The sequence below is a fragment of the Zingiber officinale genome, chromosome 9B (assembly GCF_018446385.1).
Source record: "Zingiber officinale cultivar Zhangliang chromosome 9B, Zo_v1.1, whole genome shotgun sequence".
Lineage (NCBI taxonomy): Eukaryota > Viridiplantae > Streptophyta > Magnoliopsida > Zingiberales > Zingiberaceae > Zingiber > Zingiber officinale.
The window spans coordinates 12,862,254-12,933,354 of NC_056003.1; the positions used below are offsets into that span (position 1 = coordinate 12,862,254).

General features: G+C 39.6%; 6 protein-coding genes and 1 long non-coding RNA gene across 8 annotated transcripts; 4 read left to right on the forward strand and 3 right to left on the reverse strand.

Moving 5' to 3' along the window:
* The first annotated feature begins 9,158 nt into the window (after positions 1-9,158).
* LOC122025668 (premnaspirodiene oxygenase-like) lies at positions 9,159-11,014 on the forward strand. The gene is made up of 2 exons (XM_042584507.1): positions 9,159-10,104; positions 10,207-11,014. The coding sequence occupies exons 1-2, from the start codon at positions 9,220-9,222 to the stop codon at positions 10,828-10,830; spliced, it is 1,509 nt and encodes a 502-aa protein (XP_042440441.1). The 5' UTR covers positions 9,159-9,219; the 3' UTR covers positions 10,831-11,014.
* A 6,052-nt stretch (positions 11,015-17,066) lies between these two features.
* On the forward strand, positions 17,067-22,582 carry LOC122022764 (protein DWARF 53-like). The gene is made up of 3 exons (XM_042580871.1): positions 17,067-18,504; positions 19,864-20,110; positions 20,334-22,582. The coding sequence occupies exons 1-3, from the start codon at positions 17,195-17,197 to the stop codon at positions 22,329-22,331; spliced, it is 3,555 nt and encodes a 1,184-aa protein (XP_042436805.1). The 5' UTR covers positions 17,067-17,194; the 3' UTR covers positions 22,332-22,582.
* Positions 22,583-22,610: 28 nt separating this feature from the next.
* On the forward strand, positions 22,611-24,600 carry LOC122022766 (transcription factor bHLH51-like). Its single transcript, XM_042580873.1, has 4 exons — positions 22,611-22,749; positions 22,871-22,951; positions 23,247-23,732; positions 24,040-24,600. The coding sequence occupies exons 3-4, from the start codon at positions 23,499-23,501 to the stop codon at positions 24,487-24,489; spliced, it is 684 nt and encodes a 227-aa protein (XP_042436807.1). The 5' UTR covers positions 22,611-22,749; positions 22,871-22,951; positions 23,247-23,498; the 3' UTR covers positions 24,490-24,600.
* LOC122022767 (UPF0098 protein CPn_0877/CP_0992/CPj0877/CpB0906-like) lies at positions 24,597-25,308 on the reverse strand. The gene is made up of 2 exons (XM_042580874.1): positions 24,880-25,308; positions 24,597-24,807 (listed from the first exon to the last, which is right to left on the reverse strand). Exons 1-2 carry the CDS (start codon positions 25,306-25,308, stop codon positions 24,733-24,735), a joined length of 504 nt encoding a protein of 167 aa, XP_042436808.1. The 3' UTR covers positions 24,597-24,732.
* LOC122022765 (ferritin-3, chloroplastic-like) lies at positions 24,597-27,521 on the reverse strand. The gene is made up of 9 exons (XM_042580872.1): positions 27,201-27,521; positions 26,792-26,875; positions 26,636-26,696; positions 26,453-26,540; positions 26,299-26,360; positions 26,155-26,220; positions 26,007-26,070; positions 24,880-25,910; positions 24,597-24,807 (listed from the first exon to the last, which is right to left on the reverse strand). Exons 1-8 carry the CDS (start codon positions 27,506-27,508, stop codon positions 25,861-25,863), a joined length of 783 nt encoding a protein of 260 aa, XP_042436806.1. The 5' UTR covers positions 27,509-27,521; the 3' UTR covers positions 24,597-24,807; positions 24,880-25,860.
* Positions 27,522-30,366: 2,845 nt separating this feature from the next.
* On the forward strand, positions 30,367-32,918 carry LOC122024667 (PRA1 family protein B3-like). Of its 2 annotated transcripts, none has more exons than XM_042583335.1 (2): positions 30,367-32,418; positions 32,506-32,918. In XM_042583335.1, exon 1 carries the CDS (start codon positions 30,452-30,454, stop codon positions 31,085-31,087), a length of 636 nt encoding a protein of 211 aa, XP_042439269.1. In that variant the 5' UTR covers positions 30,367-30,451; the 3' UTR covers positions 31,088-32,418; positions 32,506-32,918. The 2 variants fall into 2 exon arrangements, with proteins under 2 accessions (XP_042439269.1, XP_042439270.1); XM_042583336.1 differs by having other exon boundaries at positions 30,368-32,418; positions 32,502-32,918.
* Positions 32,919-66,630: 33,712 nt separating this feature from the next.
* Positions 66,631-66,978, reverse strand: LOC122022637. The gene is made up of 3 exons (XR_006123047.1): positions 66,937-66,978; positions 66,751-66,858; positions 66,631-66,640 (listed from the first exon to the last, which is right to left on the reverse strand). It is a non-coding gene; the product is annotated as an uncharacterized LOC122022637 (long non-coding RNA).
* Positions 66,979-71,101: the final 4,123 nt, after the last annotated feature.

Genomic DNA, 71,101 nt, shown 5'->3' on the forward strand with positions numbered 1-71,101 from the left:
ATTTTTCAAAGGATTTTGAAATAAGTTTTTCAACTAATTTTGAAAGAATTTTGAAATTAAGTTTTAAAGATTTTGAAATGATTTTGAAAGATTTTTAACCTGATTTTTAAAAGATTTATCAAATAATTTTGAAATTAAGTTTTGAAAGATTTTTAAACTGATTTTTAAAATATTTTTCAAATAATTTTGAAATGACATTTAAAATGATTTTTAAAGATTTTTCAAATAATTTTGAAATGACATTTAAAAAGATTTTAAAAGATTTATCAAATAATTTTGAAATTAAGTTTTGAAAGATTTTTAAACTGATTTTTAAAATATTTTTCAAATAATTTTGAAATAACATTTAAAATGATTTTTAAAGATTTTTCAAATAATTTTGAAATGACATTTAAAACGATTTTAAAAGATTTATCAAATAATTTTGAAATTAAGTTTTAAATAGATTTTGAAATTAAGTTTTAAAAAGATTTTAAAATTAAGTTTTAAAGAATTTTTTTTTTTTTTTACTTCCTTAGTCATCTCATCCATCTAAATTTTCAATCAGGGAATCCTATAATTGATGTGAGATGATTTATTTTTGAGTTCAAGGGTCTGGTTTAACTTTGTGTTAGATTCAGGTTTAGCTTTGGGTTCAACAAGTAAGCATTCTTTGGATAAACTTCTGGGCTATGGTGAGTCACAAGGAGCTCATTAAAGTAACCATGCCTTCGAGGTTTTCCAAATAGTCCTACCCATTGAACTTAATACTAAAACTTGGTCTAACTAATTAGGATCCATTTAAGGGTAGCTTCGGTCAGTTCCACTTGGCCAAATGCACCAGGTCGAAGCCATATCTTCCTAGACATGCGATGCCCAAGCTTTCCTAACGTACTATCATCCAAAAACTTCACCAGTACCATTGGTTAAGTTAAACCTAATCCATTTTAATCTAACCTTAATTACCCTGCCGGGTAATCTACTCTTGTTTACCCTTATCGGGTGGATTAATTTCGGAGGTGCCAGCTATTCTGGAGCCTCCTCCTATGTTATTGATTTACGTTTTATTAAGTTAAGTAAATAAAAGGTACTTGATTATAACTTGGTTTGTACTGTTTAAGTTTTACTTTAGATTTATAACCCAAGTCTAGATTTCGTGATTTGACTAAATTATTAACAATCTTCTCTAATTTATCAACTTTATCTTTTAAAATATTATTTTGTATTTCTACTTTTCTAAGAGTTAATTTCTTATTTTTATTTGAATTAATTTTGTTCATTACATTATTAGCATGCATATCTAATTTTGAAGAGAAATCTATACTAGAGCAAGTAGGATTAGTTAAGCTAGTGCGATCATGTGTTGCAAAAACTGGATTTTCATATAATGTAAATGTACTAACCTTGATTTCTCCCTCTGGATTCTTGGGTCTTCTTTCAGGGCATTGTCTTTTGCAGTGACCCATTAGTTTGCATTTGGAGCATTTGATGTATTTCTTCCCTCTCCTGATCATTTTCTCCTTCTCCTCCGATTGTGCCGGTCGAGTCTTACGAGTGGGGCAGTCGTTTCTATAGTGCCCTCTCTCCCTACACTTAAAACAGATTATGAGAGATTTACAATTTGAATTTACAATTTTACCTTTTAGATCTGTGATAGGATCCTCCCCCTTGACCGTTGCCATTTCAAATTCTGACTCAAATTCAGATATCTCGTCTTTGGCCATCAGTGCTATGATATCGGTTTGCTCTGATTTTTCTGAGTCTGGTTCGGAGGTTGACTCTGAGGATTCAATTTCAAATTCGGACTCAGGTTCTATTCGATCTTCTAACTCTGAAGGGATCTCATAAAGCTTGAGCACTTTCTCCCAAAGCTCCTTAGCATTGTTGAACTTTCCAACTCGATCAAGATCTGAATTTGTTAGTCCGCATAGGAGAATGTAAGTTGCTTTTGCATTTGCCTCGAATATCCTTATTGTTTGTGCATCCCACTTCTCACAGGTGATGAGTACACCTTCTTTGGTGGGGAGAGTGAATCCAATATGGACTATGGTCCATATTTCTGCTTCGGTCTTTAATTGATGCTCCACCTGGTCTTTCCAGTATCTGAAGTTCTCGTCAGACAACAATGGTAGGCATGTGGAGTTGTACCCATCTTCGTAGGCCATTAGAAGAAATCTCGTAAAATAAACACAATAAAACTTGTTCCAAGACTTAGTCTTGGATTAGTAGTGCGGGAGAGAAATAAAGATAGTAATTCAGGAATTTTGAAAAAAAAAAATATTATTAAAATATTATTAAAATAATATTAAAAAAATATTACCACAAGTTTTTGAAAATGCAATATTTCGCTAATTCCCACCAATGGTGAAAAGATGATAATGGATTTTTTGAAAACAGTTTTGGAGGGAAAAACAACGAAAGGCGTAAGGTTATATTTTCAACCTATACAAACGACAAAGCCACGAAAAATGCTTGAATGGTGGTTGCACCAGTTCAAAGCGACCCCGCTCTGATACCAATTGTTGGATCGAGATGCGCTAGAGGGGGGGTGAATAGCGCTCGCGGCTATTTCGTTTTTCGAATCGCAAAACTATCGGAGTAATTAAAACACGCAGCGGAATAAAGAACGAACACACACAGAGAGACACGAGAGATTTTACTTCGTTCGGAGCCTAAGGCGACTCCTACTCGAAGGCCCGCGATCCTTGATCGCTTTCCGTGGGCAACAACTATAAGCTCGTAAAATGTACAATAAGATATTACAATTGAAAGAACTAAAACAAATTATACCGACAACAATAAAGTAGCAGAATCTGAAGCTCCGGGTTGTCGGGGACTTGTAACAGCACTTCTGGGCGTTTCTAGAGCAGCTTGTAGCGTAAGGATTGCTTGGAGTTCGTTGAAGAGAGCTGCTGGTCGAAACCCCTTATAAAGGGTGTTCAAGGCGCCTTCTACTGTTCACCAAGGCGCCTTGAATGGCCGAGTCAGCCGCGGAGATAAGGGGCGAACTGGTTGAACCTTATCACAGATTCAAGGCGCCTTCCACTGTTCACAGGGCGCCTTCATCTGTTCAAGGCGCCTTACACTGTTCACCAAGGCGCCTTGAACAGCTTCTCGCAGCCAGCTCCTTGCCTTGCACCCGAGGCGCCTCCAAGCTCCATGGAGGCGCCTCGGACACTGTTCATCCGAGGCTTTAGGTTGCTTCTTTGCACCTGCAAGATATGTTAGTCCCAAACACTATCCTGCAACACAAAGTTAGCACAATAAACATTATAAAAGAAGTATAGACAGTCTCCGGACTGTCCGAGTCTGACTTCGGGTTTCCCACCGGAAACCCTAGGTCGACCCGACGCCTATTGTTCCCTCTACGGGGAACGCGTCCTCACCTACTCCACTCAGGAGATTTACCTGTTGCCAGTCCGGTCCTCCAGACCGACTGGACTTTCCGCCTAGGGTTACCACCCCTAGGACCTAGGGTTACCGCCCCCTAGGATTTTTCTCCACCTAGGGTTACCACCCCCTAGGACCTAAGGTTGCCGCCCCTTAGGGTTTTTCTCCACCTAGGGTTACCACCCCCTAGGACCTAAGGTTGCCGCCCCTTAGGGTTTTCCTCCACCTAGGGTTACCGCCCCCTAGGACCTAAGGTTGCCCCCCCTTAGGATTTTCCTTCACCTAGGGTTACCGCCCCCTAGGACCTAAGGTTACCCCCCCTTAGGATTTTCCCCTGCCTAACCGCAGTTAGGACTTTCCTGAAACACTCATTCAACATATTAGATAACAAGGAATCTTAACTTTGAATCCCTTTGCCATTATCAAAACTGAGGTTCGATCGTCGGATGCTTACTGCACCAACAGAGACCCCGATCGATCAGTGGATCGATCGGGGAGGTGCGTTTTGTCGCGATAAGCCTGGATCGATCGGGGAGGTGCGTTTTGTCGCGATAAGCCCTGGATCGATCAGCTGATCGATCCAGGCAAATTCCCAGAGCACAGAGGCGCTCTAGATCGATCCACTGATCGATCCAAAGCCTCCCCGATCGATTGGGAGCATTCCAATCGATCGGGATCCGACAGTTGGCATAGATAAAGGCTGTTGGCGTGCGTCTTCTTCAGGAGAACTCGATAAGAACTCTCGAGCACTTTTTCCGATCTTCACCATTGATCACAGAGCTTCTCCACAGGGTTCTCACCACCAGTTCTTGAAGCTCTTGGAGGTTCTTCCAAGTCAAGAGGCGGATCTACTGCAAGAGGAAGAAAGCTAGGGTTAGGGTTTTCTTGTACTTATTGTAAGCTTTGTGCTTGTATTTTGTATCCCTTTCCTTTCTTCTTGTAGTGTGAACTTGTAGGGCTTCTCCGCCTTTGGTAGTTACCATAAAGGAGTGTTATTCATAGTGGAGGGTGCGTGAGTAGGTGTGGATCCTTGGACTAGTCAACTCTTGTGAGGTGGATACCAAGTAAACCCTCCTTGTTAGCATTGTGTGTTTTGTTTCTTGTACATTTCCGCTGCATATCTTTGAAGAAACAAGCAACGCCAACCACGAAGCACGCGACGAGCTATTCACCCCCCCCTCTAGCTACTTTTCGGTCCCAACAGTTTTAGCATGTAGAGCCATATGTTTTTCTTGAATGACATCATGCTTCCTAATTTTATGGTAAATAGCATTAAAATGATAGAAATTGGAACTAACATGCTTTTTACCATTATTTAAGGGGATAGGTTCAATAAATGATACCTTTCGTTTTACCTTGGAGACTCCCCCTTGAGTTGTGCTTCCTCCTTGAGCCTTGACCGCTCTCTTCCCCTTGGGACATTGACTACGATAGTGTCCCTTTTGATTGCAAGAGAAACACACAATGTGCTCCTTGCTCTTCTTTGTTCCGGGAGTGGTCTCTTTGGGCTTCTCCTTGCCTTTAGGTGTCACTTGGCCCTTCTTCTTGGCCAATTTAGGGCACTTGCTCTCGTAATGCCCATGTTCCATACATTTAAAACATATGATGTGATTTTTATTTCTAATTGAAATATTTTTACCTTCACATGTAAGGGTGGCATCTTCTCCTTTGGATCCGGAGGTAGATGCTTCCTCTTGATTCGACATTGATACTCCTCCAATATATTTGACTTGACTTGTGGAGGTGGAAGCTTCTTCATCCTCTTCTTCTCTTGGCACGGATATGGAGACTTCTCCTTCGTCTTGATCCGGTGTCAAAGAAGATCGCTCCCCCTCAATCCTAGAGGTGGAGGCTTCATCATCTTCATCTTGTACATGGAACAAAGCGTATGCTCCCTCTTTGCCCTTTTCATTGTACTCCTTTGAAGATGAGGTTTCTTGGACTTCTTCTTCTTCGGAAGTTGAGCATCTCTCAACTTCGGAGTTCTCTTGCTCTTGGTCTTGCTCCAATGAGTTGCCCTCTTTGGATTTTTCTTGGATTGGTACAGTAGAGGGTTCTTCATGAAGCTTGGCCAACTTGCTTCATAGCTCTTTGGAATCCTCAAATTCTCCAATTTGAGCCAATATATTGCTTGGCAACAAATTGACCAAAAGCTTGGTCACTTTATCATTTGACTCACTCCTTTGAATTTGCTCTTGACTCCATTTGCTTTTCTTGAGGATCTTGCCCTTTGAACTTGTTGGAGCTTTGAAGCCTTCCATTAGAGCAAACCATTACTCTATCTCCATCATAAGAAAATTCTGGATCCTTGATTTCCAAGAATTGAAACTTGTAGAAACATATGGTGGAGGCACCCTTGTGTCGAATCCAAGACCATCTTGGAATTCCATTTGAAGTTGAGCTTGATGATGAAGTCTTTGACTTGATAGAATTTGCTTCAACTTCTACACCCTCTAGCCTTGTTGCCCCTTTCGGCGATGATTCCGGTGAAAAGTGTCCTCGCTCTGATACCACTTGTTGGGACCAAATAGTAGCTAGAGGGGGGTGAATAGCTCGACGCGATCTCGTGCTCGTCGTTGCTTGTTTCTTGTGATGAAATGCAGCGGAAAATACAAAGAGACAAACACACAACGCTAACTCGAGGATTTACTTGGTATCTACCTCAAGAAGAGGTGACTAGTCCAAGGATCCACACACTCACGCACCCTCCACTAACAAAACACTCCTTTACGATAACTACCGAATGCGGAGAAGCCCTACAAGTTCACACTACAAGAAGAAAGAGAAAGGAAACAAAATATAAGCAAAAGCTTACAAGTTTGCACAAGAAAACCCTAACCCTAGCTTTCTTCTTCTCGCCTCTTGACTTGTACGTGCACCAGCACAAGCCTCCAAGAACTTCAAGAACTGGCGGTGAGAACTCTATCGAGAAGCTGTGGAAGCGCTGTGAAGATCTGAGACGAAAATCATGAGCTCTGTCGAAGACGAACGCACGCCAATAGCTATATCCTGCTCCAACGGTCGGATCACAATCGATTGGATTGCTCTCAATCGATCGGGGAGGCTTTGGATCGATCGACCGATCAATCTAGAGCACCTTTGTGCTCCTGGGAATTGTCTGGATCGATCGCCTGATTGATCCAGCCCTTATCGCGCGAAAACGGAACCTCCCAATCGATCACCCGATCGATTGGAGGCTCTGGATCGATTGGTCGATCGATCCAGAGCTCTTCTGTGTGATTGCGCGATTCTCCCAATCGATCCACTGATCGATTGGGAGGATGCTTATCGCAAAGACTCGCCCAATCGATCAGCTGATCGATTGGGCATGAGCCAATCGATCGGCTGATCGATCCAGCTCATGATTTCGCCCAAAATCAAATCCAAAGCCCCCTAGACCACCATTAGGTTATCCATGACTTGTTGGTCCATTATGCCTAGCATCCGGTCACCCTTGACCTGCTAAGACTCCCTCACCAAGTGTCTAGTCAATCCCTTTGACCCACTTGGACTTTCTCTTCTCGTGTCAAGTATCCGGTCAATTCCTTTGACCTACTTGGACTTTCCAGCACCAGATGTTCGATCAACCCTAATCCATCTGGATTTCCTTGTGCCTGGCTTCACTCACCAGGACTTCCCCACTGCCTAGCTTCACTCACTAGGTCTTTCACCTGGCTTCACTCACTAGGATTTCCACACTGCCTAGCTTCACTCACTAGGAATTTCCAAACTGCCTAGCTTCACTCACTAGGTCTTTCACCTGGCTTCACTCACCAGGATTTCCTTCTGTCTGGCTTCACTCACTAGGTCTTTCACCTGGTTTCACTTATCAGGATTTCCAAACTGCCTAGCTTCACTCACTAGGACTTTTCAAACTGCCTAGCTTCACTCACTAGAACTTTCCAAACTGCCTAGCTTCACTCACCAAGTCTTTCACCTGGCTTCACTCACCAGGATTTCCTTCTGCCTGGCTTCACTCACCAGGACTTCCTTCTGCCTAACCTCCAAGTTAGGACTTTCACCTGGTTTCACTCACCATGATTTTCCAGTCAAGTATCCAGTCAACCTTGACCTACTTGACTCTCCTTCACACTCTCCCACATGAACAGTTGCACCTGCAATCTCCATGTATTGTCAAACATCGAAATCCAAACATCAAGACTCGAGCTTGACTCAATTCAAGCTCAGTCAACCAGGTCAACCTTGACCTAGGGAATATTGCACCAACAATATAAACTACATGTAAGGAGTGATTAGATTTGAGTTCTGTTGATAAATATGTATAAAGAATCAAGAATTAAAAAAAAAAATAGGGAAACAAACAGCAAGCGATTCATCAGAGGATTTATGGTTAAGGATTACCTGTTTGCTGTGGAGTGCGGCGGCAAGGGAGGAAGATGAAGTTGGAGTCGAAGAGGAGGCGGCGGCGAGCGCACTCCAAGAGCCTACGATGAGTTACGTCGGAGAGGACGTTGTTGTCGCACGAAGTGTGGGGTGCGGTTGTCGCGGGGTTCCGTTGTCTCACGAGGTCGGGGATGGTGTTGTCGCACGAAGTCAGGTTAGGGAAAACAAAATGAAAGAAAAAAAAAACAAAAAAAAAATTATCGGGAACAAAAAGCCATCCAAACGGGAATGAATTCTAAACTCACCTAGTTAATTAGGTTTTGTTCATTCCTAATTATTTAGGAATGATTCCCAAATTTTTATTCTCATACCTATTAACCAAACACTATATATTTCTATTATTCCATCATCTCATTCCTAAATCCTTAAACCAAACGCCCCCTTAATATAATAAAACAGGGACAAAATTGAAACATAAATTTTTTTAATTCCCTTTACCCTTCCTTACACCTGAAATTGAAATGTAAAAAATTCTTTTGTTTTATGAATAAATTTAAAAATTATCCTTCCTTACATTTCCTTTTCTAACTCACTTCCTAACTCTCAAACAGAATTTTAAATTTTACTTCTTCTTCTTTACCTTCCCCTCCCCTTCCCTTATCTCCTCCCAAATAATGCATAACTCATCCTAAACTCACCTCGAACTAATAACTCACTATTCCCTTATCTCCTCCCAAATAATGCATAACTCATCCTAAACTCACCTCGAACTAATAACTCACTATCGACCTATGAGACATGTAGAGTCCGAAAGAAATTACCATATCAATCCCTTTAATATCTCATACCGCGATCCTTCTCTAAATTTTAGCGGACTTAAAAACCTTGAGTTTGAGTTGAATCATCTTGGCCGCACAAAGTCAAAGATCACAACTCGTATTGGATCAACATCGATGGATTGGACAAAGACGCAAGATGACCTTGGAGAAAGAATATGTCAGTCACCGTGAGAAAGAAAGATTGTTACACGAAGGGGATTAGGGATTTTGGGGATTTTACGTTAATTTAGTCAGACATTCCACGGTGTCTCTGCTCTTAGAATATTTCATGCTGCAACGCCATGCTTCCTACGCTGCCGCTTCGCCCTGTTCCATGGATCCACCACCTTTCTGCGGGCTTCTTCCATGGTTACTCTCTCATTCCGTGGGCAAATCCCACTTGGCGTCCAATACCTTGACTTGGGAAACTTCAGATTTAACGTTGACAAGAGAACGTTCCTTCCAGGCCAGTGCGTGCCGATCAATCTGAAGCACAGGAGACAAATTACAGATATCCAAGAAAAAAAAAGAACAGAAAATCACAAGCTGTTGATCGTCTATTGTTGACTTCTTTGAGGTTTCTGATGCACAGTAGTACACTTGACGTTCCTATAAATACTTCCATGAGGCTACTCGAGTTGGAATCACACAGCAATATTTGAATTAGAATCAGAATCCAGTAAACATCATGGAGCTCTGGTTGCCTTCTCTTCCCCTGTCACTCTCCTTCCTCCTCCTGCTGCTGCTGGTCCTGAGGAGATACTTGAGGAGCAAATCCAGCAAGAACACGGGGCCGGAGTTCCCCGGCCCATGGCATCTGCCCTTGATCGGCAGCCTGCACCATCTCGTCGGCGCGCTGCCTCACCACGCGCTCCGTGACCTCGCCCGCAGGCACGGGCCGGTGATGCGCCTCCGCGTGGGGCAGGTGGACCAGATCGTGCTCACCTCCCGCGAGGGCGCGCAGCAGATCCTCAAGGCGCAGGACGCCAACTTCGCCTTCCGCCCCGAGCTCACCGCCGCCAAGATCATCGCCTACGGCTGCCGCGACGTCGCCTTCTCCAACGGCGAGTACTGGCGCCAGCTCCGCAAGCTCTGCGTCATGGAGCTGCTCGGCGCCAAGCGCGTCAAGTCCTTCGCGTCACTGAGGGCGGAGCAAGTGTCCCTCCTCATGAGGGACGTCGGCTACGCCGCCACCGCCGGCAAGGAGATCAACCTCGGGGCGAGGCTCAACGAGCTGACCAACTCCATCGTCGTCCAGGCCTCCTTCGGCCGGAGATGCCCGCAGCAGAAGAAATTCATGGACACCATCAAAGAGGTGATCAAAATGTCCAGCGGATTCAGCGTCGGAGATCTCTTCCCCTCTCTGAAAATCATGGACGTCCTCACCGGGTTCAGCACCAAGCTGATCCACTACCACAAAAAGCTGGACGCGATCCTCGAAGAAACAATCCAGGAGCATTTGCTGAGCCGGAGAGACGACGAGGAGGACCTTATCGACGTCTTGCTCAGGCTCAAAGATCAAGGCGATCTGGAAGTGCCCATCTCGTACGAAAGCATCAAGGCTCTGGTCATCGTGAGTACTCTCTGTTAAACAAATTATATATTTATAAACATTAATTCACGGGAGCCAGACGATCAAGCTCTTAATTACTTCGTCGTTGATGGTTGCGATCAGGATCTCTTTGCCGGAGGGACTGAAACCACAGCCAACACCATCGAATGGGCCATGTCAGAGCTCATCTTGCACCCTCAAGCAATGAACAGAGCGCAGACGGAGGTTCGAGAGGCCATGAAAGGGAAAGGCTACGTGGAAGAGAGTGATGTTCCACAGTTCGCCTACATTCATTCCGTCGTCAAAGAAACTCTCCGATTGCACCCTCCCTTCCCCCTTTTATTTCCAAGAGTTGGCCAAGAGACCACTCAGGTTCTCGGCTACACAATTCCAGCCGGAACAAGAGTCCTCATCAACGTCTGGGCACTCGCAAGGGATCCAAAATATTGGCACGACGGCGAGAGCTTCAAGCCGGAGAGGTTTCAGGAGGGCGACGACAAGGAGTTCAAAGGCAATGATTTCGAATTCCTCCCTTTCGGCGCGGGAAGAAGGATGTGCGCCGGCATGTCCTTTGGCTTGTCCACTTTAGAGTTGGCCTTGGCTCAGCTCCTGTTTCACTTTGATTGGGCACTGCCTAAGGGGATGACACCGGGAGATCTGGATATGGCTGAATCATTTGGATCCAGTGCCTCGAGAAAGATTAATTTGCACTTGGTTCCTTCTCCACGTTTTCCTTTACGTACGTAGCTAAGATCAGTTGATGTTCCTTCTCCTTTACGTACTTTAAGATTGCTCCTGTGGTAGGTCTTTGTTATCCTTCATGTACTTTAAGATAGATTGGTCATGTGTGTGGAGAAATAATAAAGTTACTAGAGAATTGCTATTGTAACACAAATGCATTTTATGGATCGGATATACATTTTATTGCTCACTCAGAGTTGGTTTTCACGATTAATTTTTAACCCAACTCAAATCAGGCTAGCACAAGCACGGCCCAATTTGAGCCGGACCATAGATGCCTGCCTCGTTCGACATGCATAGTGATTTATTGTTAGAATGAGTCCTCCAAGCCTACTCAAAGATGGGCCTTATCTTTGTCAAGACATCTACAACACTTACCTGTTTAAAGTTACCTGTTAAAGTCTGATTTTAAGTCAGTTCACTAACTGAGCTTTGCATGTTCTTCGACATCTCTTTCTCAAACTTAAAGCTAAACAAGAAATAACAACAATTAATGGAAGATATATATAATTTTTTTTCATTATTAATTAAAAGGCGTTTTCGATGATCTGCTGCTGATAACCATGATCAAAATTCTGTCTGTCCTTTTCTCTGCCTGTGAAAATTCCACTGAGACCACCAGTCAAGCAACAGGGTGAGTGCCAAAACTAAGACAGTGCCATCTTGTCATGCCAAAAGAAGAGGCAAAAACTTCAGACGGCGGCTAATGCTCCAGCTGACTCGAATGCCACTCACCCTGATAGATAACACAGTCAATTTCTGCAGTGTCCTGAACTCAGTGCCTGAAAGCAGATGGCACGCCTAAATTCGACAAATGCCCATAATCACACCCTGCCAATTCTTTTGCCTGTCACAATCACTTCCTCCTTCGAACGCAAAAACCAACCAATTCTTGGAATGAACAGTCTGACCATGTGAAGTGAACTGCCAATAATTGAACCCCCTTCATTTCTTCTACACAAATGTACCTTTCACAGATGCTGTAGAGTTCGATGTGATCTTTTTGGAGGGAATAAAGAAATAATATTTCATTTTATTTTGTTTCTAAATCTCCGTGGCTCATAGCTAGTTGCTGTGAAAGAAAGGCATCTCCAACTAGAACACACTAACTCACTTTAATGATTCCGGACTGGGAAAAATCTTTTGTGAGATTCATTGACACTGCTCCTGCATTGTTTTTTGTCTGCTCAGGCTCCAAATCTTTTGTCTGCATCGTTGCAAACTACAAGGGAATCCCAAGAACTTCAAGAGCTCATGATTTTTTTTTCATGTTTAAAAAAGAATTGAAATCCAACAGTGACGAGGATTGTGATGCAACTTTGATTAGCTCTTCCTTCCACTAGAGAGATTTCTGGCCAACTTTTGGGCAGGGCTGGACTTTTAGGCTTTGGCTGTGAGCTCAAGTTGGCAAAGACAAAGTTGCAGAGGTAAAGCAGAATGGAAGCTCAGCTAGGAACAATCTCACACAATTAGGTTGCACCTGTCAAAGTCATAGTCAATGATCATACATGAATCCTCTCATTGCCACCCGAAGCTGGTCGTGGCATTTTAGGTCAGTGGAAAAGGCAGTGGGGGCACTCTGAGGCAGGGCAAAAGGTTAGGTTTTGCCCCAAGTGTTTAAAGGGGTGACAGTGAGACTTCCTGACCTGCTGCAAATGGAAGCTCATGTAAAGGGCTACTGCACATGCATGGATGGAGAGCTAGGGAGGAACTTTATGTGTGAGGCCACAAAGCAAGGAGGGACCATTTGTGAATTGTGACTTCTTAGTAGATTCATTCAAGCACTTGTCCTTATGACATCGAGCTCAAGGACTCGATCGATTAGAAGGTAGTGCTAGAACAAGGAAGTTATAGACATCAACAATTCCTTTTTGGAGAGGTCCATATTCACAACAACTTGCACACTTAGCTTTGAGCCAATTAGGTTCGATCGAGAATCGGATGCCGATCCAATAGAGTTACACTCATGTCGGTTCAATCGAAAAGGCTAGGAACAATGACTCCGGTCGATCCGGTTCCAAAGCATTGACATCCATATCTTTTTGATACATTGAATCTATTCATCTTCATCCTTCTCCCCCCCTATTGAGATATGTTATTTTGTGCTTTATTCAACTTGTTCACCCTCAAAGCTCACAGTGTTGATGAAGCGAATCTAGGCACCAACACGTACATTAAAGTATGGAATCCAATGCAGCATCTTTTTTTTTTTTATTTATTTATGGCTCTGAAAAATTCATATTATATTTGTTCCTTAGATCGCTCAACTTTGCTTTAAAACAAATCATATTTTAATTGTTAAAAATATAGCTTAGGAAACAAATCTTTTAAAGCCAAAAAGAGTCCAATTCTCCATATAATATAAAATAGTTTTTTTAAAAAACAATGTAAACTTTTAACAAATGTAGTCCTAAAAGATTTTTAATAATATTTTTTTATAAAAAAATATAATCTTTCTTTTACTTTTTTAACACAATAAAAGAATTCTTTATTTAGTGAAAAGTTAAGAGCATTCATAGTGATTTTAAAAGAAAATTTGTCATAAAAAATATTTGATTCTATCCGAAAATTAAAGAAAATAATAAACTGAGAACATAGCTATAGAGTTGATTAACGTGTAATCCTATAATATAAAAGGTATTAGTGTCGAGTCGAAAAGGGGTTTCCGATGTTAATCCTTCAATGCTCAAGTCAGTTCCCGATATAGTGAAGAATAGTAAGAATATTGTAGCAAAGAGCGTGTCAAATAATAAAATTACGTATACATCCGTCTGTAAATGGAAACCTCCTTTTATAGTATCACGTAGTGTTTACGTATGTATTTCAAAGCGTAGGCATGTTTTCCAAAACATCTTAAAAAAAGACAAGTCAAAAAATATCTCTGACACATTCCTTTAAGTGAACACACAAATTCCTGATGTGGCAGATGGGAAGCTTCTAAAGGACAGTCTGAGTCGTCTGACTATTGGACATATTCAATTGTCAGTGGCACAAGCCTCCAAAAGGATATGATGAGATACACTGGTGGGTCTCATTGTAGGCTCTCAGACTAACTGTCCTCATTCCATCGTGTCGTTCAGAGATGCTGGCTTGCCCCCTTCTTTACTTCTTGACTATCGATGATTACTTTTGTCCAACTAGTCATGCCTCTTGACCGGCGTGGATTAACTTGTCGGACGATTATTGTTCGGCATCCTTGCTCGGCCGATCAAGGGTTCTCGACCGTCTAGTCTGATTGGTCGATCAGAGCCCTTGAATATTTTTGACCTTGACCTTTACATCTTTTTCCCCTTTGACCCTTCTTTAATGGAACCCTTCTTCATCACCATATCAATATTCTTTTTTTTTTCCTTAATTATCAAAATAAATAAATGGAAAAAAAGGTTTCAAAACAATTTGTAAAGGGAATAGTTGACTTCATCTCAAGTTGCAATCGAACATCATGGTCCCCACATCGAACTGTGGTCATCCCATCTGAATAGTTTAGCTTAATTAAATTCAATAATTTAGCCACTAATTATAATGCATTTGAATGATTAGCACACTAATAGATGAGTTAAAGCCATTTGTTATTCCTTGGTGAATAATGAATTTAAGAAGTTTGTTCTCTAGTTTATTTAGAAAGACTTGTGAAGTTTCTTTTTTTTTTTTTTTTTTTTTTTAAATACATTTTCATTGCAAATTGCACTAGACTGAATAATTAGAAAGACAACCATTTTCAAAAGTACAAATAATTGCCGTGGTTTTTGTCTTTTTGTTTCCCATTGTCTTTTTCCATTAAATAATAAATTGTTTTATTTATTGCATGCCAAGTAACTTTTTGAATAATTTTAAAAGTGCCATATTTTTCATTATATTTTTTAAAATGTTCTTTGACATTTAATTATATTGATGACAAAATGTTTCTTTAAATGAGCAGTTTAGATAGTGTAAAATAAAAACTTTAGTAATAAATAATTGACATTTTAAAATTAAGCTAACTAGAGAGTAGAAATTCAAAAATAAAAATATATAATTTATTTTTACAAACCACTAGGATTATTTTTAAATTATAAAAAAAAGGAAGGAGATAAAGGTGACATAAAAAAAAAAATTGAAAGGTGTTTATCTTACTATTTTTCATATTTTCAGAATCTCCTCCTTTACTAATTAACTAACTAACTAATTAACTAACTAATTTAGGTGAAATCTAAAAATACGTTAATATTCTTTTTATTACATATCAAAAATAATTCTAAAATTTATTAATAATTTTCATAAATACATTAATCAGTGATTTAGAGTTTGAGACTCAACTGCGACGTATTATTGAAATTTTTTTTATTAATCGATTAGAAATTTAGAATTATCTTTAGTTCTACATCTTAGAATTGACAACTATGTGTGCAGAAAAATTTCTATAAATACTTTAGATGAGCGATGTTAAAAAACATACTTTCTCAGCTTTTTGGCTAAGATTAAATTAGCCACATCCTTATCAAATTTATGAGTGACCTTTTGGCTAAGATTAGATATAGTATTTATTCTAAGTTTAATATTTGATGTAAAGTATTAAATTATATGCATCCTTATCAAATTTATGGAAGATCTTTTGGCTAAGATTAAATGTAGTATTTATTCTTAAGTTTAATATTTGATATAAAATATTAAATTAATTTTTTATGAATGAGAGTCTTTTATCCGTACTAATTATGATTGAAGCTAAATTTTTATATCTTCATCCATGAATTTTTAATAATACTTATTCAATTGGAAGACCTCGTTCAAAAATAATATGTTTCACGACTACATAATCCATTTTTATTTATTAAAAATAAAAATAAATTTCTAATAGGACTTTGGATAAAAAATGTTCATGTATTATTTTACACACACAATAAGGATGAGATGAGATGGAGTATAGCTTAATATTAACTATTTTTTATAAAATAATTTTTATTCCCTCAGAGATGTCTCACCTGGTATAAGGTGCCTACCTCACGCAATCGTGGGCACAATCGCTAGTGTCAATAATGAAAGAAGGAGAATGTCGAACATTTCCAAGTCTATCGAGTTTATTTTGACTTCTATTCGATTCTAATGCAATATTCCAAGAAGGGCAAGCCAAGTGGACGGTCAAGAATCCCCTAAATTTCCATTTCAAAGAAAGTTTTTTGTCTTTTCTTTTTCATTTATTTATTGTATATTTATTTCGATCCTAAAGGGATTGAGGTGATGTATACGGTAGGCAAAAGGATTAGGGTTCTTATTCTCTTTCTCATCGCGCATCAATCAATAGTCTCTTATCAAAATTTTTATCTATATCTTTCTCTCCTTTTTAACTTTTAAAAGTGAATTAGTGATTTGATTTGATTCGATTCAATAGAAAAATTAAACAATTGTTTATCATTTTTCTTTCGTCAAATAAACATTGTAATGTGAATAGTAAATGTACTATTTTCAAGAGATAATTTTTTTTGTGTATGATTAAGAATTGTTTTGTTTTTATAAAAATAAACTCTTTAGTGAATGTACTAACAAGCCATCATTTTATAATTAATTGTTTGAGGGTTAGTAATGGTGATGACAAAGTCAACATAGAAGTCAACTTCTTTATGCAATCACATTATGATTCTACATTTTTTTATAATTTTTTTTTGTCTTCATTCAATCGACCAAGCAATTAATGGTCTATAGTTTCTTATTTATTAATTAATTAATTTTATTTTATGATTGTGTTTAATTGCTATTAACATCATTACTATTTAATTAATTAACCAATTAATCAACATCAAACCAATATTATTGTCTCTTATTTCGATATAATTTAGTCCTCATTCAACAAATACGACACATTTGACATATGGATGAATTAGGATTCATTGAGTATGCGAATCCTTATCTAACGATTTCAAATCTCGGATGTCTGTGAGTGTCTTGCCTCATCGAATTTTAGGTTTGCAACTTGATGGCAAATTTAATGATGCAAAGAACACACCGAACGGTGTTGCTTGGCCTTTCTCAGCTAAATATTTTTGTCGCATAGAAAAAATTTCATGCGGCTCTTTATTCATGCTGTCCAAAACTACCAAATTCGACCGGAATGTCTTCAATTATTTCGGTCGAACCGGACCGGTTTTTTTTTATTCTCGATTTGTCCGGCTTCGGCGTTTCGTAGCCGGCGGGTCCCAGCTATCCAATGGAGAGTTGCCCAATGGGAGGCGGCCAGCTGACGCTGCGTTCTCTCATTTATAACAAGCGGAGCGAGGCGGAGTCTCTGGCGGTGGCGGCGGCGTGGTTTTGTATTATTTACGGAGAGCCCCTCGGAGATTAGAATATTAGCGAAGGGGAGAAATTTAATATTGGGAGTAAAGTGAAGTTTTATTGGTATATGGTCCGTGGCCGCGGCCGCAAGGGGATGCCGACGCCGGTTAGCAGCGCCCGCGCGTGCCTGGCGGCGGAGGCGGGGGTCGCCCTCGACGAGGGGGTGGCCGTCGCCAGACGCCGCGCGCACGCGCAGACGACGTCCCTCCATGTCGTGTACGCGCTCCTCCTCCAGCCCGCCGGCGGAGGCGGATCCGGATCCGGCGCGCAGTCTGCTTCTTCTTCGATCCTGCGCGATGCGCTCTTGCGCGTGCGGAGCGTTGCGTACTCGGCCAGGATGCAGCTCAGGGCGCTCGAGCGATGCTTCGGGATGGCGCTCGACCGGCTGCCTTCGTCGTCTGGGGGTCAAAGGGAGGGGGGCGGGGATGAGCCGCCGGTGTCGAACTCGCTTATGGCGGCTATAAAGAGGTCTCAGGCGAACCAGAGGCGGAATCCTGAGAGTTTCCATCTGTACCAGCAGCAGCAGCAGCAGAACGCCGCCACCGGCGTCGTGTCAACCTTCTCCGGGGTGAAGGTGGAGATGCAGCAGATGGTTCTTGCGATCTTGGATGATCCTATTGTTAGTCGGGTGTTCGGTGACGCGGGATTCCGGAGCGTGGACGTTAAGTTTGCCATCCTCCGCCCCCCTCCGACCATCCTCCGATTTCCTCGCGCCGCCAAGTGTGCGCCGTTGTTCTTGTGCAATTTCTCTGCCGGGGATGGATTTGAGGCGCCGGTCACTGCAAGGAGGATCGCTTTTCCCTTTGCCCCTGAGGTCGGTCAGCTTTGTTCCGACGGCGGCGACGAGAACTGTCGCAGGATTGGAGATATTCTATCTCGGAAAGGAGGCGCAACGAACCCGATGCTCATAGGTGTTGGGGCCGCTGAGGCAGCCAAAGACTTCGCCCAGGCCGTTGAGCGGAAAAATTGGGCGATCTTGCCTCTGGAAATTCGTGGAATCGAACTCGTTAGCATTGAGAAGTTGGTGGCTGAGTTCAGCACTGGACGCTGTGAGTTGTCTGCCGTCGATGCTAGACTGATGGAGTTGGAAAAGGAAGCGGCGATGCCCGGAGTGGTGGTGAATATAGGAGATTTGAAGGAGATGGTGGACTGTAAAGCTGAATGTGACGAGCACGAAAGGTGTTTGATCTCTGATCTCACAAGGTTGCTCGAGGTTTACCAAGGTAGGCTGTGGGTGATGGCTTGGTCTGCGACATATGAAACGTACATGAAGTTCCTGTCTAGGCATCCATTGTTGGATAAAGATTGGAACTTGCAGCTTTTGCCAATCACTTCAGTGAGAAGTGGGATGGGTTCATCACTTCCTAGACCTCCCAGGTACGTGAATTAGAACTTATCATTTTGATCTATGCCTGTGAAACTGTTATTTTCGTTAAAATTCTTATATGATGGCGATGAAGTCATTCTGCTAGCTGAGCCTTCTTCTACTTAGCTGACCTTTCATTATGCTCTGTGCTTTCAGTGAACATCAGAGTTTCTCATACTCAATATGTGAAAATTAAGCCTTGGACGACATTTGAAGTCTACCTTTCTAATGTTTTATAGTTTTTTTTTTTTACTTAGCATGCCTGTTGGCTATCAACTTCTTGTAACTGGCACAAATTTTACCATCCACTAAAATTTAACTTGTCGAGTAAATTGTCATTGTGAAGGTTTTGTATTCCTTTACTGTCCAAAATATGATAAACTAGTTTCTGTTTTTTTTTAAAAAAAAAAATTGACACAAAGGACTAGATCCTAGGAAATAATGGATTCTTTTATAAATAAAAAGAAGGTATTTCAAGTAGACTCAAATAGATCTTTGATTTGCGACAAAAACTTCAGCTTGTCCTGAAATTTCTACTTAATTGCTCGATGGCATAATTGGTGTGAAAATTTTCCCATGTGAGTGTAGTAGTATAACCTTTTTGTCCTTTTAATTTCAAGATATTTATTGACTTTCAAAACGAAATACTATATGAAAACTTTGATATTAAGTTCTCTGTCTCATCCAGTTATCTTTTCCACAGAAAAGAGCTTATTCTAACTGCTACTCTTTTACAAAGGCCTCCTTTTACGCATGCGCTTAGGTTTTACCTGACTTTCATTTTGCTTTATTAGATTGTCTCAAATATCCTGAGGGGAATAAAGAAACAATCACTTATTTGGGATTTGTAACCAATATGGTGTGATCAAAGGTATATGATATCATATTGTCACTTATATTTGCAGAGAAGTAAAGGCCCTTGTCTATTATCTCAATTTCTGAAGAAATATTAGGTTTCCATTTGTTTTGAGTACTAGGGCCACGTTTCCCTGGTATCTGTAGTCTCCTAGTCTGATGGATCTATCTGTTAGTAGTCATCTTAATTCTTTTCCACAATTGAGAAAATTTTTTGGAATAGATCCTTGGCTTTAGATAGCTTGTCTACATTTGCAGCTAATGAAACAGCACTTGCCCTAGAGTTAATTTATCTTTTGCTATACAATGTCTCAATGACAAACTTCTAGTTTAGGAATGCGCTGAAGCACTATGAGTTGGATCTTAAATTGGGGTCTGATACTTGTTTTAGTTGTCTTATGGTGATGTTTAACGATTTTCTTTGTTGGAAACTTTGTTGAGGTGAATTTTCACTATGTTATAGCTTATGAAAAGTTTTGTTCTTAGAATCTCAATTATGCTGCATTATGTTACAGCATGATGGAATCATTTGTTCCGTTTGGAGGTTTTTTCCCTACGGCATGCGAGTCTAAAGACATTGGCAGCAGTGTTTCTCCACCAGCATCCCGCTGTGAACTTTGTAATGATAAGTATGAAGAAGAACTTTCCTTTCTTCTCAAGGGACAATCATCTTCAGTTTGTGAAAAGAAAAAAGATACCTTGCCGTTTTGGCTTCAGAAAGCCAACACAACTGGCTTGAACAATGAATATAATGCAGCGCAGGTACATTGTCTAGTAATATTCATGTCTATTCGCTGTACTAAGCAATTAAGAAAATCTCTTAGTTTACCTCAATAACTGATTCAGTAATCTCATTGAATCACCATGTGTCATGACATGGCTTTGTCACTTTATCCTCAAAACAAAGCCAAACATAATTTTTTTGGTAATATTCTTATGTTTATTTGTTTTTTGGATTCATATCATGTGATTATCTCAACTGCAGGCTAAAGACGATAATGGTTTATTGAATGCTAAAAGTATGGAATTGAAAAACAAGTGGAATGAAGTGTGCCGGCAACTCCACAATTGCCATACAAGAAAAACTGTCAATTACCCTGAAATTCCTTGTACCACTTATACTTCTAGTATTTCTTACAAAAATAGAGCCTCCAGTAAGGTTACTGAAAAACCTGAAGACTCTCAAACACTTGGCAATTCACTATCTATCTCAGTAGGCACTCAGACAGTCACCATGGCCAGCCAGAGTATCTCATTGCCTTTAGTCGTGGAATCAAGAAAAAATGACCTATTGCCAAAACACCAGGTCAGACTTTCAAAAAGTGAACAGCTTCAGAGAGTGGATCTCCCCTATCACCAAGGTGATGAACATGCCTCCCCTTCCTCTATAACATCAGTTGCAACAAATTTGGTTTTGGGTAACCTTCCTGAGCCTCTTTCAAAGGAGGAAAAACCTGCTAAGGAAGTTCAAAAAAGTAATGTGGAGAAAATTTCAAGTTGCTTACCCTCAGTTGATACTGCCAAAAGAAATGTATCAGATGTTCCTGTTGCAGAATTTTCCTGCTCTAGCATTAAAGATTATCAGGCAAAAAGTGTGTACCCAGTCAATCCAATCCACTCATTTTCACAAGTCTCAAATGGCCGTGCTTCTTCTTATGACAAATCCCCTTTGTTAGTCTCATCCAGTATAATGCAAAATATTGACCTGAGTAGCTACAAATCATTTTGTAAAAGTCTCATTGATAAAGTTGGCCGACAAGAAGAAGCAGTTATTGCTATTAGCCAAGCCATATTTCGTTGTAAACTTGATGAAAGGCGTCGTGGTAGACTGCGAAGGGACATTTGGCTTAATTTTCATGGTCCAGATAAGATGGGTAAGATGAGAGTAGCAGTAGCACTATCAGAATTAATACATGGAAGCAAAGATAACCTTATTTGCATTGATCTAAGTTATGAGGACGGTGTTGCTCGACCCAGTAGCATATGTGCTCAACAAGGGGTAACTGAAAAAAATGTTCAGTTCAGAGGAAAATTGAATGTTGATCTTATTGCTGAAGGGCTAAGCAAGAGATCATATTCTGTTGTTTTCCTTGAAAATGTAGATAAAGCAGACTTTCTTGTTCAGCAAAGCTTATCTCAGGCCATCCATACTGGAAAATTTCCTGATTCTCATGGAAGGGAATTTAGCATAAACAATGCCATATTTATCCTGACTTGGGGCAGAACCATAGACAAAAACTTAGCTCAGGGAGGAGATTACAGTAGTTTCTACGAGGAGACTATTCTGGCAGCTCAGTGTTGGCAGATGAAGATTTGCTTAGAAGCTTGTCGGGAGACTAATAGCAGTAGTCCAAAATCTAGTGCAGTCTCATTTATTTCTATCCAAAAACACAGTACAAGTCAAGTATATTTACAATCATCTTCTTCAAGTAAGCGCAAAGTGGATTTGTCTGATGACTGTGATAGGAGCTACAGAAAGTCCATGTCCAGCAAAAGGACACACTCAATGCCCAAGGGCTTCCTAGATTTGAATATGCCTATTGAAGAGGTTGAGACAGAAGATGATCATAATGATTCTTCTAGTCTTAAAGAAAATTATACATCTGACAACTCAGAGCCATGGATCAAAGAATTCTGCGACCAGGTTGATGCGACAGTGAACTTTACGGTTTTTGATTTTGATGCCCTTGCCAACAATATCTTGGAAGCTATCAACAGAACCTTTCGAAGCACTCTTGGTTCAGAATATTTGCTGGAGATTGATCGAAAGGTCATGGAGCTGCTACTTGCAGTCGCTTGGTCATCAGAAGATCGAGGGCCATTAGATAATTGGTTTGAGCAGGTTCTCGGCAGGAGCTTCAGGAAGATGAAGCACAAGAACAGCCAATCAAATAATAACATTCTTAAACTAGTTTGTGAGGATGCACTTGTTGAGGAGCATGCACCAGGAGTTCTTCTTCCCTCAAGAATCAACATCAATTGACAATTTATTTTCCTTGAAACATAGCATGTAGAATTCCTTTATGGAATAAACAATGACCCTGTTGGTTATTGATCTTATTGTTTTCATGCAGCATAATCAGATTATCATCTATCTTGTAAATTGAAAGCAGCCGAAATTTGAGGGAAGTGGTTGTAGTTACCCAGATAAACATAGTGCTACTTTATGTTGCTGATTCTAATGAGAGAAAAAAAAAGGAGCTATTATTGTTGCTTGACTATGATTGATTCAAATTTGTTCATATTTCTAAGTTACGACTATAGTTGTTGCTAGACTTAGTTGTTCACATTTTGTGGTGCTGTTTTAGGTCATGATCTGGCATTGTGTAGTATTAAAGGTTGTTATTATTGCTGAAAATTATGAAGAAGAAGCTGTCACATGCCTAATTCTTCTTTTTAAGGTAAGTTCTGCTGAACTCTCACTCAAACACATTTCCTTGTGTAATCAATCTTAAAAGGCTATTAATCCTAAGAATATATTGTTAGATTTCAACAATTTTTTACTAATCCTGTCCTTAGCAGGTACAGAATGAGCAGCAAAGACATTGTTTGAGATGAAGGACAACAGCATCGAGTCTCAGAGTGAAGCTTCATAAATCCCATGTCAGTCTTTTCCAACTCCCTCATTTGGTATACTCTGTCAGGAATTTAAAAGCACAATTTATCAAAAATATATATATATATATATATACTCATAAATTTTGCATTTTTATGACTAAAGTGTGTACTTTAGTATACCTCTAAAGCTTCTTTAAAAAGCTGTCAAATAAACAGGAACACTATGAGCACTGTTGAAAGAAAAACAAATATGAATGTGGTTTGATTATTGATTTGATCTGATATATATATATATATATATATAAAAGAGAATTAAAGTCTTCAGTTTAACAAATTGCAGATTTTAGAATCAAATGGACCAATGATGATAGAAATCATTTTTCTGGAATCACTGCCGTATACTGCCAAAGCAACAAGTCCTTTAGTTGCTTTGGCAGTGGGCAGTTGGAGCATTTGCATCCATCGTTATGTTACAGAGGACCCATCAGTTTCAGCAGTACATCAAAAATTCCTCTCCCCTCTGCTGCACCTTTTGGACTGGGAATGGTGTTACTAGAGCCAGCATTGACTTGAGAGATAACAACAGATTGGCATGGAGGAACAAGGCTGCAGCTTATCCTCTTCTTCCAGTGGCCCTGTGCTCCTCCGAGGGCCGCCACCGCTCCCTCCACATCCCCTGCCGCCACTGCTGCTGCCTCAGCCACCACCGACGACGGCCGAGAAGTCTGTGGCCTTGAGGATCCACAAGGAGGCCGAGAAGAAGCGCAGGGAGAGGATCAATGCTCATTTTTCCACTCTCAGACGCTTGGTTCCCAACTCTGCCAAGGTGAGGCCTCTCTTTCCCTCTCTTTTTGTGTTTCCTATTCAACTCTTGAGAAAGCAAAATTTCCACTTTGTCCCTTGCATTTTTTTCGAAATCTTTTGTAGTCTACTCGTTGGAGAAAATAGTTGGGATTAAATGTAAATCCATAAGTAACTTTTTAAGTTCTTCATCAAAAAATAGAAATTGCACATCTACTGTTATTAAATAGGCGCATAGATATTGAAGAACTGATGCTAGATCTAAATTTCATTCTATTGGTCCATTCATGAGATTTGCATAGCTGAAACATGTGAACTTTGTGTGGTTTTAGATGGACAAGGCATGCCTTCTCGGGAGAGTCATAGATCAAGTGAAGGAGCTGAAGAGGAAGGTAACAGACATCAGCCAAGTCTCCAGAGTCCCAAAGGAAGTGAACGAAGTCAGCGTGGTGGAATGCAGCATCAGCCACAACGACGACGACGACGATCTCTACATGAAGGCTTCCGTTTGCTGTGAAGACAGACCGGACCTGTTTGCCCAACTCACCGAAGCGTTTCAGAAGCTGAGGCTGAGAACGATCAAGGCCGAAGTTGTGTCGTTAGGGGGCCGAACCCACGGTGCGTTCTTGCTGTGCCTGGAGGAGAGGAAGGAGAATGCTTGCGTGAGCTCCTTCATGGAGTCTCTGAGACGAGCACTGGACGCGATCGCTTCCGAGAATAAGGACGAGCCGAGCGAATTCTCGAGCAAGAGGAGAAGGATGATGCAAATTCCTCGAGTCTAGTGATTTGTTGTTGTTTGGTGTGGATGAATCATGGACATTGTTGTAGACCTCTATTATCGATCAAACACTTTTAACAATCAATTGATATAGTAATGCACCGTGGAACAAGAATTAATTGATGCAAGCTTTCATTGATTTCGATTAAAGATGGTTGGTGAGCGATCGAGAACATTGAGTTCTTATTTTTGTCCAGAACACAAGAACACGAAGTTAAACAAAAAGGCGAGTACAGCGACGGGGGAATTAAAAGATGGCTATCAGTTCTGCTTCTCCAACCACATGCCCTTCCATGGAATCCCGAAGCTTTTCCTTCGTCACCTGTCGTCAAAGGTTTAATTTTTTTTTCACGTTTTTATGGGCAATTTTAGTATTAATCAGTGTTTTTTTTACCTTGTTGCCGAGATGCAGGGGTTGATCGAGGGCGTAGAGCTTGAAGGAGATGCGGTGGCCGGAGGTGGGTGGCTTGGGGCCGCGCCACCCGGGGACCTTCCAGTCGTTGTGCCCTTCCTTGATGCCGGCGTGCTCGCCGCCGGCGGCCTCCTCTTCGCCGGAGAAGCCCTCGGGGAGGCCGCGCACCGTCGTGGGGATGTTGACGACGACCCAGTGCGTCCACGGGACGACGGGGCTGTCGGCGTCCGCCGGCGCGTCGACGTCCTCCACCACGAGGGCCAGCGAGCGCGCCGCCTCCGGGACGCCGTACCACTCCAGAGGCGGCGACACGTCCTTGACGGCCCCCTGGCCGTCGCCCGTGTACTTGCGCGGCAGACGGCCCTCGTGGCCGATCGCCGACGACGCCAGCCTCAGCGTCTCCTGCGCCATCACGACGACGGGCACCCACTGGTCAAGTAAACGGGCTCCGATTTGCCTTCTGTGAAGCTTACTTCGATCGATTGAACCAAGTGGATGGAGATGGTGATGCAGACGATGCGATTATTAAAGAAGGGAAGAGGCGACAGGTGCATGGCCACGGAGTATGTGGCAGGTGGCAGATTAGGCAGGATACGTGTGCTAGGGTCGCCGCAAAATATGACACGTGCCGGTTTTAGTGAATGGTTTGGATAAGATACTCTATTTTTTTTAAAATAAAAATATTGACCTGACACTCAGCACGGCCCTGGACTGAGCCGTGCTTGACCCGGCCCGCGAGTTGAGCTGCATTCACCTGACCTGACTCGCGGACAAGGTTCGACCTGACTTGGCATGACTCAAATTTTGAGGCTGAGTTAATTGGACGAAGCTTAGACTCAGAGTCCTCACTACCAGAGCTAATACATGATCCAGTACATAATATCTACTCACTTCTTATTCACATCACACAAATTTCATCTCATTCATAGATGAGTCGCCATAAGAAGAACAAAGGCTCGGAGCTCATGCAGCACCTCCTTCATGCAGCAGCATCTGATCAAAATGCCAAACTCCTGCAAGATATATAACAAACAGTAGTATCATGAGCTGCAGATACATCCATGAATATAAACCACTGTAGAAAGCAGCGTGATCTTGTCGAGTCTCACCATGCCCTTTCCCGACTCTTCTCAGTTGAGCAACATACTCAGCTACCTTTTTGATCGCTTCCACCTTAAAAAATTAAGAAGAAAGAACAACAAAGAGCTTGTCAGATACGTGGTGTTTTCATGCTTACATAAGCTCGATCACAATCACCTGCTCTTCGAGGAACTCGCTCTCGACGAAGTCCACCGTCTGGGGATCGTTGCATTTTTCAGCTACCTGTTTATCCAAATTTTAGAATGGAGAACCTCAGAACCAGTTCGAAATCAGATAAGTCAAGAAGACGAGAACACTTGCACTGTGCAGACTTAGCAGCTTCTCATTTGTCAGCTTCTCAAAAGCTAGAGCTAATTCCATTGCTGAAAGATACAAAGACACTGAGAGAAATGAGTACAAACACTTGAATTTTGAGGACTAAACACACTCAATCAGTGAAGAGTTTTCAACTTACCGTAGAGTGCATCGCCTTTCTCTGGATGATCAAACTCGGTCAAAGGTGTGATGATTGGGAGAAGCTTTACTTTTCCTCCCCTTTTATTCTGATGTCGCAAATGCTTTTACTTGTGATTGTTTACGAAAAGAAAAGAAAAAGATATAAAACAAGATAGGAGGTTGTGAAGATTAGTGTGCGTACCTGATACTTCATTAGCTTCTCAGCATGATCCCTTTCCTCTTCGCTGGATTCCTTAAAAAACCTGGATAATTAATTGATAGTACAAGTAACTCACTGATATAAATCCTAAATAATGGAATGGATGAATTAACATATTTAGATTTCTCAGAGACTCACTTGGCTATGCCTTTTAGTGCCACATTGTCCCTATCAAAGTAGGCAAACAGGGAATGGTACACATAGGAAACATTGTATTCCACACTGAAACAAAGAGAATGATCATAAAAAGGGAATTTACATCAATAGAGCATCGCAATAAGTTATGAAAGGATTTTGAAACTGCAATATTGTGATGTGCCGATAAGGAATCACAGTAAAATTGCAAATATGGTGAAAAAAAATCCACCTATTTTGGAAGATCCGCCTATTTTGTTTCTAAAACAACGGCATCACAGTAAACAGAAGATATCAATTAGAAATCGAATTAACATCAGTTTTCTCACAAGTAGAGGGATAAGATCAGGAGGAATAAAGTTAAATCAGTAATAATAACCGAAAAAGATGGAGAAGTTGGGGAAGAGGATACTTGATCTGAAAGTTGATGGAGGCCTCGCAGTCGTCGGCGTATTTCTGGCGAGCGAGGGAGTGTCCATTGGCGATCGGCACCAGAGAGTCCATTTTTACCGTGATCTCCTCGAACGGCTGGAAAATGACACCGGCGATGGCTTGCCCTTCGCCAGCCGCGGCCACAACCGACCGACCAAGAGCCTTCTTCCTCAGAAGCCTCAAACGGGACCGAATAAGCGGTCGGCAGCTAGATCCGGTGGCGGGAAGCGACGGCGTGGAGGGAAGAAGAGCCAGAGGAGGAGCAGGAGCGGCGTGGAGAAGCAACATGGTGCAGGTTTTGAGTGGGGCGAGAGATCGGGAATGGAGGGTTGATATAGAGGGAGAAGAGGAAATGGACGGTGGAGATTACTTGGGAGGCGCGTGCAGGGGCTTGTGGTGGCCACACGGCTCGATCTAATTCGGAATTGGTAGGTGCGATATTTTCTTATGACCGTATTATTTTTTCTCCTTTTTAATTAAAATAACCTAAAAAATATTCTATTTTAAAATATTTAAAAAGTTTTTTTATAATATATAATAAAAATTATTCAAATTTAATAAATATATATATAATACTATTATATTTAAAAGAAATACTCAATTAAAATTATTTTAGATTAATTAAAATTGCTACATTATTATTGCTTTAGCCATAGCTACTAATATAACATAATATTGCTAGAATAAAAATATTTTTAAAAATGTAGCATTCTTTTAAAGGTGTTTTGTTTTTTTGTTTTTGTTTTTTGAAAAACAATCCTTTTCTTTAATAAACGTTTGGTTTAGGGGAATAAGAGTGGGGAATAGAAATAAGAATTATTGATTGTCATTGTTAATGTTTGGATTATGGGAATAGAAATACAAATAAGGGAATGAATCCTTGAAATTGGGTAATAGCTCATTCCCATGTAATTCAATGAGTCATTACCCCATTTTCATCAATCAAAATATTCTTTTATTCCAAAAATACCCTTGTCCTAAAATTAAAATTTTCTCCCTTAATATCAAATATCAAAATATATTTATTTATTTATTGTTTCGTATCACTACTCTCTCCTTGTTCTCTCTCATCATATTTTCTCTCTCATCATATTTTCTCTCTCATCATATTTTCTCTCTCGTCATTTTATCACACACTTTCTCTCTTCTTAATCTCTCCTATCACACTCTTTTTTTCTCATTACACTTTCTCTCTCATCATACTTTCTCTCTCCTCAATCTCTTCCATTGCACTCTCTTCTTTTTTCTCATCATACTTTCTCTCTCATCGTACTTTCGCACTCCTCAATCTCTCCCATCACACTCTCTTTTCTCTTTTTTTCTTATCACACTTTCACTCTCATCACATTTTCTCTCTCCTCAATCTCTCTTGTCACACTCCCTCCTTTTTTTCCTCAACACACTTTTTCTCTCATCATACTTTCTCTCTCCTCAATTTCTCTTATCACACACTCTCTCCTCATTTTTTTCTCATTATATTTTCTCTCTCTTCATCTCACCCATCATACTTTCTCTCACATTATATTTTCTTTCTCATCATGCTCTCTTATATCATACTCTATTTTCTCATTTTTTTTTATCACACTTTCTCTCTCTTCATTCATTGTCATCACACACTCTCTCATCATTCTCTTTCACATATTTTTCTCTCACATTCATCTTTCTCTCATATATAATTTTTTCTATTATTTTTCTTTAAGGGTAAAAAAGGAAATTTTGATTTATTCCGATAGAAAATATACAACTAATCAAACATTACTTTTAAGAGTAATATTCATGTTTATACTCATTCCTATTCTATGATACAATGATTCCGATTCCTATTCATAGGAATGAATCAAACGCCCCCTAAAAATTACTAATTATATTAATTTGTCTTTTTGTTAATTTTTGTTTGCATGTGGGGACGTAATATAATTGAATGCCGTAAAAGTGTGTCACGTGGCAAGTGACTTTGTTTAAATTAAAAGTTAAAATGCTTTCGGCCCACTCAACTAAATAATAATATTAAAAGTATTTTTAGATGACTTTGATTATTAATAACTAGATGATAATGTTTAGTGAGCATACGAGGACGGCACAGGCAACTGTTACTTGATTGTTACTCCGAGTTCATTCCAGTATTTCTTAGAGTTCGTGTCAGTAGGAGATAAATTACGGGATGAATTTATAATTCACCGTTAAATAATTAAAAAGTGAAAAAATAATTATTTAAAAATGATATGGCGAATAGCCGGGGACCCTCGAAATCGGGGTGAAAGTTAAGAAAATATATATGGCAGTAGGAGTCAATACTTAGGGTTTGGATAGTCACATGTTCTTCCAGATCGATAAAATCTCAAGTTATATTAGTGTTATTTAGAACTAGTCAGATATCACAAATGAGTAATCTGGCCAGTTGAACCTTCGATTCAATCGGATATATTAGGCACATTCAATCGAACCGAACTTTTTGACCAAATGAAAAGACTAAGTAAAAGTTAAGTTCTGGAAAGACTCATCATTTTTTACCCGATCCAATCCAACTACGAGCGAAAGTTGATCAGACGATAAAGGGGACTCGGACGACCTACAAGTAAAACATATTAAGGATCCTGATCTAATATTTCTTTTTAACATTTTGTATAATAATGATTAGAAAATTAATCTTTATAACGAAAGTTTCTAATTTGTAAAATACAAAAATGATAGATAAATTTTTTAAAAAATGTAAGAATAATTTATCTTTTTTTAAAAATACATTGATATTGAGAAAAATTGACATTATATAAGGAACTCTTCTTAAAGCCACATGTATATAAAATTACGTACTCAGAATTCTTTATTCATTTTTACTGTTTATTATATTTTTTTTCCTTTTGCTCACCTATTTAAATAGACCGAATCAAATTTATACACCTTCTCACTCAAATCATAGTCATTCAAACCAATCAATAATTAATTGAGCTGACTCGATGCTCGATAATCAACTGAACCAGAATTATTAAACGGACAAAATTTTTTTAAAAACGTTCTTTTAACAGAATTATTAAAAAAAATATTTTTAAAATTAATATTAAAAAGACCCTCCATTCTTTATTTTCTCTCCTAAGTAATCTTCTAAATCTGGCCGGGGGCAGCGAGTAAAACTGTTGATAAAGTCATAAAACTAGGGAGGGGAAATGGAATTTTCGACCCATATTTTGTAACGCCCTTCAAAATTTACTAATCTCATCACTTCCTTTCCCTTCGATGCCGTCCTCCGCCCCATCTCCTCCTCTTTCCGTCCCCCTCTCCACCCCGGTTTCTGCCGGATCCGCCCCCGTCGCCATCCCTGCCTTGCGCCTCTTCCTGTCGCGCCTCAACGATTCCATCAACCGCTCTCTCTCCGATCGCCGCCCCTGGTCTGAGCTCGCCGACCGCTCCGCATTCTCCCGCCCGGAGTCCTTCTCCGATGCCACCTCCCGCCTCCGGAAGAACCTGGCGTACTTCCGCGTTAACTACGCCGCGGTCGTGGCCTCCGTCCTCGCCGTCTCCCTCGTCACCAATCCCTTCTCCTTCCTCGTCCTCCTCACGCTCCTCGTCGCCTGGTGCCTCCTCTACCTCTTCCGCCCCTCCGATCCGCCCCTCGTGCTCTTCGGCCGCACCTTCACCGACCGCGAGACCCTCGGCGGCCTTGTCCTCCTCTCCGCCCTCGTCGTCTTCCTCACCTCTGTCGGATCAATCATCGTCTCCGCCCTCGTTGCTGGCGCAGGCATCGTCGCCGCTCACGGAGCCTTCCGCGTCCCGGAGGATCTGTTCCTCGACGAGCAGGATCTAGGCAACGCCGCCGGATTGTTATCCTTCCTCGGCGGAGCCGCCTCGGCAGCTGTTCCCGTACGCATCTGATCCTCAGATCTGATGGTTGCTGGTTTCTCCTCCCTATCGTTTCTTCACCACTGCATTAGATCTCACATTACACGGTAAAAAAAGATCTTTTTTTTAGAGTGAAATTTTCATTTTGAATCCTTACGATAAGCTAATATTTGATTATTTAACAACTAATTTGATTCTTTTTATATAATGTACACTAGTTCTGTTCTAACTCCACTTTCTCTTGTTCTGTTCTAAACATAAGTTGGTTTTTTTATTACCAATTATACATTTGTCTGCAAACATGCACATCAAGTGAAGTTGCTCAATGCAATATGTATAGTGAAATAAAGCTAGCAATTTTCGATATGTATCAGATTAAAATGGTCAAGGAAAACATTAGCAAAATCACTCTCAATTGTTCATGTCTCATATGCAAAGTTGGGGCAGTTTTTACTGAAAAATAAAGCCCCAAACTGTAGAAACATATCCACAAAGAAGAGTGCTTAATTGCACTTCAGAGTTCAGATAATAGGAACGTAATTTGAAAGGATACTGTGTTTGAATTTATTTACCCTCACTTATTCATCCCATTTAACATATTCTGCTAATTCTGCCCACTCTGTCGCACATTTATCTGCATGGCTGACCTGAATAGCATGACAACATAAGTTCAATAGTACGTCCAAAGATCATAAGTTAATCCCTTTTAAGATACTGAGATATTATATCTCTTGAACAAAACATTTGACAGCATGTACCTACCTTAACTTTGTAATATATTCCTACATATTTAACATGAAGTAAACAGCCAAAAAATCTCATATATTTTATTTCATTGATGTAACATGAGCAACTTCACTCGTAAATTTAAACTGCATGTATTGGTGTGGTTAGAAGGGGAAAAAAATGATCTCTTGTGCTGCTTTCGTTGCAACCAAGACAGTACCTGATTACTTACAAATCCTTGAGCACCGCTAGAAAATCTCCATGCTTCGCCCCGTCAAGCCTCTCAAGTTCACTTGCATTCCTTTCCTGCATAGTAGTTTTGCTAGCCATTAGATCAATTGAAGAAAGATAAGCTTTAACTGCGATCTTGTGTTCGCAAAAGAATTGCATGTGTTTTGTTCAGCGAAGATACAGCTTGTAAATTGAAGAAAACATAAGAGATTGTATGCAAGTTATCACAAGTGGTCTCAGAAGAGGATAAAGATAGAAAGGAGCAGGAGAAGCATCCTCATTGTCTTTTTAAAACTACCATAAAAAGTTTATCAGTCTGCTGATGGCTCATGATTGCTAGATTGGGAGATGTCATCAAATGTCTCTTCAAACAGATTATTCAGCAGGCTTTGTAACTGTAACAACAGGTATTAGTGTGTTACCTTTATACGCTCATACTCTTCAATAGCACTAACTTTGGTACTTTTGGTTGTTCTTATCGTTTGATGAGCGAGGCTTCCGAGAATCCTAGAAATGACTTGAGCTCGTTGATACTCCCCATCGCTGGATGAGCAACCCGCGTAAGGGTCAGCGATGCGGTCGGCAAGGGCGACCACATCCTTGAACCGCCTACGGACGCCGGTTTACCCATGGCCGCCATCACCGACCAGAGTGCTGATGAGGAAGATGATTGATATGGCAAACAAGACAGACCTACGAAGTCGAGTCAAAGTGAAGACAAACGGGTGACGTGGCAGTCGAAGTCAAGAAAGGACTAATGTTGGGATACTCCGGGAGCTAGAGGAGGGTGAATAGCTCGTTTCGCTTTGTTGATGATGGTTTGTAGCTGAAAACACGAAGTGAAGTTCCACCAATGCTAACACAAAGAATTTACTTGTTATCCACCTTAACGAGGTGACTAATCCAAGAATCCTGCCCTCTCTCACACATGCACTATCAAATACACTCCTTTCAGAAACACTCCGAAGGTGGAGAAACCTCGTACAAGAATCCAATACAACAAGAAGAAAAAAGAAGCTAATACAAATGGAATCTTATTAGATTTACGCCAATGAAACCCTAACTTGCTTCTTCTTTCTTGTCCACCTCTTGATCAATTTAGAAATACAACAACACTTCTCTCTAAGTCTTCAAGAACTTTGGTAGTGAGTGTTGGAGAGAAATCTGTGAGAATCGATGAGAAGAAGAAGTCTTTGTTTGAATCTTTAACCGCTTTTTATCTTGAAGTCTGCAACGATCATGATCCTGTCCGAATGAAGGAAGCTAGAAAGCCGGGAATGAGGTGACCACTGACGGAAAGAAGACTTCGATCCTGCAAAACAAAACCAAACCAGGAAAGGGGTCCTTGGCGTTGACCCTCTGACGTTCAAGTAAAAAATCAGGAAGAGAGAGTAATCAAGAAAAAAAAAAGATAAATCTTGCCTTCCTTATACCTGGTGTACCCTTTTATATATTTTTTTTTGTGATCGTTCATCTGTCCTTATTTAATAATATTAATGTTGGATCGAAAACGCTAGAGGGGAGGGTTGTGAATAGTGCTCTTGGCTTTCACTTTCGTTTCGGAAGAATCAGAAATAAAACATGCAGCGGAAAAGTAAATAACAAACACACGAACTCCAAGATTTACTTGGTTCGGAGCCTGGGGCGACTCCTACTCTAAGGCCCATGTTCGTTGAGCGTTTACTTTGGGCAATCACTATAAGCACGGGAAACAGTTTGAAATACAATTAAAGCAGTAATAAAGTATATACCGACAACAGAAAATAATAAGTTTGAAGCTCCTGGTCGTCGGGGTTTTGCTATAGCTTTTCTAGATCGTCTTTTGAGCAACACGAAGAAGACAGATTGCGATTTCGTTGTTGTATCTTGCTGCTGCTCGAAGATGCCTTATAAAGCTCATGGAGGGCACCTCCATCACCATGGAGGGCGCCCTCCACCGCACCGAATCCGCAGTGTGGATGAGCTCTGACCACTTCGTAGTTTATCAACTGGACTTTTGCTCAGCGCCCGAACCTTCAGGATTTTCCATTGGATGCCCACTCCACGATCCGCCCAGTCTTTCACCTGGTTCGTGACACCAAGACTTTCCACCTAGAGTCCTCGACTCTAGGACTTTTGCCTGAAGCCCTCGACCCGGCAAGACTTCCCGCCTAGGGTTACCACCCTCAAGTACCTAGGGTTACCACCCCTAGGACCTAGGGTTACCTCCCCCTAGAGTTTTTCACCTGCCTAACCGCAGTTAGGACTTTTGCCTAAGTACACTTAGGATTTTCCTGCAAGCTCATTCAAACACGTTAGATAACAAATAACCTTAATTTTGAATCCTTTGCCATTATCAAAACTTAGGTTCGATCGTCGGATGCTTTTCACACCGACAATCTCCCCTTTTTTGATTATGACAACATAATTCAAAGTTAAGTAAAACAAAAAGTACTCAAAAAGGATAAATGCAATATTAAGAATCAAGTCATTGCAATAACTAGAACATGTTAAGTAATTGTAGCAATATTAAGAATCAAGTCATTGCAATAAGTAGAACATGTTAAGTAATTGTAGTAAATTGAACAAAATGTTCTAGTTTTTGCTTTTATTCATTTTTACTTTAACTTTCTTAATTTTCACTTTCCTCTCCCCCTTTGTCATATATCAAAAATATATAAAGTAGAGAAAGGGATGTAAAGAAAAGATAATTTGCCCCCCCCTTGAAAGGAAGCTTTGTTACTTGAAAATAGTAGTTGTATAAGAATTCAAGTCTTAAAGTTATTCCGTAAAAACTTAGCAAATAATATTTAGTCAAAATAATAGGTTTGCAAGTTAAGTTAATAAATTAAATTCAAGTTTTAAAACTAAGCTAATTTAAATTTTAGCAAGTACTTAAAAGTTCATAAAACTTAACTTTTTAATTTAGACTCCAATTCAAAATAATTTAATCCAACTTTAAGCATAAATAAGTTAAAAATAATTTTTATTTCAAAGCCAAGTTAAAAATAATTTTATTTTCAAGTCAAAAATAATTCTATTTTAAATCCAAGTAAAAAATAGTTTTAAATCCAAGTAAAAAATAATTTTAAATCTAAGTAAAAATAATTTTATTTTAAATCTAAGTTAAAAATAATTTTATTTTAAATCCAAGTTAAAAATAATCTTATTTAAGAAAAAAATATCTTGGTTATAAAAACTTCTTTTTTTTTCTGCTCCCCCTTGATTCAGGAAAATTTTATTAATTTTTAAAATCTTTCTTTTTACAAATTGTAAATATCTGAGGAAATTTAAAAATTCAAAAACAACCTTCCTAATTTAAATATTGCGGCCGGCCCCCTTGCCCAAGGCAAGGGCCGACCATTTCTAGAGAATATGTGGTCGACTATTGCTTGGTCACCAAGCAATGAACCGACCCCTTCTTGGACACCAAGATAGTCTTTTCTTTGGATGGACTTGAGGCTTTATTGAGGCTACAACAGGGACCTAGAGGAGAATTGTTTTGGCCTTCCGATGAGCTTGAGTATCCCGTGCTCGCTCCGAACACACAACTCAAGTTCATCGATAAAAACTCATTCCACTAGAGAGTTATTACCGCACTACCGCACCAATCCCAAATTACATTATGGGCTCCTTCTTATCATGAGTGTGTTAGTCTCCCTGTGTTTAAGATTACGAATGTCCACTAATTAAGTGAGTTATTGACAACTCATTTAATTAATATCTAGCTCCAAGAGTAGTACCACTCAACTTTATTGTCATGTTGGACTAGGTCCACCTGCAGGGTTTAACATGGCAATCCTTATGAGCTCCTCTTGGGGGCATTCTCAACCTAGATAACTAGGACACAGATTCCTTCTATAATCAACAACACATACTATAAGCAATATCATTTCCCAACTTATCGGGCATATTGATTTATCGAGCTAAACCTCACCCTTTGATAAGTCAAAGAAATAAATATTAAATATAATGCTTGTTATTATATTAGGATTAAGAGCACACACTTCCATAATAACTAAGGTCTAGTTCTTTTACTGAGTCAGTATAAAAAAAACTTACCTAAATGATCCTACTCAATACACTTAAAAGTGTATTAGTGTAATTTATTAGTCAAGATAAATTAATACTTAATTACACTACGTCTATTCTGATGGTTTGTTCATTTCCATCTTAGTCGTGAGCAACTGTTTATAATTTATAGAGAACTGACACCATGATCTTCTAAGTGTGACTCCACACTCCATGTTATCTACTATATAAATTAATTGAACAATTACATTTAACAAATAAATGTAAACATTTGACCAATGTGATTCTTTATTTCAAAATAAATGTGTACAAAAGCTAAACTTTTAAGTATACACTCCAACACAAAGGAAACCAACTATTAATTTTATTTGTCAAAAAGTTAGGTTGACAATATAATAAAATTAATGGATTACACCCTCCTTTTACAAATGTTGAATTTGTATACGTCCACACTATCGTGGCATACAAAATTCACGGTGTTTTGAGGTGTTGGTTAATTTAAAATAGTATTGTTTGAGGAATCAATATTATTTTAAATTTAGAGTTCTGACCAAAAGTTATTTGTGATTCTTAGGATGACTTTCAACCCACTGGCCATCATACTAAAAGAGAATAGACTTACTGGTCCTAACTACATAGATTGGAAAAGGAACCTAGACATTGTTCTTATTGCTGAAAGCTATAAGTTTGTACTGACTGAGCCTTGCCCTGATGCACCCAATGATGAATCTACCCAAGAGAAGATTGAGTATCATAAGAAATGGGTAAAAGCAGATGAGATGGCGCGGTGTTACATTTTGGCTTCAATGTCAAATGTATTGCAACATTAGCATCAAGATTTATCAACAACTTATGATATTATGAACAATCTCAAGGAACTCTTTGGTCACCAGGATCGGGCCTCTAGGCAAGAAGCCATGAGAAAGATAATGACAGCCACCATGCAAGAGGGTACTCCTGTGAGGGATCATATCCTAAAGATGGTGGCTTATCTAAATGAAATACAAATCCTTGGAGGAGAAATTGATGGGGAAACCCAGATCGATATGATCCTCCAAACGCTACCTAGAAGTTTTGAGCAATTCCGCCTCAATTATAATATGAATAAGAGGGTATATTCATTGGCGGAACTACTGACAGAACTTCAGGCAGCAGAAGGTTTGTTTCGTCACAATTCTCAGATTCACTATGCTGAAAATGATTCTACTTCTAAACCGAAAGGAAAGAAGAAGAAGAAACAAGTTAGCTCAGCAAAGAAGGTGAATAAATCTTAGAGTACAGGACCTAAAGCTGGAATGAAGAAGCCGAAGGACAAGTGCTTCATCTGCAAGCAGTCAGGGCATTGGAAGGTGGAATGTCCTCGTAGGAATCAAAACAACAAAGGTATATCTCATGCTCTAGTTGTTGCAATATGTTTAGCGGTGTTATCTACCAGCACCTGGTGTGTAGATACGGGAGCCACTGATCATGTTTGTAATTCTTTGCAGGGGTTCCAGGAAACCCGACGACTATATGAAGGAGAGATAACCGTCTACATGGGCAATGCTACTGAGGTGGCGGCTGTTGCAGTGGGAAACGTCTACTTATCTTTTGATAGGAATAGAAAATTGGTTTTAAGAAATTGTCTCTATGTACCCAGTTTTAGAAAGAATTTAATTTCAGTTTCTAAACTGTATTTGGATGGATATTCTGTTTCCTTTAATAACAATGTAGTTATAAAGAGAAATAAACTGATTATCTGTTCTGGTGCATTAGTTGGCAATTTATATACTTTAAATTCAATTTCTCCCACAAAGCAAAATATGAAAATTTATAACACATCTTCTAACACTAATAAGAGAAAACAACCTTCGGAAATGAACCTAGCGTATCTTTGGCATCTAAGGCTTCGTCATATTAACTTAAGTAGGATTCAAAGGCTTATAGCCGATGGACTCTTGGGTTCATTAGAGTTGGAAAATTTTCCAACTTGTGAATCTTGCTTGGAAGATAAAATGACCAAGAGGCCTTTTAAGGCCAAGGGGTATAGAGCCAAAGAAGCGTTAGAATTGGTTCATTCTGATTTGTATGGTCCTATGTCAATCCAGGCGAGAGGTGGGTTTGAATATTTTATCTCTTTTATAGACGATGATTCAAGATACGGATACATTTACCTAATACGCCGCAAGTCCGAGTGCTTTGATAAGTTCAAAGAGTACAAGGCTGATGAGGAGAAACGACTAGGTAAAAGTATCAAGACACTACGGTCTGATCGTGGTGGTGAATACCTCTTAGGAGAGTTTAGGAATTACTTATCAGAAGCCGGGATTCAATCCCAATTGTCCGCACCTGGTACACCCCAACAGAATGGTGTGGCAGAACGAAGGAATATGACTCTTATGGAAATGGTTAGATTGATGATAAGTTATTCAGAATTACCAAATTCGTTTTGGGGATACGCTCTGGAAACGACAGCGCACATTCTGAACTTAGTACCTTCTAAATTAGTATCTTCTACTCCCACAGAATTATGGAATGGGAGAAAGCCCAGTCTAAGACATATTTAGATTTGGGGTAGTCCAGCACATGTGCTGAAACTAGATGCTGATAAATTAGAATCTCGTACAAAAGTTCGTGTATTTGTGGGTTATCCCAGAGGAACGAAAGGTGGTTTATTTTATAGTCCTAAAGATCAGAAGGTCATTGTTAGCACCAATGCCCAGTTTTTAGAAGAAGACTATATAATGGATCACAAGTCCAGTAGCAAAATTATTTTAGAAGAACTTAGAGAGGACACGTCTACTTTAGTACCAAAGTACAAGATGAAGTACCACAAGAGACTGCAACACGTGTCAGACATGATACACAACCACAGACGGTGCCTCGTTGTAGTGGTAGAGTTGTGAGGGAACCTGAGAGATTCATGTTTTTGGGAGAGTCTTCGGACTTGATCCCGGGTAAACATGAACCTGATCCCCGAAGATATGACGAAGCACTCCAAAATATAGATGCAGTATCTTGGCAAAAGGTAATGAATTCTGAAATAGAATCTATGTACTCTAATAAGGTCTGGGAGCTTGTAGAACCACCTGATGGTGTAAAAGTCCTTGGATGCAAGTGGATCTACAAAAGGAAAAGAGGGACAGACGGGAAGGTAGAAACCTTCAAAGCAAGACTTGTTGTGAAAGGATACACTCAAAAAGAGGGAATCGATTATGAGGAAACCTTTTCACCGGTAACCATGCTTAAGTCTATCCGGATACTCTTATCCATTGCCGCTCATATGGATTATTAGATTTGGCAAATTGATGTCAAGACAGCTTTCCTTAATGGAAGTTTTGAAGAAAACATCCATATGAAGCAACTAGAAGGGTTCATTGAAAAAGGCAAAGAGCATCTAGTGTGCAAACTCAATCGGTCCATGTATGGACTGAAGCAAGCTTCAAGATTTTGAAACATCCGGTTTAATGAAGTAATCCAGTCATATGGATTTATTCAGTGCCCGGATGAGTCTTGTGTATACAAGAAGTGTAACGGAAACGTGATGGTATTTCTTGTATTATACGTAGATGATATTTTGTTAATTGGCAACAATGTCAAGGTATTATCAGACATAAGGGTATGGTTGTCCAAACAATTTGATATGAAGGACTTAGGAGATTGTGCACACATTCTTGGGATCAAAGTTATAAGGGATCGCAAGAAAAGAATGTTGTGTCTGTCCCAAGCTTCATATATAGATACAATCCTTGCTCTTTTTAGCATGCAGAATTCCAAAAAGGGTTTCTTACCTTTTAGGCATGGAGTAGCTCTATCTAAAGAGATGTCTCCAAAGACATCAAAGGAGATAGAGGACATGAAAGCAGTTCCTTATGCTTCGGCTGTAGGAAGCCTTATGTATGCAATGCTGTGTACGAGACCTGATGTCTGTTTTACCGTGGGCATGGTTAGCAGATATCAGAGTAACCCTGGACAAAAACATTGGACTGCGGTAAAGCATATATTAAAGTACCTGAGAAGGACTAGAGATTATATGATAATTTACCAATTAGACGATTTTCTCCCTGTGGGTTACACGGATTCAGATTTCCAATCAGATAGGGACAACAGTAAGTCTACATCAGGCTATGTGTTTACTTTAGGAGGTGGAGCCATTGCATGGAGGAGTGTTAAGCAGAAATACGTTTCGGACTCAACCATGGAAGCTGAGTATGTGGCAGCCTCTGAGGCAGCTAAAGAAGTAGTATGGCTCAGGAACTTTCTAATGGACTTAGATATGATTCCTGGTTTGCCCAAAATCATCACAATTTATTATGATAATAGCGGTGCAGTCGCAAACTTGAAGGAACCACGAGCCCATAAGGTAAGTAAACATATATAGCGCAAGTACCACTTGATACGAGATATCGTGAAGCGAGAAGAAGTTGTCATCGCCAAGATTGCATCAGCAGATAACCTGGCAGATCCTTTCACTAAGGCCCTTCCAGCAAAAGCTTTCGATCGGCATGTGGAGGGGATGAGAATCAGATGTATGGCAGCAGATATGGCAGCTTAGTCATTAGTATAAGTGGGAGATTGTTAGAGTGTATACTGAAAGCCTAAGCTTTTGTAGACATTTATTTTGAATAAAGAATCACATTTGGTCAAATTATCTACATTTATTTGTAGTTGTTCAATTAATTTATATTGTAGATAACATAGTATGTGGTGTTACATACAGAAGATAATGTTATCAGTACCTTATAAATTATAAACAGTAGCTCACGACCAAAATGGAAAGGAACAAACCATTGGAAGGTCGTAGTGTAATTAGGTATTAGTTTATCTTAACTATATAATTACACTAGTACACTTAGAGTGTATTGAGTAGGACCATTAGAGGTCGTTTCTTTTATACTGACTTTATAAAGGAACAAAAACCTCAGTTATTATGGAAGTGTGTGCTCTTAATCCTAATATAATAACAAGCACATATATTTGATATTTATTTCTTTAATTTATCAATGGGTGAGATTTAGTTCGATAAATCAATAAGCCCGATAAGTTGGGAAATGATATCACTTGTAGTGTGTGTTGTTGATTATAGAAGGAAACTGTGTCCTAGTGATCTAGATTGATAATGTCCCCAAGAGGAGCTCATAAGGATTGTCATGTTAAACCCTGCAGGTGGATTTAGTCCAACTTGGCGATAAGGTTGAGTGGTACTACTCTTGGACTAAGATATTAATTAAATGAGTTGTCAGTAACTCACTTAATTAGTGGACATTCGACATCTTAAACACAGGGAGATTAACACACTCATAATAAGAAGGAGCCCAAAAATGTAATTTGGGATTGGTGCGGTAGTTCAATAATAGTTCTCTAGTGGAATGAATTATTATTGATAAAATTAAGTTGTGTGTTCGGGGCGAACACGGGATGCTTAATTTTATCGGGAGACCAAAACCAATTCCTCCTCTCGGTTCCTATCGTAGCCTCTTAATTATAGAGTACTATACCCACCTATACCCACCTTCACACCCATCTAAAGGGGGTCGGCCAAGCTTTGCTTGGAGCTCAAGCAAGGGCCGGCCAAACCATGTTTAGATGGGATTGATTGTGGCCGGCCCAAGCATGAGTTCAACCTATGTGTGGCCGGCCATTAAAAATAGAAAAGGAATTTTAATTTAAAATTTTTTCTTATGTGGAATACATAATTTAAAAGAAAGTTTAAAATTTAAAATATTTCCTTTTATAAGATTCTACAAAAGATTAAGAGAAGAGTTAAATCTCTTTCCTTATTTGTAGATTAAAAGGTTGATTTTAATTTTGGTAAAAACTTTCCTTATTCATATCAACCACATGTTGAAAAGATAAATTTTAAAATTATAGAAATTTCCTTTTTAACAACAACCATGAAGGGATTATTAAAGAGAAATTTTATTTAAAAATTTTTCCGGAAGCAAATTAGGAAGCTTTAATTTTTCTAGCGAAAAATTTCCTTGTTTGCTTGTTTGATGTGCCCAGCCATATGTACTAAGAAAAGAATTTTAATTTTAATTAATTAAAATTTTCTTTTTTAATGGCAAAAGAATTAAGGAAGGTTTTATTAAATTTTCCTTATTGCCAAGGCTAAGAAATATAAAAGAGGGGGTTTGGGTGTCTTCATGGACACAACCTCGATTCTATTTTCTCCCTCTTTTCTTCCTTGGTGTGGCCGGCTTCTTCAAGGTCTCTCCTCTCCTTGGTGTGGCTAAACCTCTCATCTTTCTTGGAGATCAAGTGGTGGCCGGATCTTAGCTTGGAGAAGAAGGAGAGAAAGCTTGCATCCATTGGAGCTTGGTTGGTGGAAAAAGTTCTTCATCCTTTGGAAGTTTTGTGCTTGGCCGAAACTTGAAGGAAGGAGAAGAAGGTGCTAGGTGGTTCTCGTCTCGGAAGATCGTTGTCCACACAACGTCCGAGATTAGAAGAGGAATACGGAAGAAGATCAAGAGGTCATTATTCACAAAGAAAGGTATAACTAATAATTGGTTTCCGCATCATGTTAGTTTTGTTTCTTTGTAAAAATACCAAATACAAAAGGCATGTGATTCTAGTTTTTCGAATTAGTTTTCGAAGTTGTGTTCTTTTGTTTTTTCTTTTCCTTGTGATTTGATTGTTCTTAGTGGTTAACCTAGGGTTACTATGGGAAGGTTAAATATTTAATTTCCTTAAAAGGCTTTGTCTAGTCGGTGGTGGTCGCTCCCATATCCAAGAAGGTCATGTGCCTCGCCATGCAGTACTGGAAGCCGATTTTGGAAATAGATATTTAATTGTCTTCGTGACCTAGGTGATTTGGATCGAACGTGTTAAGTTCCGCAGGAGATCCAAGTCTAAACCTAAAAGAACAAATAAATTAAACTTAGGATCAAACGTGTTAAGTTCCGCAGGCGATCCAAGTTTAATTTAAAAGAACACATGGTAGCTAGGAAAAGGTTCAGACCTTTGTACAAATTTTTGTACAGTGGAACCGTTAGGTTTTCCGAGTAGCAACCAACAGAAACAATTGGCAAAGAGGCAACAGAAGTTCCTGCTGGAAGAACCTCAGGAACTTCAGGAGTTACTTGAGAACTAGAAGCTTCAACCAGAGGAACTGAAGCTTCAATTGAAGATGGCGGATTAATTACAGCAAGAAGCTCTTGCTCTTTAGCGTGAAGTTCGGCCTCTTCCAGATGTAGTTCTTCGTCGATCAAAGCAGCATAAAAACCAGCCACTACACAAAAATGGAAGAAAATGTTTTAGTTAGTAAAAATTGATAGAAGAAGAAACAAAATTTTACCTAAGGAGCCGTGTATCTTGCATCTGACTGGGCTCAAACCAAACAGATACAGAAGATCACTCCGCAGTCATTTAGTGATAGAAAGGCGATGACACAGTAACTTTTCACAATAAAGGGGAAAAGACGGGTGAAGATGAAACTCCTTGATATCAGGTAAAGGAGGTAACGAAGATTTCCAAGCATGAGACCAAGGAATAGGTCCCAAAAACTTTATAAAAAAGAAGCGAGATTTCCAGGCTTTAAGAGAAGAAGGCATATCATCAAAAAGGACCATTTTAGTCCGAGATTGGAAAAGAAAAACACCGTGTTCTGCTACCTTTGGATAGGAAAATATGAAAACATTTTGAGGAGTAAGAGGAATATCAAGTGTACGAAATAACATGTATATACCACACAAATAACGAAAGGCATTAGGTACAAATTGTTGAAGAGGAATGTCAAAGTATTGGCTTACTTTGATTGGAAAAGGGGGAATGAGAAACCTTAAACCCCCTATCAACTGATCCCTAAAGAAAGTTACACAGTTAGCATGAGGATGGTGAGAATGTTCATTTGGTTTAGGAATGATGATGTCGTATTCCTTAGGAATTTCATATTGCATACGAATAGCAAGTCGAGCATCCTTGTTGAAAGAAGATGAAATTTGAGTATACCAAGGAGCAATCGTTTCTTCAGCCATAGATAGAAGTAAGGGTTAACAAAATAACAAGTTACTTACTGAAGTCAAGAGAGGAGATCACTGGAAGCGAGCGCGAAGATTGAGCGAGAAGATCACAATAGGGAAGAAGCACTAAGGCAAGGAAGAAGAGACAAAGTCGACAAGAAGATGAAGGGTTTAGGGTTGAGAGAGCGTATGGTCACCGTTAGATCAAAATACGTTTTATCAATAGACACTATTGATTATAGAAAAATGCAAAAGCTGATGTTACAAAAAGGAGAAAAGACACGTGTCATATGACCATAAATAGGCATTTATGATGGACACGACAAATCGAATCATGTAAGGGTTGGTGGTGCCTCGTCACACGCCTCCAACATTCTCTTACCATTGAAAAGTCAATCATAATCAAGGAAATTCTGAGAAAAGGCGCAGTTTACTATGTATAATAAAGGAAGATGGAGTGGGTTTGACAGATCCCGAGTCAAGGACAGAAAATATGAAATAGTCGGTCATGCTGGAAGCACTGTCTGAATTAATATAACTATAAAGCGCAGGCTAACCTCGATCGGGATAAACACGTCTATAACATGTCAAACTAATGTCGACCGGGATAACGTGTTTACCATAGATAAATTAATATCAACCAAGGTCGAAAGGGTTTGATTGAGTATGACACATCGATTGCATTTGAGGCATTTAGTCTTTTATAGCTCAAAATATATCATCAATTAAGTAAAAAATAAATAAGTTTCACATATACTCAATAGGTAGAGCCTGATCAAACACACAATATTGCTCAAAATATGTAACTCAGCTAAACATAAGTTTATGTCTATTCAGTCGGCTGACACCTACTTTACCTAGACTTGAAGGAAAGCCCGCTGAAACATGAACTCTCAAACTTCTTAGAAAACTTCAATCCAGCTAAAGGCAAACCCGACCAAGTTGGAGAAGTGAGAATATTTTGCCTGGTATGAGGGCAGGATGAAAAATCTGTCATCCAACCGAATTGCCCCCACCTTCCCCATTTAGAAGAGCCAGTGCGTTCTTTTACGCTCGGCACGAAGGAAACTATGAAGCAGAGTGGCCTCATGAACAAATGAAGTGCAAATTTGTTCACGCCCCCTCAGACATGTGACGAAACAATCCACTTCCTGCTTGAACACTTTGAGCTATGCTTCCAGAGCATCCACCTTAGCTTGCGGACGATCTAGGCCTTGCTGCCGCCACGACACCAACATGATAATTATGTGAACCTCCCTGATTAGTGTAAACACCTCTGAAGCCTACTGAATCTGCAAAGCAGTCATCTCTTTGGCCTGAGGTTCTAGATCTTGATGAATTTTGTTCCTCAAGATCATTCCTGACCATACTGGAAACTGGGTGACCGACAGAAATACCTCCAGTTCTCGTGCCAAAGAGTTAACTAGATCCAAAGCTGGGGCAGCTTCATCTATAGATTTCACCTTATCCAACAAGAATTTCCCCCAGAAAGGGGGATCTAAAACCATACTCTCAGTAAGGGGAGGCGAACAAGGAGGAAAAGAACTGAGGTAAGTGCAGAAGAAAGGAAGGATCACAACCCTATTTAAATGGTTGAGGGACTAACGGGATCACTATACTTGGGCTCACAGGATCACTGTACTTGGGTTCACGGGATCACTATACTTGGGTTCACAGGATTGTTGTACCAAAAGTCACGAGGACTACTACAGAAAAAGTCATGAGGCTACTGCAAAGACCATGGCAGGGACATGACCAAAGATAGGCAAAGAAATAACAATAGGCTTGGGTCTAGTCAGTCGGTTGCACCTCCTTCGATTAGACTTGAAGGGAAGGCTAGTGATATGGGTTAGGTTTAATAGGTCCTCAGTGAAGAAGGAAAAGACGATAACAGAATTAAGAAGGTAGGCCAATATCGGTCGGGATATACCTGAAGAAGGATAGAGCAATATCGGTCAGGATATACCTTGAGAAGGTAGGCCAATATCGGTCGGGATATACCTGGAGAAGGATAAAGCAATATCGGTCGGGATATACCAGGAGAAAGATAGTCCAAATCAGTCAAGATAATACCTAAAGAAGGATAAAGTAATATCGGTCGGGATATACCTGGAGAAGGATAGAGCAATATCGGTCGGGATATACTTTAAGAAAGGTAGGCTAATATCGGCCGGGATTAAGCGTTGTAAGATAGATAAGTCGAGATTGTCTGAGTTAGCACATCTGAACATAGACTAGTATTAGTTGAGTGTATACGATCGCCCGGGTATGAAAAGATACAAGGCTTTACGGAATTTATAGTATATTACTAGACGGTCAGGACCTATGATGAACAACAGTAACAACCAGCCCGGACATAACTTAGGTTCAATTCTATCCAATATAAAGCATAGTATAATATCAGACTGGCTATAACATAGTGAAGACAGGGTAAGCAAACATGAACGATAAATACAACTCGATATAAGACAGGGCAAGAACAAATGGGCCAAGAATATTCATGAATAACTTATGTGATGGTATAACAGGTTGACTAATTTGGCGGGAAGAATATTTCTAGACTCTTCTGTAGGTACTAGACAACAAAGAAGGTACATCTGAAGTACAAAAAAGATTCCTTAAAAGTTATTTTTTGCAAGTACATAGCTGACATCATCTCATAACAAACTCTAACAAATCGGGGTCCACTTCATGACTACGGAGGTTATATGAAGTGGTATAAAAAGGGGAATCCTCTCCGTTGGCCAGGGACACAGATGCTCACACTCACAACCCTAGTTTTTAGTTACTGTTCATCTTCTTCCTTCTTCCACACAAAGAAAGATCACTGACTTGAGTGTCGGAAGGCCTAGCCAGGGATTCCCACCCCGGTCTTAGGTCACTGACCATAGTGTTGGTTGGTCTCTTGTGCGCAGGAAGCTTTGGAAGATCCAGATCTTGGTTTTCTTCATTGAATCTTTCCTTTCGTCTAGGGATCTTCGCACAAGGAGGGCATTCTGTGACTTTATTCTCCTAGATCCGCTTTGGATTTCTCGGATCGGTATTCTACAGGTATTATTCTTCATCAGCAGTAGATTTTCTTCCAGCTTTCCGTTTTGTCAAGTTTCTCAGACAGGATCAGCAGGTATAAAAATAACAGCGTACGCACGGATGGTCACTCCAGCCCACCCCTCTGCACCATGACCCCTGTATGGTCGAGAGGTCAGGTCAATGACAGACTATACACCACTCCATCTGCCACTACTCTCGATTGGCCGAGGGGACAGTTGCATAGTAGCTAACTAGCTACGTCTATGATGGGGGTCCCTACTGCTCGCAACTCCAGCTATCACTACCCATGAGTAAGCGAGTGGGAGCATGACAGGACAAGCGGCACGCTCCAGCTACCACTACCCATGAGTGGTCGAGCGTGTGGCCCTAGCCAACGACCCTCTCAACCACAAGGGAGAAATGGTCGCCGCCATGCATGCAATGACATGATGCGTAAAATGTAGCAGTCATCATATATATATAAACATAAATTAGGTATGCTACATGAAGTCAGCATTCTTAGTAAGGTGTGTAAATAAACAACATTCAAGCAAGTAAGCAAGGTATCTAGTATCTGCTAAATATCATAGATGACAAGAGAGACTGTATAGATATAGAAACGAGTAGCTTAAAGATCGGGTGGATAAGCATCAAGCACAAGAAAAATACGAGTGGAGTCAGGATAAACACAGTAACTATCTGAATATTTAGCTCATGCACTAAGATCAATGTACTAAAGAGATAAAGCGAGAAGTACCTGCCTTTATATGTCGATCATGGTAAAAAATCTCACGTCGATACACTTATCTCGAATCAACGTCCTGCAAATAATATGATATATGGTTTAGCTAATCACATATACAACAACTAGCTAAACCCCAAAACTCAATCCTAATTCGATTAGGTAACTATGTTTCCATTCCATTTGGTAATCCAATACTTCTTCGTAGGTAAAATCTTGGTGAATTAATTCAACTAGAGAAATCAACTTATAAATGAAGCTCTAATTTCATAACTAAATAGATTAAGCAACCCTAACCATTTAACCTCCAATTAGAGTATACTAGAAGCATAATCAATCTAAAACTCAGTTACTTCATTATCAATCGATCAACCCATCCACAAAGAATCACAACTACACTGGATTAAGCTAACTTGAGTCAACTATTAAGCATCATAAACCCAACCTACATAGTCCATCCACATGATTAGTTTAGGTTTAATCATATCATCCAACAAATCCAATAATCTCAATCAACACAATCATTTTCTCCTCCAATTCATATTCATATTTAGTAATCCATATACAACCAAACTTAACAACATCATCAATTAACAAATCAAATCAAAGCAGAATTGAAATTCAACTCTAAAACTCACCCAAATTGGATTTCTCCTCTGTCAACTCATGGCTGGAGGAGTTTCGTGTTAGTAATTAGCCCTAAAAGCCAATCATGAGATGATTAGGCCTTTTGGTTACTAATTGAGGTAGACTCAAATGAACTCACTCATTGGATTGAGTCCAATCCGAATTAGACATATTGGATTAATGGGTTAGACTCAATGGGTTAGACTCAATGGGTTATACTTATTGGGTTATTGGATTAATGGTTAATCCAATATAATAAATCCAACCCATTAATGGGAATACAAAGAGACAAAAAACCCTTGGTATTCATTAGATGAATATAAATAGGTTTTTGGATTTTATTTTTCATTAGACGAAAAAAAAGGTGACTCTTGAGATTCCATCTTCTTCCTCCTTCCATGGCCGATTCTTGATGTTTGGCCGAACCATTCTTCTTGCTATCACAAGATGATGGTTCTTCTCTGAAAGCTTCGTTCGTGCGACGAACGTGGATATGTTCTTGTGGATACCGTAGAGGAGTGCATGCTTGAACGCGCTGAGATATGGATCCAAAGAAAAGTTTGCTGTCGGAATTGCGAAGGGCGCGCAACAAAGGTATAATCCAATCATGTAGCTTAGCATAGATTATTGCCATGAAAATTGTTTCTTCCCTTCGCATGGATCCGCTGGATAAGAGGATCTAGTATTTTTCCGCTCATAATAGAAATGGATCATTAATATGGTTATGATAATTTTTTAAAAAATTAAATGATAATGTAAAATTTTCTTACATGTTTTTTTGTTGGCATAGTAATTTTCAAGACCATTTAGGTAACTTAAAAATATTATAATTATCAATTTATCTTTATACAAAATAAACATTTCTTTACATACTTTAAATAACTTCCTACGTTGAAAGTATAAAATCTTAAGTTATCCTTATCACATAAAAGTAACATATGTTTTAACCATATAAATAGTAGATCCAAATGGATATATTATTCAATTAAATTTAAAAGCTAATCAAGTTTGTGTTTCACATCCATCTTAATATTAGAGACATGATAATGGACACAAGGAAAATTAGCTTAGCTATCCTCTTTATGTTATCCATTTTTATTATTTCGACAACATCTAGAGAGCTTGCTCCTACACCATCTTCGACAGGAATTGATTTTTTTGAATTACTACGTAAGTTATTAATATGATTTTTATACATTGTTTGAAAGCATAAATCTCAAGGCATCAAAGTGAAACATGCTATGAAACTAAGTGACATTAGATATTTAGATAATCACCTTATCTTTATTGTTCCTAAATTTAAATCTTAAAGTTGTTATACAAAATATTTATTTTTGTGTGTATGATTATCAAATTACAAATACTAAGAGTACTCATTTCTATTTACTAATATGCAGTTAACCAACTTGCTGAAATTGCGGAAAAAGGACAAGGTATATTTTTTCCAAGGAATCAATTAATTGGAAATCGTAACATGCAATGTTGGCTTTGCTTGGATCCCCCTAGACAGTATGATTAGTCATATCTATAAGAAATAATTATATCTTAAATAAACTACTTTTAAAAATATCTAATTGAGGTATGTGCATGAATCATATTTAAGTGATCTAAGATAATATACTTCAAATTATTTTTTAAAAAATTAATAGAAATATTGAGCCTATCAAAAATGAATATACATTCTATAAAAGCATTTAAATTAAAAATAAATTTATCATTTGAAAAAATTATTGAAATTTTTATTAGTAATCTTAAGAATATACTAAACTATATTATAGTTTATATTAATATTAACTAAAATAAAGCTATAATAAAAGATGCAATGAACAAGTAAATATGAAACTATTCAATTAACAAATTATAACAATGCTTATAAGTGTCAAGATTTGGTAACTATAGTCCCCACGAGGTTCCCATTTGGCTAAAGTGGGGCAGACTAGGTACGGGGTAAAGGACCAATTCTCCGAGAGTGCATATCCTTTTGGAAAAAACACCCTTCCACCCCCTAACCACTTGGCGGTAGGCTATAAATTAAACCCGTGATTTACCTTCCTATATATAACTTAGGGACCGATTGTAAGGGGCTCATAGGGTTAGCCTAATCACCTTTTATAATAAAAATATTTGTTACATATAATTTAGTGTAAAAATAGCATCACTTTCTTTTTTTACTAAAATTATTAATTTTAATATAAAATATGCTTTAAATTGTAATTATTCAACTTTTTTACTATAAAAATCCTAAAATTTAGATGATAATTTAAATAATTAGATATAATGAAAAAAATATATTGATGATAATAAATAAAAAAATTATCAATACTATGAAATATTTAAATGAAAACATAAGTTTTTTTACAAAATTACAATTGATCAAAAAATGTTTTTATTATTATCCATATATATTTAAATGAAAACATAAGTTTAACCCTATGTTGCTTGAAAAAAATATACAAATCACTAAAAATTTTAAAGTTTCAAAGCAAGGTTTTCTTGAAAAATCACAAAGTTACATGAACATCATCAAAATTTTCAAAAATGATACAAAGTTGAAAGATGACTATAAGTTTCATTAAATTCAACATTAAATGCCATAGTTTTGAATCAATACAAGAAAAAACTTTACTTTTAAATACAAACTAAAAGAAAATTTTGAATTTTGATATTTGATATAAATATAACCTATCAATACATTGAACTTCTCCTGAGCTAATCAATGATTACTATTTTGATTCAATAAAAAAATTATAAATTCCAGTTTATTAGCTTACAATCTCACTTGAAATTTAAGAGTCTCAATACAAATATTAAGTTCAACCTTGTGTTTTGAGTGAGACATAAATAATGTATCAAAACTTTGTTATGTGATGATGCAAATCTAACCTTGCAAAGCAAAGCAACAACCATATATAAAGATATTGGTTGAAATTCAACATGGTCTGCTTTTCTAAAATACTATATGGAAGAGTTAATTATTTAGGAAAAAAACTAAATTTGACCTGAATAGATTCACCATTTATTCCATATGAACCCATATCCTAAAAATAAACTTTTATTTCATAGCTTCTATTAAATGCTCCAAGATGGGACTTTTGTATCTTAGATTCCATGTAAACAATCCATTTTTTTACAGAAATTAACCCTTTATCTCTCAAGATCATGTTCCACATGGATTTCTAGTCCTTGATCCCAATTTTTGATTGCTTGATACTGGTTTCAGAGCCACAAATTTACGAGGTCCATTATACATGTTTCTGATTTTATGGTTTGTTTTTTTCGATGTGACTTTTGAGTTCTAGGACTAGGCAACTGTAGGACATCTCCAAGATATATGAAATGAAGTTATATTTCTAGTGATTATCTTATCTTTTGTGTTGACTACCTTTTATACGTCATGGATAGACACTCTCCAATTTAGTTGGATTGTGTATCTATTTCTATACCTGTCTAGTAGGTATTCATTAACTTGGTGCAGCATGATGATACTTAGTCAATCAGCTCTATTTTCAATTATGGTCAGGGTTGACTATGGAAGTGACTAGTTGACACGTTGAAGACTCGACCTTGATGAAGAGAATGTTGATTCTCTAGTGGCACCGACTGATATCGAGTTAGAAAGTGAGGGTCGAATCTATCAACAACCTAGTGGAGATTAGAGATTATAGTCTCAGGGAATTAATCTTACCCTACCACCAGTGGTACCAACTCTTGCTACTACCATCTAGGTGAAAGATTGAGTTGTATACAATTATTGGCTTGGTTAGTAAGGATCAATTGATTCATGTTGTCTCGATTAATAGAGGACCAATTTAGCCTATTTCATTGAGTTTCTGACCTTTGAGTAGCTTGTGACTAGTTAGATAAGCTAGAAGGAACACTTGAGTACATAACTTGTACAGACGTAGAAAGGACTGAATTATATATATATCATTGTTAGCTTGACTAGTCAATAGAGGATCGAGGTATCTTATTCCATGAGAACTTTTACAATGGATTGTATATACATGGTTTAGATAACTTAGTAGATATATTCAGGTAGATGACCCCAATGATATAGAAAAGTGTAGAGGTAGTTGCTTAATACTTATGTGATACAACTGTCACGCTTCGAGAGTAAGGTAGTCCGACGAAAATCGGATAGCACATCCCCTGTAACAATGACAATCTGAAGTATATATACATACATCCACAAGCATACTCATCAGCTATATACTTTAGCCCACACGGCTTGATATAAACACACCAGTAGTTTATAAGTAGCCCACACGACTTGAAATAATCACAACCAATGCAGTTAATAGTCAGCCCACATGGCTGAAACATATCACAGCGAAAATCACAAAATAACGAACATGAAACGAACAAAACAACTAACTACAAGCCGGCTTGGCTGGATACATCATCACCAAACCAAATACAAGATTCCACAAAACAAAACTCTATATAAAAGAATACACAAATACAAGAACAAGTGCAAAACCAATAATGCGAATGGAAGCACTAGCGGTGGGAGAAGCTCAATGTGACATAAGACTGGTGGACAGGATCTCCAGGCGACTCCATAAATCCTTTATCTGCTAACTGGCGAAATAAACCACCTTATGAGGTAGTGAGTGCTGGGACTCAGAGGGTAATAGGCGGATAGTTCATGAACATAATAAAGAACTAGAGATACAAGATATAGAGTCTCGTAGGGAAAATAGCATATACTACTGTGATATCATAATATGTGTCCATAATTAAAACCATATCCTAGGCTAGTAATAGAAACTCAGGAGTAGCAAAGACCTGCTACAGTACTGCTCATAACTACATGGGTAACATGTGAGGTATATAAATATTAACAATAAGTAAGCCAGTGCCTAAACACATACCATAGGTATATATCTAAACCTATGTAAGCATATCAGCATAAGTAAGCAACAGCATTAGCGGGTATAATAATAACAGCGTACGCACGGATGGTCACTCCCGCCCACCCCTCTACACCATGACCTCTGTATGGTCGAGAGGTCAGGTCAGTGACAGACTATACACCACTCCATCTATCACTACTCTCGATTGGTCGAGGGGACAGTTGCATAGTAGCTAACTAGCTACGTCTGCGACAGGGGTCCCTGCTGCTCGCAACTCCAACTATCACTACCCATAAGTAAACGAGTGGGAGCACGACAGGACAAGCGGCACGCTCCAGCTACCACTACCCATGAGTGGTCGAGCGTGTGGCCCTGGCCAACGACCCTCTCAACCACAAGGGAGAAATGGTCGCCACCATGCATGCAATGGCATGATGCGTAAAATGTAGCAATCATCATATATATATAAACATAAATCAGGTATGTTACGTGAAGCCAGCATGCTTAGTAAGGTGTGTAAATAAACAACATTCAAGCAAGTAAGCACGGTATCTAGTATCTGCTAAATTTCATAGATGACAAGAGAGACTGTATAGATATAGAAACGAGTAGCTCAAAGATCGGGTGGATAAGCATCAAGTACAAGAAAAATACGAGTGGAGTCAGGATAAACACAGTAACTATCTGAATATTTAGCTCATGCACTAAAATCAATGTACTAAAGAGATAAAGCGAGAAGTACCTGCCTTTATATGTCGATCATGGTAAAAAATCTCACGTTGATACACTTATCTCGAATCAATGTCCTGCAAATAATATGATATATGGTTTAGCTAATCACATATACAACAACTAGCTAAACCCCAAAACTCAATCCTAATTCGATTAGGTAACTATGTTTCCATTCCATTTGGTAATCCAATACTTCTTCGTAGATAAAATCTTGGTGAATTAATTCAACTAGAGAAATCAACTTATAAATGAAGCTCTAATTTTATAACTAAATAGATTAAGCAGCCCTAACCATTTAACCTCCAATTAGAGTATACTAGAAGCATAATCAATCTAAAACTCAGTTACTTCATTATCAATCGATCAACCCATCCACAAAGAATCACAACTACACTGGATTAAGCTAACTTGAGTCAACTATTAAGCATCATAAACCCAACCTACATAGTCCATCCACATGATTAGTTTAGGTTTAATCATATCATCCAACAAATCCAATAATCCTCAATCAACACAATCATTTTCTCCTCCGATTCATATTCATATTTAGTAATCGATATACAACCAAACTTAACAACATCATCAATTAACAAATCAAATCAAAGCAGAATTGAAATTCAACTCTAAAACTCACCCAAATTGGATTTCTCCTCTGTCTACTCATGGCTGGAGGAGTTTCGTGTTAGTAATTAGCCCTAAAAGCCAATCATGAGATGATTAGGCCTTTTGGTTACTAATTGAGTTAGACTCAAATGAACCCACTCATTGGATTGAGTCCAATCTGAATTAGACACATTGGATTAGTGGGTTAGACTCAATGGGTTAGACTTATTGGGTTATTAGATTAATGGTTAATCCAATATAATATATCCAACCCATTAAGATGAATACAAAGATGTAACGACCCGCCCTCTACTGACTAGGCTGTGAGGCCGATCATTACATTAATCTGTGCTAACTATTCCATGACCATCATTAAATCTAAGTGCGGAAGCTGTACTAATTAAAATTTTGCTAAACTATTATCATTTCTTGGTTCTACATGTGCTAATGGGTGCAATCTAAACTATTCATGACATATATTACATCCCCCAATGGTCAAGGAACTTAACTAAGAGTTTCTTGCTTATATCAGGCCTCCCAATCGATCCACGGATCGATTGGAATGGCCGGATCGATCCACTAATCGATCCAGGTGGCTACTGTATACGGAACTTAGGTTGGATCGATCCAGTGATCGATCCAGCACGCTACTGTGCTCGGGCAATATTCTGGATCGATCGGCTGATCGATCCAGGCTAACCAATCAATCCAGTGATCGATCCCAGAGCCTTCTGTTCGCGAAAGAATTTGCTGGATCGATCAGCTGATCGATCCAGACGCCTACTGTTCGCGGTACGAACTTCCCGATCGATCGGCTGATCGATTGAGAAGCCTCCAATCGATCGGCCGATCAATTGGGGTTTCTGATTTCGCACAAACACTATGATTTCAACACTGTTTCGTGCCAGGATTACCTATATGAGTTCTAAAACAATTGGAAAACATTCTAATCTCACACAACTAAGGTTCTGAGCATGATAGGGTGCATGATTTACCAATTTATAACATTTAACATACCAAGGTGCAAAATAATGAAATGCTAAAAGGGTTCTAATATTTAACACAAAGTTTGCTGAATTCCCTAAGATTTTTATTCCAAGTTCCATCCACACACATCTTTGCAGCATTGTCCTCCAGCCTCCGCTAGTCCATTTTTCCTTTACATTTATTTGCAGTATAAGGAAAAAGTATCTGTAAGCTTTCGCTTAGTAAGAAATCATCTACCTCACAAAAACATGCATTCGATGCAATATGCCTTTAAAACATGCTATTTGAAATATGTACTGTTTAGACTAAACATGGCATGCTATCATACATAGAAATCAAAGCTGGTCATGACATACTATCATCTAAAGTAGGTGTAATAAAACGGAACATAGAGCTATCATACATAATCAGAAGAGTGAGCTGAACTGAAGCATGAACTGAGCTAATTCTAGCAAATGCTAGAACTGTACTTATTTCACCTAGCTATTCTGTGGGAGTTTAAAAACTATATACATATAATAGGTGAAAATACATAATCATGTTGCTGTTTGGGCCCAGCAACTGTACTTTGCTGTGCACGTATCCCTAACTAGACCCGGGTTTGCAAGTCCCGAATTTAGTAGGGTTACTAGGTTAGCTGAACCTAGGGACGACTGTGGGAGCCCAACCCAATGGATATCTAATCCAGTACAGTGCCACTGAGGAAGTAAAATACTGAACATAAGCTAATAAATTCTTGTCTTGCTTTTACTAGGTTGTCTAAACCCAGAACTAGGTTATCTAAACCTAGAGGCGACTGTGGGAGCCCACCCATTGGACGTCTAGTCCTGTAAAAGCTGTAGCAAGACTATATGAGCTGTGAAATGCTCCTATTGCATTTAACCAAGCTATCACAATGCCTAAGTTGCATTTTAGCTGTGCTAGTAATTTAATCGAACACTTAGTATGCGCTAATTCGCATCCTTTGTGCCGAAAAGCTATATACTACTAACTAAATCATGGAATTCACACGGAAGCTACTTATACTGCAGGTGAGGGGTTTCTTACCTCCTGTTCGAAGTTTCTTATGATTCTAATCGCTAGATTTCCGGAGGAGACGATCCTTTCGACGATCTTCTCGCGTCTATGCGTTCCTCTCGCGGAGGGGAGCGTCCTCGTGTCGAAGTCGTCGCTGGAAAGTGCTCCTAGAACCCTTGGCTTGGTGCGCCGAGAGAGGAAGAGGAGGGGAAGTGGGCGGCGGTGAGGGTTTGAGGGAGAGGAAGTTCTCGGTGGAAACTAAAAATAACCCTCACTTAAATCCCTATTTATATTTAGGAATTAATTCACCCAACTCTAACTTAAATAAATTTATTTCCCTTTCCTTTCAGCACGTCCCTGCTGGGTTCACTTGGTTACCATGGTTCACCATAAGTCATAGGACCCAATAGGTCTCGGGTTCAATCCCCGCGTAGGCTATTTTACGGTCCTATTTATTTTTGCTACTTCAGCTACTCCAAAAATTCCATAAAAATACTCTAAAATTCCAGAAAAATTATAGAATATTTCTAAAATAAGTTTGAGAATTTTTGAGCGTTACAATCCCCCATACCTTATAAAAAGTTCATCCTCGAACTTAGAATAACTCTGGGTACTTCTGTCTCATACTGGCTTCTGTCTCCTAGGTTGCCTCTTCTCACACATGTGTGACTTTACCAAATTACTTTCACTAATGGTACTCCCTTGTTTCGCAATTTCTTAACTGCTCGGTCTATTATCTGAATAGGCCGACTGTCATAGTTGAGGTCTTCGCGGACTTGTACCGACTGGGGCTCAATCACCTGGGTGGCATCTGGGATATGCTTCTTCAGCATAGAGACATGAAATACATTGTGAACTGCTGACATTTCCTGAGGTAGCTCTAGCTCATATGCTACCTTGCCAACTCTTCTACTGATAAGGTATGGTCCCACATATCTGGGACTTAGCTTGCCCTTCTTCCCAAAACGCATTACTCCCTTCATGGGAGCTACTCTAAGGAACACTGAATCCCCAACTGAGAACTCTAAGGGTCTGCGCCGTGTATCAGCATAGCTTTTCTGGCAGCTCTGAGCTGTCTGCTGTATAGCTGCTGTGGTATCTGCTACTAGATCTGTCTGAAGTTCTAGTTCCTTCTGTTCACCACTCTCATACCAGCAGATTGGAGATCTACACCTCCGCCCGTAGAGAGCCTCGTAAGGTGTCATGCCGATGGTGGCCTGATAGCTGTTGTTGTATGTAAATTCTGCTAAACTCAGGTATTTGCACCAACTTCCTTTGAAGTCTAGGGCACATGCGCGGAGCATATCTTCGAGTACCTGATTTACTCGCTCCGTCTGACCATCTGTCTGAGGATGGAAGGCTGTGCTGAACTTTAACTTCGTGCCCAAAGCTGACTGTACACACTCCCAGAAGTGTGATGTGAACCTACTGTCTCTGTCTGAAATAATGGTTCGTGGGACTCCATGCAATCTGACAATCTCCTTGAGGTACAACTGAGCTAGCTGTTCCATGGAGTAGGATATCCTAATCGCTAAGAAGTGGGCTGATTTAGTCAACCTGTCAACTATTACCCAGATGGTATCAAAACCATTCGTGGTTCTGGGTAGTCCCACTATGAAATCCATGGAAATGTCTTCCCACTTCCATTCAGGTATCTGAATGGGCTGCAAGACTCCTCCTGGTCTCTGATGTTCTGCCTTAACCCTCTGACAGGTTAGGCAGATGCTGACATATCGAGCGATGTCTCTCTTCATCCCAGGCCACCAAAAACGCTTCTTCAAGTCCTGGTACATTTTGGTGGAGCCTGGATGCATCGCATAAGGAGTCTTGTGAGCCTCATCTAAAATCTTCCTGCGTAGTTCCTCCTGATCTGGAACACATAATCTGTCACCAAAGTACAACACCCCGCTAGCGGACACTCTGAATTCTCCACTTTCTGTTCCTGCTAATCCTTGCTTGATTTTCTGAATTTCAGGATCCTGCTCCTGAGCTGTCTGGATGTCACCAAGCAAGGTAGACTCTAATGTCATAGTAGAGAGCTGTCCGACTATGAGTTTGAGACCGAAATCTGTGATCTCTTTCTGTAGGGGCGGTGACATGGCTGCTAAAGATAATAGGGCAGCACTGGACTTTCTGCTAAGTGCATCTGCTACCCTATTTGCCTTCCTGGGTGGTAGAGAATATCTATATCGTAGTCCTTGACCAACTCTAGCCATCTGCGCTGTCGCATATTCAAATCCTTCTGAGTGAAGAAGTACTTCAGACTCTGATGATCTGTATACACTCTGCACTGAGCTCCATACAAGTAATGTGTCCAAATTTTGAGAGCGAACACCACTGCTGCAAGCTCAAGGTCATGAGTAGGATAGTTCTTCTCATAATCCTTGAGTTGTCTGGAGGCGTAGGCGATTACCTTGCCATCTTGCATCAGCATTGCTCCTAGTCCCAACTTAGAGGCATCACTATATATATCAAAGCTATCTGTGTTCTCTGGTAGAGTCAGAATAGGTGCACTGGTCAATCTCCTCTTTAGCTCGCTAAAGCTGTTCTCACAGTCCTCTGTCTACTGAAGTTTTCTGTTCTTTCTGGTGAGAGCTGTCAGTGGGGAGGCTATCCTGGAGAAGTCCTGTACGAATTTTCTGTAATAACCTGCTAATCCCAGAAAGCTTCTGATCTCGCTAGCATTCTTGGGTCTTTTCCAGTTACTCACAACTTCTATCTTACTGGGGTCTACCATAATACCATTCTTTGAGATGATGTGACCCAGGAAGGACACCTGATCTAACCAAAATTCATATTTTGTGAACTTGGCGTACAACTGGTTCTGCTGAAGGGTCTGCAGTACTATTTTCAGGTGCTCTGCGTGTTCTTCCTGAGTTCCTGAATAGATAAGGATGTCATCGATGAATACGATAACGAACTTATCTAAGTACTCTCTGAATACTCTGTTCATGAGGTCCATGAAAGTAGCTGGAGCATTTGTCACGCCAAAGGGCATGACTACGAATTCGTAATGTCCGTATCTGGTCCTGAATGCTGTCTTGGGTATATCCCCTTCTTTAACTTTCACCTGATGATAACCTGATCTGAGGTCTATCTTAGAGAACACTACTGCTCCCTTTAGCTGATCGAACAGGTAATCTATTCTGGGAAGAGGATACCTGTTCTTAATCGTGACTTGGTTTAATGCTCTGTAATCTATGCACAGGCGCATGCTCCCGTCCTTCTTCTTCACGAACAATACATGCGCTCCCCATGGTGAGTGACTCGGACGTATGAAGCCCTTGTCAAGCAGCTCCTGTAGTTGCTCATGAAGTTCTTTCAGTTCTGCGGGAGCCATGCGGTAAGGTGCTTTGGAGATAGGATTCGTACCGGGAATGAGTTCTATCTCAAATTCGATCTCCCTGTCTGGTGCTAGACCTGGTAACTCTTCAGGGAAGACTGCTGGGTAGTCACGTACGACTCGGACCTCTGCTAGCTGTTGGCCCCTGTCCTGACTGGTACTGACTACATGTGCTAAAAATCCCGTACATCCTGAATCCATTAATCTCTGTGCCTTCATAGCTGAGAGAAATTTCTTGGGCTTTCTCTTTGGTTCTCCGACGAACTCGAACTGTGCTTCTGCTTCAGGTTGGAATACAACTTTCTGCTTACGACACTCGATGGAGGCACCGTATCTGATCAAGAAGTCCATCCCAAGGATGACATCGTAGTCAGTCATATTTAGCACTATCAGATCACAAAAGAGTTCTCTGTCTGCTATAATGACTGGCACTGCTCTGAGCCAGTGCGTGGATGCCATAATTTCTCCTGAAGGTAACGTCGTCAGAAACTGACTGCTGAGTACCTCTGGAGGTCTTGCTAATTTCTCAGCAAATGCCCTGGATATATAAGAATGGGTTGCCCCAGTATCGAACAAGACAGTTGTACTTTGCTGTAAAATACTAATATGACCTGTAACAACTGTCGAGGCATTTGCTACGTCTTCTCTGGTTAAGGAGTAGATCCTTGCATTCGTCATAGCTGGAGGGGCTTCTAGTCTTCCCTGGCTGATGTGGGGACCATCTAAAGCGGCCTGCATATGATGTAACTGTGCTGGCTTGGCTTCGTACTGGATCGACTGTGGTGGAGGAAAGCTGGCCTTGTTCGGACACTGCTTGGCCATGTGCCCTTCTTGTCCACATTCAAAGCATCCTCGTGTGCCCTTGCGACAAACTCCTGGGTGAAATTTTCCACAAGTAGCACATTTGGGATAACTAGGCTGTTTGCTGGCTGGTCCTCCCTTTGGGTAACTCCCTGGTTTGCGCTTGTTGCTGGAGTTCCCTTTCCAGTTAGAGCTGTGGCCCTGTTGTTTCTGAGTGCCTGAGCCTCCTTGCCCTTTTGACTCTGAGAGGACTTGCTTCTGCTGTTTGATATTATTCTGGTAGTGCTCGGTGGTCAGAGCACTGCTGACTAGTTCTTCGGTGGTTTGCGACCTATGAATGCCACCAGCCACATTCATTGCTATTTTCGGCCTCAGCATCTTGAGCATCAACCGAACTCGTTCTTTTTCTGTACTGACTAGTTCAGGGCATAGACGAGCCAATCTATTGAATTTCTTCACGGCTTCCTCAACTGATAGGTTGCCCTGACGAAACTCAGTGAACTCGTCGTAGTGGCGGTTGGTGACCCGCATGTGAAAGAACTCCTCGAAGAATTCTTTCTCGAAGTCATCCCATGTCATCTGGTTTACTGGGCGCTTCGCTCTGATTCTCTCCCACCACATGCGTGCATCTCCTGTCAAGCAGAAGGAAGCGCACTTCACTTTCTCATGTTTTGGCCAGTCCAGAAGTTCCATCGTAGTCTCCAGTGTTTTGAACTAGGCTTGAGCATCCCATGGTTCACTGGTGCCTGAGAAGTTCTCGGGCTTGACTCTAAGATGGCTAGAACGGGTCAAAGACTACGACATAGATATCCTCTACCACCCAGGAAAAGCGAATAGGGTAGCAGACGCCCTCAGCAGGAAGTCCAGCGCTACCCTATTATCTCTAGCAGCCATGTCACCGCCCCTACAGAAGGAGATCTCAGATTTCGATCTCGAGCTCATAGTCGGACAGATCTCTACTATGACATTAGAGTCTACCTTGCTCGGTGACATCCAGACAGCTCAGGAGCAGGATCCTGAAATTCAGAGAATCAAGCAAGGTTTAGCAGAATTAGAAGGTGGAGAGTTCAGAATATCAGATAGCGGGGTGTTGTATTTTGGTGACAGGCTATGTGTTCCGGATCAGGAGGAACTACAGAGGAAAATCCTAGACGAGGCTCACAAGACTCCCTATGCGATGCATCCTGGCTCCACCAAAATGTACCAGGACATGAAGAAACGTTTTTGGTGGCCTGGGATGAAGAGAGACATCGCTCGATATGTCAGCACCTGCCTAACCTGTCAGAGGGTTAAGGCGGAACATCAGAGACCAGGGGAGTTTTGCAGCCCATACAGATATCAGAATGGAAGTGGGAAGACATTTCTATGGATTTTATAGTGGGATTACCCAGAACCACGAATGGTTTTGATACCATCTGGGTAATAGTCGACAGATTGACTAAATCAGCCCACTTCTTAGCTATCAGGATATCCTACTCCATGGAACAGCTAGCTCAGTTGTATCTCAAGGAGATCGTTAGATTACATGGAGTCCCACGAACCATTATTTCAGACAGAGACAGCAGGTTCACGTCACACTTCTGGGAGTGTGTACAGACAGCTTTGGGCACGAAGTTAAAGTTTAGCACAGCCTTCCATCCGCAGACAGATGGACAGACGGAGCGAGTAAATCAGGTACTCGAGGATATGCTCCGAGCATGTGCCCTAGATTTCAAGGGAAGTTGGTGCAAATATCTGAGTTTAGCAGAATTTGCATACAACAACAGCTATCAGGCCACTATCGGTATGGCACCTTATGAGGCTCTCTATGGGCGGAGGTGTAGATCTCCAATCTGCTGGTATGAGAGTGGTGAACAGAAAGAACTAGAACTTCAGACAGATCTAGTGGCAGATACCACAGCAGCTATACAGCAGATCCGCCAGAGGATAGAGACAGCTCAGAGCCGCCAGAAAAGCTATGCTGATATACGGCGCAGACCTTTGGAGTTTTCAGTTGGAGATTCAGTGTTCCTTAGAGTAGCTCCCATGAAGGGAGTAATGCGTTTTGGTAAGAAGGGCAAGCTAAGTCCCCGATATGTGGGACCATACCTTATCAGCAGAAGAGTGGGCAAGGTAGAATATGAGCTAGAGCTACCCCAGGAAATGTCAGCTGTCCACAATGTATTTCATGTCTCTATGCTGAAGAAGCATATCCCAGATGCCACCCAGGTGATTGAGCCCCAGTCGGTACAGATCCGCGAAGACCTCAGCTATGACAGTCGGCCTATTCAGATAATGGACCGAGCAGTTAAGAAATTGTGGAACAAGGAAGTACCAATAGTCAAAGTCATTTGGCACAGTCACACAGCAGAAGAGGCAACATGGGAGACAGAAGCCAGAATTATTCTAAGTTCGAGGATGAACTTTTTATAAGGTATAGGGGATTGTAACGCCCGAAAATTCTCAAAACTATTTTAGAAATATTCTATGATTTTTCTGGAATTTTAAGATATTTTTACAGAATTTTTAGAGTAACGGAAGTAGCAAAAACAAATAGAAAACGAAAACGGCCTAAGCGGGAATTGAACCCGAGACCTACGGTTTACGGATAATGTTAGTAACCAGTTGAACCCAGCAGGGTCGTGTTGAAAGGAAAGGGAGGCAATTAAATTTATATTAGAGTTGGGCTGAAATTACCCACTTAATATAAATAGGAAATTTAATAGGTGAAGAGTTATTTTTTTTAACGTGACTTTTCCTTCTCCTCACCCTAGCCACGCCGCCCCCTTCCCTCTCCTTCTCTCGGCGCCAACCACAAGAAGAAACCTAGGATTCCTTTCCTAGGGCTTCAAGGACACCTTCCAGCGACATCTCCGACACGAGGACATTCCCCTTCGCGAGAGGAACGCTTAGACGCGAGAAGATCGTCGAAAGGATCGTCTCCTCCGGGAAAATCTTGCGATTAGAATCGTAAGAAATTACGAATAGGAGGTAAGAAACCCCTCACCTGCAGTATAAGTAGCTTCCGTTTGAATGCATGCTTTTAGATTAGTTATACTCGGATTTTTGTCGACATCTAGGGTGTATTTAACCCTCCTCGCAGCTTTAGGGATTAGTTGAGCACGTCTAGATGGGTCAGACGCGTTTGCCCTCTTCAGTTTGAGGTGTTAGACGTTGTCGGGTGCCTAGAGGTGGTATCCCTACTAGAGAGGAGAGTTAGAGCACACCAAATGCTCGATAAAAAGATTAGGACAACTTTTGATTCAGTGGGCATTTATTCAGCTCAGTCAAATGCCGTATAGACGTATTGATCCAGTTAATTAGCTTTATTACAGCTTTTATGAGACTAGATGTTCAATGGGTGGGCTCCCACAGTCGCCTCTAGGTTCAGACAACCTAGCTCTAGGTTCAGATAACCTAGAAACGGCTAAATAAAACAGTACAGCTATTCAGTATTTTATTTTCAGTAGTGGCACTGTACAGGATCAGATATCCATTGGGTTGGACTCCCACAGTCGTCCCTAGGTTCAGATAACCTAGTAAACCCTACTAGATTTGGAACTTGCAATTCCGGGTCTAGCTAGGGGTGCGCGCACGGCATGTACAGTTGCCAGGGCCCTCAGCAGCATGATTATTATTTTAATCTACTTATGTATATAGTTTTCAAAACTCTCAGTCACCTATGTGATCAGGATTTAATTCAGTATCAGCTTAGTTTAGTTCAGTTTCAGTTTCAGTTTAGTTCTTCCTGACTGATACCATGAGTTAGCTCCATGCTTAGATTTTGATATGCATGCTATGTTTCAGTATTTGTGCTTAGTAACTTTGCTATGTCATGCTTATCTATGTTCAGTACGTATTTCAAATAGCATGTTTTCAAAACATAAATTGCATCGTGTGCATGTTTTGTGAGGTAGCTGGTTTCTTACTAAGCTTTAAGCTTACAGATACTTTTTCCTTATACTGCAGATAAAGGTAAAGGGAAAATGGACTAGCGGAGGCTGGAGGACAATGCGATGAAGATGTGTGTGGAAGGAACTTGGAATAAAAGATCTTAGGGATCTAACAAGCTTTATTTATGCATTATAACTTTCAGCAAAATTAGTTAACTGTTAGAACCTTATTATTCTACACATAGTACATTTGCATGCCATGAATTAGTGAACCATGCGTGATATCATGTTTAAAATGTTAGCTAATACATGTTAAAAATGTTTCTAGTTGTTATAGACTTGATGTGTATGAGTTGGGCACGAAATAGTGCTGAAATCAGGGGTTCTGATTCGAAATCAGAAACCCAGATCGATCTACAGATCGATCAGAATTGGGTTGTGCCACTGGATCGGTCAGCTGACCAATCCAGTCGCGAACAGAGAGTTAGCGTCTGTTATGGATCGGTCAGCCGGCCGATCCAGAATGCGAACAGAGAGTACAAAAGCTCACTGATCGGTCAGCCGACCGATCAATGAACCACTGGATCGGTCTACGGGCCGATCAGTGTACTCCTGGATCGGTCGGTAGACCGATCCAGCCGCATACAGAAGCAATATAGCTTATGGATCGGTCAGCCGACCGATCCAGAGTTTTTCTCCGTGCCAGTATCAAGCTGGATCGATCACTGGATCGATCCGACAGCCCAATCGATTCATGGATCGATTGAAATGCCTGATTACAGCTAGCAGGACATCCGAGAGGCATAGATTATCTTCCCTAGCATGTGTACAACTCCTAGGTACACCTAGAATATTAAGTTCAGATTTTACAGTAATCAGTTTAGTAAAATTTTAATCAATCCAGATTTCCGCAATAGTAATTTAGCACAGCATAATGTAGCGATCGGCCTCACAGCCTAGTCAGTAGAAGGCGGGTCGTTACATAAAGTGTTGTCTTTTAATACCAAAGACAACAATTCTGCAACAGTATAAAACCGTTGTAATTGTCAATTTTGTAATAATTTTGATCGCAGATATGCTTTTAACAACAAATACACTGTTGTCTTTCTTCAAAATTTAGTTTAAAACCATTCTCTTTGCATACTTTTCACAACGGTTAAAAAATCGTTGTCTATATTGATTAGAAAATGCATCGCGAATAGATAAAACAATTTTTTTGCACACAAACTGGTACAATATATATACATTCACAAAAACCATTTTCAACATATATACATTCATTTGTCTTTAATACATCTCTTGTCTCAACCAAAAACTGGTACAACCTATATGTACATTCACTTAAGTTAAGTTTATAAACTTCTACAATTACTACAAGCTATCTAAACATGACCACAAGTAGTATCGAATCATGACAACCACAAAAGATGAGATCACAAAATTAAGTTTATCAGACCACAAGCATGAAAATTAACTTGTCCTTTTCTGAATAGATCAAGTCAGGATTGTGCAACAATCTTCAAGTACTGGTCCTTTTTCTGCATACAGAATTTTATAGACTTAGCTTGCAAGCCCAACTTTCTCCCTTTTCTGAAAATAAAATATAGTTAAAGTCATAAAAAATGTAGAAACATGCATGTATAAACTGATAAACATTGCAAACTGATAATTGAAATGGATAATCTAATAAACCACTACAAACTAAAGTGATAATTGAAACAAACAAGCCCCAAAAGTAGAAAGCCAAATTATAAACTTCTTGCAACTTTGCATCTTTTGCACAGTAGAAACCAAATTGTGAAGAACATAAATCTGGACCTTCTGAAATGTTGAAGTAAAAGAATAGCCAAATAAGCACGAGAAATGTTGCCGCTTCACATTTTCATGACTAGTCAAGCAAGTGAGCATGAAAAGAGTTGATGAATATATAAACTTGACATTATATCTTAAACCATGTATTATGTGAAAGCAGCTAGAATAGCTAACAACAGCAACAGAAAGAAGGAATCATAGAGGAAGTCATGTACCTTATGTCTCAACCTTCTCTAGAGTACTGCATTTTGATGAACTATGAACAAAGACATAGATTAGATTAGTAAAAAACAATCAAAAGATGATAAGTGCAAAATGATAAACACAAATATTTGGGAAGATTGAGAATTGAATGTCAAATATTACTATTGATCGAAGTGAATCTCTCTCGATAGTTTCCACTTCTTCAATAATATCTCTCATATATCTCATCACATAAAAACCACACTGTTTCGAATCTGGTTGGCGAGGACCCTATGTTAAAAACAAATTGTAAATGTCTTATATACATGTTTAATTGTTTATAATTTAATCATAAGTAGGCATGCATACCTTTATTACTTCCCATGTAACATGTTTTTTCCCCTTTTTTTTCCTTGTTTGAATTAAACAATCTTATGCTCCTTTATACATCAATAAAAATGGACATATGAGAGTTTTACTGATTAAAAAAATGCTTAATAAAATTAAAATATGTATTCACATATCCACTACGTATTTCCAGTCCTCGTCACGAATGCGATGACTAAGCGAATCCAACAAATATACTGTCTCCTTATATGGATCAATGACTGTGAGAATCCAATGATAACTATACACAAATCACATAATTATTGCATGCACATTTCTCGAAACAATAAATTAAAACTGATATTATAAGTCTTACTTACCCAACATTATGTGACACCAAAACTAGTTGATTTCTTGATACTTGACTCAGCTTATCTGCCAAGACATTCATTGAGATAAATTGAGCACAACTTAAAACATACATTGAATTTCACTATAGGCAACAAAGCCAATGAATAATACTGTCACTTCATAAATCAAGTTTCAAGAAAATTCTAGATAGAAGAGACCATTTTAGGAATATATTCTACCATTTTCTGTGTTTCTTGAGATAAATGGCTAACACAGGTAACACCCAAGGAAAGAGCAGATAAATCAGAAAGACCATAATATCTTAGCTAAAAAAACCACCACTTGTTGGATTAACGTCACTATTAGCAGCCTCCCTTAAAAAAGATAATGCAATAATATTAAAATTGTCTCAAGACAAGCATAAAAAAAATAACAAGAGGCTTACAAATTAGAAAAGAGTTTGCAGCAACAACGTTCACAGATTTGAAAACATTTCCATTTTAAAGACATACTAGAATAGTTCAAAGCAGCTGCCAATATTATGCAGTCAACCATACCAAGGAAATTCACGAAAAGCTAACTAGTTGTAGATTCTAAATTATATTCAAATGCTTAAGTATAACTATTAAGAAGTATTAGTATTAATAGAATTATGGTGTAACAAGTTCAGTCCTGCATTGATATTTCAGTTTAGGATTGTATCCAACATTCTATGCATATCCATGTTAATATTTCAGTTTAGGATTATTGTGACATTTTTTGTACTCAGTGTGAGATACTTTCCAGTGCTTCATCAATTTTGTCTCAATTTTCAATGTAATTTGAGGGTTTGTTTTGTTGTTTCATCAGTTAAGAATAAATAAGTTTATATATATAACCACAAAAGAATGTTGGTTAAAGTTGCAATTTCGGATTTCATTGTTGCAGATAACACAATGGCCAAAAACTATAATACTTGATTGAAATTCTAGACAACAACAGTCACACCTGAGATGACTTTAAATAAAAGATATATTTAGAGAACATAAAACAAAACAGTTGTTTCAAATATGGCAAATAAAGTAAACAAATACCAAGGGAAAACGAATTATGTGGCAGAAGCTTACATTTGCTCTAATTTTCCATTGTTTACAAAATATCCATTATGTTTTGTTGACATTTTGTTTACTTGAAAGTATTCATCCTGTAAAAAATAGCATATTCAATATAATCTTTCAATGTTAAACCAGTAAAAAGAAGAAAACAGAATTAAAGGCATCATTAATCAAATGCAATATGGAAGACAATCTTTGATGCACCTTCTGATCCAGAACTTAAAAGGAACAAGCAATGCATACAAAGATAACTTGGCTGCCATACGGTAGGTAGGTGCTAGCTCAATTTCTGCTCAGGATATATGCTGCCAGTCAGGGCCTCCTAATAAATGGAAAGACAAACATGACTATAATTTTTTCTGGATCAGTGTTCATACTATTAGTTCAAGCGAACAAACAGAAAGCACAGATGGATATACTTGAGCACAGAGAAGCTGTTAGTCATCCAAGAGGGTCTTCAACATTTATGAAGTGAAACTACAAACCATGTATCTGTTGGAACCCCAAGGTGTTTTGATGTGATCAAACAAGCTAAGTTAGGTCCTGTGTTGTCTAACCCTTGTGTCTAAGTGTGCAGGAGCTTAGGAACACAGGAAGTCGAGCGGAAGACGCGGCTAGCGAGAAGGACGGAACGGGAGAAAGCCGATGGGCTCGGTGCGTCCGAGGGACGAGGTGACTGTGGAAGAGTACACCGGTGGACGAGAAGAACGTGCGCGGCATTCGTGGGACGAGAAACCGGGAAGGAAGGCTGCTTGAGGAGAAGGTCGGAACTTGGGTTCGGGTGAGCCCTATTCCGGATGGCCGAGATCACCCAAGCTAGCGGAGCTGGAGCGAAAGACCCCGACTGAGGCGGTATTGAACCAGAGAAGTGGTCCCGGACAAAAAGTCAACAACTGTTGACTTTTTGCTCCGGGGCGCCCGGAGCAGCCCTGGGCGCCCGGAACCCTTCCGGGCGCCCGAAAGTGGATTTTGACCAGGATCGAGGTTTGACTCGATCTGAACGTTGGGGGATAAAATTTATCCCCCCCCAGGGCGCCCGGAACCCTTCCAGGCGCCCCAACCAAGGCTATAAATATAGCCTTGGTCCAGAAGCTAATCAATCCATTCAGAACAACAACTTGTAATCAGTTTTTTCATTTCTACTTTTTTGTCAGTGCTCTCAACATTGTAAAGAGGTTACTCCGCCCAAAGGAGATCGTCAGATAGTGCACTTACTTTCCTTGGATTAGCAATCCCCTGATTGCAAACCAAGTAAATCCTCTATGTTTGATTTCTGTTTATTTAGTCTCTGCTTTTTAATTACAAGTTCTTTTAAATTAGTTGAATATCCGAGAAAGGTTTTTGGTTTAATTTTTGTAGGGCAATTCACCCCTCCCTTCTTGTCGGCCTCCAAAGGGACCAACATGTGGTATCAGAGCAAGGACGCTTCAGGAGGACTAACCGTCGATCGAAGCAACAAGATGGCCAGACCAAGCATCGTTCCACCAAAATTCGAGGGGGACTTCGCAGACTGGAAGCGTCGTATAGAGGTATTCCTAAGAACTGATTTCAAAATTTGGTCTATTATGAAGTATGATTTTGTAGCTCCGATGAATCAAGATGGAAGAAAAAGAGGAGAGCTATTGGACAAAGAAGGAGCAGAATGAGTCTGTAGTGAACAGCCGTGCGGAATATCACCTACTGAGCGTACTGTCGCCTCAGGAAGTCAATCGCATCGAAAGCTACTCGTCAGCCAAAGAACTTTGGGAGAAGTTCCTAGAACTCCATGAAGGCACGTCCGAAGCGAAGCTCGCTAGAAGAGACATCCTCCGGAACAAACTGATGAACATTCGTCTGGAAAAAGGTGAGAAGGTAGCCAGTCTACATGCGAAGGTAAAAGAATTAATTACTGGTCTCAAGAACCTCGGTGAAACGGTAACAAACCGGGACACTATACGCTACGCACTCAACGCATTTCCTCGAACTCCGGAGTGGACATCAATCGTCGATGCCTACTATATTTCAAAAGACCTCGAGGTAAGTACTTTAGAAGAATTATTTTCTACTCTTGAGTTACATGAAACCAGGTGTGCAGCTACAACAAAAGACTCAAGTCAAATAATGGCGCTAAATGCAACCAAGAAGGATGAACCCGAGTCAGACTCCGAAGAAGACCAAGAAGCATATATGGTAAGAAACTTTAAAAAGTTTTTTAGATCTAATAAATTTAAAGAAATGCAGAATAGAAAGAACCAAGAAATAGAAGAAAAGTGCGTTACTATCAGTGTCAAAAGGAAGGGCACTTAAGAGAGGATTGCCCAGAACTAAAGAAGGACAAAATGAAGACACCCAAGAAACACAAGAACCTAAAAGCCACTTGGGACGACACTTCATCATCTGAGTCCGAGATTCAAGAATATGTCAGGATAGCACTGATGGCAAGCTACGAAGGACAAAGTACATCAAAACTCAGCATCGATGAAGGGGGAGCGACCTTAGATGGAAGTAGCAAAGCAGGGGGAGATTCAGGCTTCAAGTCTGATATGGTAAGTGAGGTATGCCTCTTACCCCCTGATGAACTTTACTTTGGTATTAAGGCAATGACAAAATCCATGTATAAATTAGAAAATAAAAATACCAAATTAGAAAATGAAATTCTAGAAACAAAAAGAATTTTGGCAAAATCATGTCTTATAGAGGATTTTGAAAAATTGAAAATTGAAAATAAAAAACTAAAAGAAGAAATAAAAAGATTGAAAAAATCTAATGGTTCAAATATTTCT

Bases quoted from the DNA above. Each gene is read 5' to 3' on its own strand.
- LOC122025668 (XM_042584507.1), top strand. From the start codon at position 9,220: ATGGAGCTCTGGTTGCCTTCTCTTCCCCTGTCACTCTCCTTCCTCCTC. The intron at 10,105-10,206 runs GTGAGTACTCTC...GGTTGCGATCAG, and splicing joins GCATCAAGGCTCTGGTCATC to GATCTCTTTGCCGGAGGGAC.
- LOC122024667 (XM_042583335.1), top strand. From the start codon at position 30,452: ATGCCGTCCTCCGCCCCATCTCCTCCTCTTTCCGTCCCCCTCTCCACC.
- LOC122022766 (XM_042580873.1), top strand. From the start codon at position 23,499: ATGGAGGAACAAGGCTGCAGCTTATCCTCTTCTTCCAGTGGCCCTGTG. The intron at 23,733-24,039 runs GTGAGGCCTCTC...GTGTGGTTTTAG, and splicing joins TGGTTCCCAACTCTGCCAAG to ATGGACAAGGCATGCCTTCT.
- LOC122022767 (XM_042580874.1), bottom strand. From the start codon at position 25,308: ATGGCGCAGGAGACGCTGAGGCTGGCGTCGTCGGCGATCGGCCACGAG. The intron at 24,808-24,879 runs GTAAAAAAAACA...CTTTGACGACAG, and splicing joins CCCTGCATCTCGGCAACAAG to GTGACGAAGGAAAAGCTTCG.
- LOC122022765 (XM_042580872.1), bottom strand. From the start codon at position 27,508: ATGTTGCTTCTCCACGCCGCTCCTGCTCCTCCTCTGGCTCTTCTTCCC. The intron at 26,221-26,298 runs GCAAGTGTTCTC...TTGGATAAACAG, and splicing joins AGCTGCTAAGTCTGCACAGT to GTAGCTGAAAAATGCAACGA. The intron at 26,071-26,154 runs GTGATTGTGATC...TAATTTTTTAAG, and splicing joins GCGAGTTCCTCGAAGAGCAG to GTGGAAGCGATCAAAAAGGT.
- LOC122022764 (XM_042580871.1), top strand. From the start codon at position 17,195: ATGGTCCGTGGCCGCGGCCGCAAGGGGATGCCGACGCCGGTTAGCAGC. The intron at 18,505-19,863 runs GTACGTGAATTA...ATTATGTTACAG, and splicing joins TCACTTCCTAGACCTCCCAG to CATGATGGAATCATTTGTTC. The intron at 20,111-20,333 runs GTACATTGTCTA...TCTCAACTGCAG, and splicing joins ATGAATATAATGCAGCGCAG to GCTAAAGACGATAATGGTTT.